The sequence below is a fragment of the Helianthus annuus genome, chromosome 1 (genome assembly GCF_002127325.2).
Source record: "Helianthus annuus cultivar XRQ/B chromosome 1, HanXRQr2.0-SUNRISE, whole genome shotgun sequence".
Taxonomy (NCBI): domain Eukaryota; kingdom Viridiplantae; phylum Streptophyta; class Magnoliopsida; order Asterales; family Asteraceae; genus Helianthus; species Helianthus annuus.
The window spans coordinates 45,999,285-46,071,373 of NC_035433.2; the positions used below are offsets into that span (position 1 = coordinate 45,999,285).

General features: G+C 37.2%; 1 protein-coding gene, 1 long non-coding RNA gene and 1 other non-coding gene across 5 annotated transcripts; all 3 read right to left on the reverse strand.

The window, feature by feature from the left end:
- Nucleotides 1-6,321: 6,321 nt before the first annotated feature.
- On the reverse strand, nt 6,322-25,071 carry LOC110864762 (glutamate--tRNA ligase, cytoplasmic). 2 transcript variants are annotated; one of them, XM_022113896.2, is made up of 4 exons: nt 24,840-25,071; nt 23,120-23,219; nt 22,856-23,009; nt 6,322-6,593 (listed from the first exon to the last, which is right to left on the reverse strand). In XM_022113896.2, exons 1-4 carry the CDS (start codon nt 24,977-24,979, stop codon nt 6,586-6,588), a joined length of 402 nt encoding a protein of 133 aa, XP_021969588.1. In that variant the 5' UTR covers nt 24,980-25,071; the 3' UTR covers nt 6,322-6,585. The 2 variants fall into 2 exon arrangements, with proteins under 2 accessions (XP_021969588.1, XP_035830084.1); XM_035974191.1 differs by lacking the exon at nt 6,322-6,593 and adding an exon at nt 7,026-7,068.
- Nucleotides 25,072-25,265: 194 nt separating this feature from the next.
- LOC110864766 lies at nt 25,266-27,872 on the reverse strand. Of its 2 annotated transcripts, none has more exons than XR_002550084.2 (3): nt 27,411-27,872; nt 26,748-26,876; nt 25,266-26,573 (listed from the first exon to the last, which is right to left on the reverse strand). It is a non-coding gene; the product is annotated as an uncharacterized LOC110864766 (long non-coding RNA). The 2 variants fall into 2 exon arrangements; XR_002550086.2 differs by having other exon boundaries at nt 26,748-26,879.
- Nucleotides 27,873-62,321: 34,449 nt separating this feature from the next.
- On the reverse strand, nt 62,322-62,428 carry LOC118483101. The gene has a single exon (XR_004869580.1). It is a non-coding gene; the product is annotated as a small nucleolar RNA R71 (small nucleolar RNA).
- Nucleotides 62,429-72,089: the final 9,661 nt, after the last annotated feature.

Genomic DNA, 72,089 nt, shown 5'->3' on the forward strand with positions numbered 1-72,089 from the left:
ACAAAGCAGGAAGATGCCTTCCAAATCTTGAAGCAAAAACTCTACAGTGCACCAATCTAGTCATTACCTGAGGGTACCGACGATTTTGTGGTGTATTGTGATGCTTCTATTCAGGGTCTTGGTTGTGTGCTAATGCAACGCGAGAAGGTAATAGCGTACGCTTGTCGGCAGTTGAAGGTTCATATGAAGAATTACACGACTCACGACTTAGAGTTGGGGGGGCCATGGTCTTTATGTTAAAAATCTAGAGGCATTACTTGTGGTCCGTATAAATAGTGCATTTAGTATTGTACAAGTAATGCCTCAAGATTTTTAGCGCAAAAACCACGGCCCCCAACTCCAAGTCGTGAGTCGTATAATTCTTCTCATGAACCTTCAACTGTCGAGAAGCGTAAGCTATCACCTTCTCGTGTTGCATCAGCACACAACCGAGACCATGAATAGAAGCATCACAGTACACCACGAAATCTTCGGTACCATCGGGTAGGGACAAGATTGGTGCACTGCAAAGTTTTTGTTTCAACAGCTGAAAAGTGTCTTCCTGCTTCGTTCCCCAGGAGTATGCAACCCCTTTCTATGTCAACGCGGTAAGAGGTTGAGCGATCCTCGAGAAGTCTTTGATAAATCTGCAGTAGTATCCAGCGAGACCAAGAAATAGTCGCACCTCTGAAGGATTCTTCGATGCCGCCCAATTCCTAATAGCATCGATCTTAGCAGGATCCACATGTATCCCTAGTTCGTTAACAATTTGGCCAAGGAAGTGTACTTCTCGAATCTAGAAGTCGCACTTAGAAAACTTCCCGTAGAGTTGCTCCTTCCTTAGGAGCTCCAAGATAAGACGCAAATGCCGCTCGTGGTCCTCCTTGCTCGTAGAATAGATCAAGATGTCATCGATGAACAAAATGACGAAATCATCAAGGGACGGTTTGCACACACGGTTCATGAGATCCATGAAAACCGCTGGTGCGTTAGTTAACCCGAATGGCAAAATCAGAAATTCGTAGTGGCCATACCGCGTTCGAAATGTTGTTTTAGGAACATCCTCCTCTCGGACTCTCATCTGATGATTGCCCGATCTTAAGTCGATTTTCAAGTAGAAGCTTAACCCTTGCAGCTGGTTAAACAGATCCTCGATGCGAGGTAAAGGATAACGAATCTTAACCGTCACCTTGTTGAGTTCACGATAATCTATACACATACGAAAGGACCCATCTTTCTTCTTTACGAACAGAACTGGGGCTCCCGAAGGTGAAGAACTAGGTCGGATAAACCCTCTATCCAACAGTTCTTGAAGTTGATTAGATAGTTCTTGCAACTCTCCTGGTGCGAGACGATAAGGAGCATGAGCAATCGGGGCTGCTCCTGGCGTAAGGTTGATCTGAAATTCCACTTGATGGTGAGGAGGTAAACCAGGTAGTTCTTTGGGAAAAACATCAGAAAACTCACGAACAACAGGCAAATCTTTGATTTTCCTTTCCTCAGGCTGGGTGTCAATAACAAGTGCCATAACAGCAGGATAGCCCTTCCGTAGACACTTCTAGGCTTTCATAGCTGAGATGAGATTAACTATTGCACCACTTTGATGACCTTGGACCAACAAAGATTCTCCACTGGGAAGAGGAATCCGTACGATTTTCTCCTTACAAAGAATTTCTGCTTGATGCTTAGACAACCAGTCCATACCAACGACTACGTCAAAACTTCCAAGAGTAACGAGGAGTAGATCGATGTCGAACACCTGACCCAGGAGATCGAGTTTACACCCAAAATGAACGTGTGAGGCTTAAATTGACTTGCCATCGGCCAATTCTACAACGTGTTTGTTTACGAGAGGTGTTGTAATCAACCCTAACTGACGACTGAACCCTAAAGACATATAATTCCAATCGGCACCAGAGTCGAATAAAACAGAAGCAAAAAGGTTGTTCACCGAAAACGTACCGGTCACAACATTGCCGTCATTCCTGGCTTCCCCAGCACCGATAGTAAATACCCTTCCACGCGCACCATTCCCACCATTGTTGCCGTTGTTATTGTTCCCAGCGTTGTTGTTATTATTCCCAGCATTCTGATTCAGTTGAGGGCAATCTCTCCTAAAGTGACCCTCGTCTCCGCACTGGAAACAGCCCTTACGATTACCTTGGTTTAGTTGTGGCTGCTGCCTTTCCTGTTGTTGCGGCTGCTGTTGATGTGGAGGTTGTTGTTGCTGTTGTTTTGGGTACGGGACTCTGCAATCCCTTGCCATATGACCCACTTTATTGCACCTATGACAGATTCGGGTATAGGGTCCACGATAACAGTAGTTGGACTTAGCGCACTTTGGCTATTTCCCCACGTAGGAACCCTGGTTCGAGTTACTGCTCTGATTCTAATTAACAGAGGATGAATGGCTGAAACTGCAGTTGTTACTGTTGTCTGGCTTCTTCTGCGACTGGCTCGGGTTGGACACCTTGTCCGTATCGCTCCACTTACATTTGTTATCAACAGCAGGAGTAGTAGCTGTAGCAGTAATGGCAGTAGCAGAATTCGTGGTGGTAGCGAGCCACGCTCCACCTCCTGGTCAGTAATCTTGTGAGCTAAGCAGATGATTCGGGGAAAGTTGTCAAGATTTACAGCAGTTACCAAACCCTTTGACTTGCGGTGCTAGACCGTTGATGTACAGTTCAATTCTTCGATGAGGTGGTCGTGATAAGTTAGGACACATGTTTGCCAGTTCATGGGATCCTTTCGTATACGCCTCGATCTCAGATCCTGCCATCTTCAGGTTGTAGTACTCATTTTCCAGCTTTTGGATCTCATCACGTGGGCAGTACTCCTCCCGCATCAATTCTTTGAAATCATCCCAAGTAGTCGCATTTGCCATTTCAATGCCCAACATTTGGACTTGGGCATTCCACCAAGTCAAGGCACCATCCTCCAGCGTGCCTGTAGCATACTTCACTCGGTCCGCTACGGGACAGTTACACATAGCAAAAACTGACTCAGTTTTCTCGAACCAACGGAGTAGTCCCACTGCTCCTTCAGTCCCACTGAACGTCTGTGGTTTGCAATCCATGAACGTCTTAAACATACAGGCAGGTGGATTGTTCTGATTCTGATTCGCATGTTGACCTAAGGACGAAAGAAAACACAACACACGAGTAAGAGTTGAGTACGCGACATGAGGATTAAGAGTGTTTGGCACATATCGTACCAGCTTGCTAAGCCGCTAGGGCTTCAGCCACACGAGTATTGATCAGATTGGTTAGTTAAGCCTGGGACATCACAATGTTGCCACGTCCACCACAGCGGCCACCACCACGTCCACCGTTTCATCCGCTCATGATTCTATATAAGAAGAGTGAAAAAGATTAAGGGCCGATTTTGAGTAGGAGTCAAACATCGCTATGACTTCTACAAATTAACGAGTTCTATCGTTACGTCAGATAGCGGAACAGAACCCCTTTCACACTCGTTAAGGCTCACTGGGACTCACATGCACTCCACGTTATTATTATGTGTGCAGCCATAATAATAATGTGATTTGCATGCTTATCTCAGCTCCTCTTAACTCGCGTTAAAAGATTCCTCGGATTCGAACCACAAGACAAAGAACATCACAAACAGGGATCACGAAAATCTAGTGAAAAGGTCACACTATCAATCACATAACATACGCAAATAACTCATGAATTCATACTGTAGTGCTAAGCGTGTAGTCATATGCAATGTCATACGTGGGCGTACACTAGTTATGTTGTGCAATAAGTAAACGAGGGACGAACCTTTGCAATCTGGAGCTGAGTGTCATGATTGATTTTCAGAACTGTTCGATTATAGTCTGGTTTTATAAAAACACTTTAAAACCTAGTTCACTATAACCAGTGGCTCTGATGCCAAACTGTCACACCCCCAAAATACCCCATGCGGAAACACCGCTAGGCATGTGACGTACCAGGATCCAGCCACCAATCACATTGAACTATTAGCAAGATATTATATACAAGATCCCATTTATTACGTTAAATTTGTCACACCCCCAAAATCCACCTGCGGATAACACCCGCTTCGAGGGCGTGACTGACCAGGATCCAGCCACCAATTATACCGAATAATTAAATTGTTAACAAAAGTAATACTTACTAACCATAAGATTAGCAAATATCAAGTTCAGAGTTTAAGGTTTCAAGTTCAAACAGTTAATAAGTAGCGGAAGCTTAAGTAAAGAAGTTTAAACAAAGTTCATATTTCAAAATAAGGTAACACCCAGCACAAGGGTGGACAGACACTACTCGTTCCCAAGCAGCAAGCTCCTTCGTCACTGGTTACCTGCAAAGCATGCAGTAAGGGGTCAACAATAATGCTGAGTGAGTTCACTAGTTGTCCAGTTTTAATTACCAAAAACTTGTTTCACCAGTTAATTTATCCGTTTATACATGCCATGGGGAGCTACCCCAAAAGTTAGCGACTAAACTGTTTTCCAATACCGAACACTAGGTAACCGTTTGCGTTTCCGCAGGATGCCCCGATGTCAATGTTCTATCATCATTGACGGATGCCAGAGTACATTAGTTCACGACCGATCCCAATCCAGGGCACGGTGTGAGGCTGGTAAAACCTAAATAGCGCTATCAACTAATAACCCGTTCGCCTGGCCCCGGCGACTAATCGGTATTATGTAGTAGGGACTTGAGTGATAGAGTTTCGTTTAGTGCCGTTAGTTGCAATCCGTATAAACAGTAATTAACTAAAAGGTTTCCCAATACAAGGGAAGGAAAAGTAAGTTTGTTCCCAGTAACTAGGGAAGGAATGTAAATAGTATCCCCTTTTACAAGGGGATAGGGTTGTTTTAGTCTCGTGTCCCAAACCACCGGGACGCATGCTTTTAAGTTGTGAACTCACCTTGGGTTGCTCGGTAGGTTTAGGTTACTTGTCAATCACGTTGGTCACCACGTCCTAACATGGTTACCGGTATAGGTCAGGTTCGGTGTACACGCATTCACATAAAACACATACAGGCACGTAACATGCATACAAGTAAACAGTCATGGGGTTATTGGGCCGGCCTAAACATTTAAGCAGTCAACAGCAACACATAACCCAGTCAACAGATAGCCCATAACACATAATGGCCCAATAACCAAAGTGGACAGCCCAGTCGCAACCAGCTGGTCTCGAGTCGCAACCAGGTGGTCTCGGCTTGTCACGTTATGGTTGCGAGTCGCAACCGTGGTCTCGAGTTGTCACGTTGTGGTTGCGAGTCGCAACCGTCGTAGTCTCGAGTCGCAATCGTGTGGTTTCGAGTTGTCACGCTTTGGTTGCGAGTCGCAACGGCGTGGTCTCGAGTCGTAAAGCCGTGGTTGCGAGTCGGAAGCTGTCACTTTCATGCACACGTGATGATGCAGAACCATCAGTCCAATTTGTACCAAGAATTCAGACCCAAATTAGGAAACAACCAATAAGGTTTCTACTAACACTTTGCCTAATCTGAATATTAGTAAACTTAGATCAAACTTTGCCATTTTTACATCTTCAAGTCATATTCAACTAGTTCATCACAAGTTCATCATTCTAGGGTTTTCATATTCAAACATACCATACATTTATGAACCAAAATCACACATATTTTAACAAGATCAATATGCAAGAACAAGGAAACACACACCAACTAGTTCATGAACTATACACTATCCTAGGTTCATCCTCTTTAAATAACATTTTTCCATACAAGAACATGTTTGGTCATAAGAATCCATATTCATCTCCAAATTATCTACCATTTAGTTTGAACATACAACTAGTCATTTTGAACATGTTACAAGTATTTTACACATAAAAGTTTACACATAGTCAAACTTCACAATCATCCTAAAATCATGCATAATGCTACTAATCAAGCATTTCTAGTTTCATAAACATACATAAATCTCATGCACATAATAACAACACTAACCGGTTGTGAGGAAGAAGAATGAGCCGAAAACAAAGAGAAAGGAATCGAGAAGATGGAGTGTCCGAGTGATGATCTTGACCGAGTTCTTGTCCGAGATCCTTGCTTGAACCGTGGTTTGGAAGAGATGGAATGTTGTTGGTTTGGGGTTTCTAGTTGAGAAAGAATAGGAGAAGTGTGGTAACTAAAGAATGAAGAATGAGGGGGAGGTTGGGTTTATATACAAGGTTCCAACATATGCTAAGGGTTTCGGCCCAAACCGGTTACGGCCCAAAGGCCCACTCGAGACCGAGTGGCCCACTCGCAACCGGGTGGTTGCGGGTCATGGTCTCGGGTCGTGGTCTCGGCTCTCATATATATATATATATAATACATACATACATCACATATCATGCACAAAGGTCACGTTTTTATTTAATAATATTTATATACACAAAATATTACAAGGTGTTCGTTCGGAAAAACCTAGAGTGTCACAAAATTATTCTCAAAACATAACTTAAAGTTTAGCATGTTCAGCAGAAGCCAAAAAGTAAAACATTGTTCAATGTTCAAAGGTAAATTCATGAAAACCAATGGTCTTGACATATGTTTGCAAGTTTCTTGACCCATGACCACTCCAGCAGTTCCAGACAGCAAGTTCCACATTCAAGAATCTAACGACCTGCGAGCATGCAACAAGTGTATCAGCACAAAGCTGGCGAGTTCATAGTTTACCAAAACGTTTAGTTACCAAGTGTTTAGTTCAGTTTATTAACAATGTTGATAATTACTTGAGTACCGCAAGATGGCGTTAGATTGTTTGCCCTCCCCAATGCCCCTATCAAAACATTGGTCGTGATTTAAGGTCATTAGTTCACGCCCGTCCTTTCAAGTAGGGTGTGAAGTTGCCAAGCCTAATAGCGCTATCAACTAATACCCCGTTACCTCTCAGGTAACTAATTCGGTATATAATGGGACTTAAAGTGATAGGAATGAGTGTATTATCCAACATCCCCGTTTAACCCAAAAAGATGTATTCCTTTCAGGGATACCCGTTTGATTATCCCACCCACCGGGACGCATGCTTAAGAGAAATGAACTCACCTTAGATTTGTTCGGTAGGTTAAGTAACTTGAACTAATGTGGTCAATCACGTCCTATTATGATTGTCATACAAGTCAGGTTCGGTTCAAGTAATGCACGTATGTGTTCTACACGTATACTACAGGTTACGTACAATGAATGTTCATGGCATACACGTAGTATCATGGTAGTTAGGTAACAGTTCATAACATGTTTCACGGTAACAATTACGTATGCGGACAAAGCCCAAGTGTGCGGCCCAATTACTTGGGCATGTGACAGGTGTACGAGTCCACGAGAGGTGTGCGGCCAGGTTGTCTCGAGTCGAGACTGTGCGGTCTCGAGTCATGTCTCGAGTCGCAACAAGACCCACAACTAAAGGTCTCGAGTAATGCTGTTTTTGTGCGAGTGAGGTCTCGAGTCGAGACTGTGTGATCTCGGCTCGTAATCCCCTGTCGAGACCAAGGATGTAACAAACTTCCTAATTTTCAGCCCATTGATTCCGTAACATCAGCAAACAACTTTGGCAGTTCTCCAATCAGATCAAACAGCAATTCTACAACAATCATGCATATTCATTCTACCCTAATTATCATCTAATTAAGAACAATCAATCCTCATCATACAAAACATACAATCGGAGCATCAGATTAGTGGGTTCAAATACTAACATCCAACCCTAGTCTTTGTGTAACATCAAACCAACCATACAACACAACATATATTCAAGACTTATGATTCCAGTAGCATGTATTCGTTCCTTGACCACATCAACATCATGCAAAACATATCAACCATTTAATCATGAAATCATTAATCACCAAAGCCTTATATCAATCTATTTGGTTTACACCCTTGGGTCGATTTACATGAACACCAAGACCTATAACCTATTAACATCATAATTAGGCACATGTTCCGGATTTACAAACATAATCTCATTGATAAAACCACTAGCATGAAACCCTAGTTATCACATAACAATGCAGCATTAAGAGCATGGCAAACTATCAATGATGAACACTAACCAGAAGGCCGAAAAGACTAGCTTGCTCGAGATGAAGGGCTTCGGGTGAGAGGGGCTGACGTCGCACAAGGAGGAGAGGAAGAGAGAAAGCTTTAGGGTTTGTGTGTTTTCTTGTTTTGTAAATTATGAGAAATCTAATACACCCCCTTGATGTATTCGCATACATACTAGCCGGGCCTAGCCTTGGGCTGCCCGTGGGCTGCGAATGGCTTGAGGAATTGGGCCAAGAGCATACGCACAAGAGGAGGAGTGTGCGGCCAAGAACAAGGTGTGCGGCCCAAAGATTTGTGCGACCAAACTTCATTACACATACATATTCACAAATACATTCACATAACACGTAATATTCAAACTCATAACATTCCATTGCAAACAAACATATCAATTAGTCACATAATGTTCATACAAGTTACATCAAAGCACGATGAAAGGTTCTAAAATACGAGTTGTCACAAGTGTCCTTGCAAAACACTAATGATCGCGCAAGTTTCATTATACTATACAAAACGAATTTACTATTTCAAATATTTTGGAGATTCATTTGGTACAAAAACTAAATAACATGAACTTACCAACTTTTGTTGATGTTTTCAAAACTAACATGTATTACAGGAGATTAGTGGACGGCTTTGGAAAATATGTTCGTGTTGTTGTCAAGAACTCAAGCTTTTGAGATGTTATCCTGTTTTCAGTTATCATGATTTGTGGATTTGTTTTAAACTTTGACAATGTTGTTAAAGTTGTAGTTTGTTTTATTCCAAACAAGATGTTTGTATTGTAAATTATGGTTTCTAAATAAATGTATGGATGAACATCTTTTTATGGTTTAAATATGTTGTTTACTCAATTGAATCTAACGATTGCCGCTCTGGCCACACCTCGCGACACGCTTCCGTAGAAACCAAAAATAGGGGTGTGACACCTGAACTATCTAACTCCCATGATTTTTGTAACATGCTTTGGGGTTGTAACACAAACATTGCATAGAGTACCGACTAAAGCTAATTGAACTAGGTACACGAGTAGGTGTGATAATTTTTTCTATGAAGCTAACTTGTGGACCACAACTTAAACATATGACAATTTATCTATAATTTTTAGATAAATACTATGGAAAGTATTGTAGTCTATATATCCAACACAGTGGGCTTTCAAAAATCGAATAACATGGGCCTTGAAAGCGTCAACATTATTAAGTGCAACATACGTTTTAAATGAAACAAAACAATAGATCCATCTCACACCAATCTTTGAGCGAAAATTTACTCCCTCTGGTTTAACATAAAAGGAAAAAATCGGCTGCCACCCCATGCCAAACGATAGCCCAAATCCCTATATGTAAGAATCTTCGTGTAACTAATAAATAAAGTGTTCTTTTATTTGTTAAAAAGTTTTAAAAAAAAAAAAAAACAAGCTACACCTTATTAAAAGTAGTCTTTATAACCTCTCCAGTATGTATGGTTTCTATCAATATGGTTACTTATTTTAGTAACTACCCACTTCTCATTCTCCCATTCTATTAGGACTTTATGTTAACTGTTTTTTTTTCTCATTTACCATATTTAAATAAACGTCCTTCTAAATAATATCAAAATCTCATTGTTCTGAATAACAGGTATAATGTCTATAAATTCTTTGGTTTTTGTTCTAATTATTGAATTATGTTTTGGTGATATTGTTTGTTATTGCTTATCTTTGGTTTTTATCCTTAGCACATGATGATGAATGAGAATAGAATGAAGTTTCAGTAAATTTTATTTTCTACATTTAAAAAAAATATGACTTTAAATATAAATATTTATGTTTTTTTATGCTTCTTAAATATGGGTTCGGTTTATTAAGTGATATTTTTGTAATAGAGTTAAATGCCATTTTAGTCCCTGTGGTTTGTGCCATTTTGCCAGTTTAGTCCAAAGGTTTCATTTTTAACCTGTGGATCCAAAAAAATTTACGGTTGCCATTTTAGTCCACTGGGTTAACTTCTTCCATTTTTTCTGTTAACGAGAAGGCCAATTTAGTCATTTTATATGGTTTAATTGCCCTTTTAGTTAACAGAATTACATACAAAATGACTGAATTGGCCTTCTCGTTAACAGAAAAAATGGATGAAGTTAACCCAGTGGACTAAAATGGCAACTGTGAAACCTTTTTGGACCCACAGGTTAAAAATAAAACCTTTAGACTAAACTAGCAAAATGGCCCAAACCACAGGGACTAAAATGGCAATAAAATTAAACATTCATTTAACTGGTATTCAGTGGGGGGGCAAAAAGGTAATTTCATATTAGTGTTTTAAAATTAATTATATAATAATGAAGAAAAGGAAAAAGGATGACATTTAGTTTTACCGGAAACTAAGGGCTCGAAGTTATAGAATTTGCGATTGTGTTTGTTGCTTTATGTACTAATCTTAATCATTTGGAAATACATTTGCAATGGCGTCTACTGCAAACATTGACTTGCGATTTACAAGTAAGTTGTTCTTATGATGTTGTTGATTGCTATTTTCATTGTGTTTTGATTTCTATAAGTCCATTGGTCAAGTAAGAAAGAAAACCTCAAGAAATTACACTGAAGATAAAGTAGGTGATACTGTTAGAGCAAGTAAAAGACAAGAGGTTGAAGTGGAATCATTTTGTACAAGCAAAGTTAAAAGATACGTAAGAGAAGGTAAATGCGTTTCATATATTTTTGGTATGATTAATTTATTATTTTTAATATTTAAGAAGAAGTTGTACAAATATATTGTGTTTTTAGATTTGTGATTTTGTTTGGAATATTGTTTCTACAAGCCGGTTAGTTTTTGTATAAATATGATGTGTATGCAGACATTTGTTTTTGTTGTATAAGGTTATGTTATATCCATTTTTTGTTGACTAAAATTGAGTTATATCCATTATGTTTTTTATATTAATTATGTTTTTTTATTAATATTGTGGTTTTTGGAAATCATTGTGTTTGCGTATATTACATTGATTATTTGCATTATCTTGGTACATGTTGTGTTTTATAAATATGTGGTAAATTATAGGATTGTGTTTTTGTATTCATATTGTATGTTGAATATTATGTGTTGTTTTACAACATTTTATTGTTATACTTCCTACGAATATTAGGTGACCAGAAAATAATTGCTCTTGACAAATCATCGTGTGAGATTCGTTATGTTGATGTTGAATCTCCTAGATGTGTTTTAGGCACTAATCTTCACATTCCCTTCGATTGTCATCCATGTAATGTGATTTTTCTAGCAAGTTTGGATGGCATGGGATGTGCTTGCCTATGTAATACTGGTGAATTGGTTGTTTGGAATCCACTAACTCGTGTGTTCAAGATGCTGAAAAATTCTAATTCTTAGGGATTTTACAATATGGATGATGATAGTCTTGGGTTTTGTGTTGACTCTGCTGGGGATTACAAAATTGTGCACATTAAACGCATTCATTTCAGGTTGACTGTTAACATTCGTTCATTTAGTGAAGGTTCATGGTCAACTCCAAGGTTCTTAATTTATAGTCCATATGATATTGCTATCTATAGTTGGTCCGTTGGGACGTTTTGTGAAAATAGTTTGTATTTTGTATTGACCAAATTCTGGTGTATGGGTAACACAGCGGTTCTTCGTTTGGATGTTGAGTCGAAGGTAATAGAAAATCTAGGATACCCAGATACATTGAGTGTGGAATCTATAGGTCAGTTGGTGACTATACGAGATGAACTTCATATGTTGGTTAGTATTGGAATGTGTAGTGTAGATGTTCAATTGTGGCGTCTGCAAAATGATATTTGGTCGAAAGTGGTGTCTTTTTTACCCTGTGTGTTTATGCCATTGATGATAGGGTCATCTGTGCACTAAATTGATGGAAATAACAAATTAATTATAATACACGAATGGGGTGATGTTGCTCAGATAAACGTAAGGGCAAAGAAGACGTATGGTTTTTTCCTATCATCTTTACACAAGGCATCGTAGGTGCAAGCTATATGGAAACTATAGTTTCACCACATGCTTAGTTATGCTTTTGTATTTAGTTGTTTATTGTTATCTTTGTGTTATATACATACTATTATGTTTGTGATTGTTTTTATGGTTGGTATATTTTTGTATATGGAGAATCAATTTTCGAAATTAATGTGTGATTTTAATTGGTCTATTATGTTTAGAATATGTTTGCTGTGTAATATTTTATGCCAATAAATATAATCTACGTTTGATTGGTAGTTTTTTTAACACTTTCGTAAACATCTAACTTTCATAGATCTCATCTAACTTCATTTAATTGTGTTATTAATTGTTACGTTAATCAATTTACAAATAATAACTTCAATATTTTAAATTGTGCGAATTAGATCTAAGATTTTGTGTTAGTATGTATGACAATTCGATATATGACAATACAAGAATAGTTGTAGTTAATAATCGCAATCGCATAAAAAGGTCATCATTATCTTAAATATGGAGACAGTTATTGATGTTCTTAATAGTTGGGTAAAAAGTCATTGTGATATTAAAATATGCAGTGTGTTTGGATGGTGTTAATCAAATGTACCCGGACCGCGGACGGGTAAACTACTAGTTAATAATATGTTCATTTAATTTTAAAACCAGATGTTTGTTCAATTTGATATTGTGAAATTAAAGTATGAAACTAAACAAACAGGTTAAAATTTATAGTTCCTAAAAATTATAAATTAACATCATATTATTCAATTTTTTATCATTACATTCAAGTTTTGTTATTTTATTTATAGAAAGTATTACTTTGTATTTTAATTTTTGTTTTATATAAGTGCGCTTTATTTTTCTCGGACCCTCGCTTTTTTTACGCCTGTGGCCTAGAGGCATATGCGCCTTGAGTGCGCCTAGCGCATTTCATAACTATGATCAATAGCGTCCATGTCGAACTCTATAGCGAATAGCGTGGCGTGGCAGCCATACGCCGCTACAAGGTGCATATCGGCCACATAACAATCAGATAGCGACTCCGACAGCGATTTCCGGCGAAAAATTCCAATTCCGGTGATGCTATCTATCGGAATGTAGGAAGAAGAAGATGAAGAAGATAGCGGTTGGGTTTTCAGCGTGTTTTAGGCTTTATGGTTATATCAACTTAATGTATTTTAACATTTAACCCCTCTATCTTTTATTAGTTTCCATTTAGTCCCTAAAAGTTGTAAAAACTTACATAAAAGTGTAAAATTAGTTTGTGTATTTTAACATTTAACCCTCTTTATTTTCACTAGTTTACATTTGGTCTTTAAATTTATACATAAAGAGGATAAAATTAACATTATATATATGTATAAAAATTATAAATAGCTATTTCTTATTTCTTAAATTTTTAACTAACTTATCGCTAAACAAGAAAAGAGGGCTATTTTAAATTTTTAACTACCATATAGGGATTATAGGTTTTTTTTGCTTTAATTTAAACTAGTATTTTGACCCGCTACGTGTTGCGGCGGCGCGGAAACTTAAAGAAACTTGAATTTATACCGTCAGATATATTTGACCCGTCTGACAAATTTATGTCAAAACGTAAACCGTCCGAAAACGTACATAAAAATAAGCACGGTAGTATATTTGATTGGCGTACATAAAAATTAGTATGAAAAACTCGAGGAGAACCAAATGAAATTTACAAACATTTTAGAAAGTTGAGGGGCTGAGGTACAGAAAAAGAAAAAAAACTAAAAGGAAAAAAGAAAACCACTGTAGCTGAAATTGACATTCGCTACAGTGGAAAACCATACCATAATTGTTATAGATAATAGCAATTAAATATACCTATAAAAGAGAAGAATATTATTTTCTTTTTTTTTAAAATACATAAGCAAACGGCGTATTTTGAAAAAATATACATATAAATTATTTATAAAATTTTCTAGCTAAACATAAAATAGCGCCAGCTATTTCATCTCTATCGCTACGTAGCGTATAGGTAGCTTGTCGCTAGGGTCCGCTATTCGCTATTAAAAACTAGTGCTTGCAAAAGAAAATATCAAACAGGGTTATATTTTATCTCTAATATGTCAAAATGAGGAAACAACGAAACATATAGTTGACACATTTAATACTTTATGGAGGCAAGAATACAACTTATTAGAAATGTACCTTTTGAAACACCTTTGAACGGATCTTGATCTACGATTTGCTCTGTAGTAAAATCCATAATTGGTATTGGAGATGTATTCGTGGTCTGCCAATTAACTTACGTTTTCCGGATAACAACCTTTCAAAAGATGAATTTTGAAGCATACTGGAGGTGCCAGTGAATGATGTAAGGTTAAAAGAAATAAGACCCGGAGTAGCGTCAGTTGGTTGAGTAACATTGTTCATAAGACAACTAACATTACCTATTAAGACATATAAACGAAGTTTTTAAATAATCTTCATGATATTAACTTATATAAACAACATCGACATATATCAAAGTTAATAAGTATTTACTTGTTGGCATGAATGGTCTAGTTCCATTAGGCATGACATTTGGAGTTGCTTCTAGATCAGCAGGGGTCGGTAAATTGCTATTGGTATCTGATATCCTATGTCTCCTATCAGATCTTCTATTATCCAAATTTAGTTTCCTTAATCGGTTGTTATCTATATATTCAAATTCAAAAACATTGGGAGATAAAAAAAGCATGAAAATAAAACATACGATTAGGTTAAAATAAACATAGATAGCAATATTGTGAAATGCAAGTTTACTAATATATGTTACTTTAAAGGCGGCTATAACAAAAGAAGAATAATAACTAACCTTCCGATAAAACCGATAAGTCTTGTGTAACAGTCCGCATAACAGACGGAGTTGTTATCGAATCAGTCGTTGTGTCCATTGTATTCACAAAATGTGATGGACATCCATGTAAGTTAGACCTTTTGTTATTCATTAATACTTTCCTTATTTTCCGACACTGTTTTGCCTGATCTTGAGTAACAATGGGGATAACAACTACAACAACATACACACAAATTAATAATTAAAGTGACAATGCATAACAGTGATGTGTTTGAAATAAACGAAAAAAATGCAAAAAATACCTTAAGACATACTTAATATTCAAGTACAAACACTGCTAAATTAAACATATTGTGAAGTAGTACCGTTCGTAATGGTCGATAATGGCCTTCTTCCTCGACGAACTATAAGGGAATAAAACAAATCCCAAGTTTAGCAAAACACATTAAATGTTAACATATGGCTGATAAAAATAATCGTAACACAATATATAAAATTTAGTTTATTTTCTTCGTGAACTAAAAAAGTTCGGTTATGTATAAGATACTAATATATATCCTTAAATAATAGGTTATGGTATTACCAGTTGTGATATTGGAGGATGGATTAGTATGTAGGATGGCTGAAACATCTGTAATTAAAATGATTAAATTATATTTAAACATGTATATATAAAAAATTCATGAAAGATGATTCAAATGTTAAATTTATGACATTACCGCTTGAAATGTTTTCCTTTCCGGTGTTTTTAGATACAAATGAATAGTGGTTGTTTTTTCTTTTAGACATTCCTGAAATTATGATATGATCTAAGAATACGACAATCCAAAATTTATGATATGAGATTGTTTTCATTCTTACTATTAGATACTAATTGATACGTAGTTTATGTTATCCTAAATTAGCATTATACAATGAAACAATAGAAGCATGACAAAAATAAGAAATATTATGAAACGATAACACGAATGGGAATAATACATTACTGCAAACAATTATTACAACAATGCAAAAACGAAATATAATAAGAAGTTCTTTTGTTATTTAAGTTAAGAAAAGGATATAATATCAAAAACTTGAAACAATAAACAAAGTTTGAAAACCAAAACACAAATCAATGTATCATAAAATAATAATTTCTAATCTATAGGCGAAACAGTGGTCACGATAAATAAGGCTCCTTTCGGACCGCTGTAGTCGTCAACATGTTGGAGGTACTTGAAAGATTCATTGCACAGGTCAACTTCAACAATATCACCCCAAATGCTTGTTATGAGCCACTTGTTGTCTTGAATTATCTTGGTCCTTCGACGCCTTACAAAATAATCAACTATATGAGGCGTATTGAAAGAAAACACCTTGATCCACGTCTCATCTTCAAATTTGAACAAATCAGCAAATAGCTCATCAGCCCGTCCAACAACAATCACATGCAGCTTCATTGCAATGCTCAGAAAATGTCCTTGCCAAGGATTCACTTCCATAACCTTGGGAAAAAAAAGTGTGCTGAAAGATTCAGAAAGAACATCGAAAGCCACTATGTGTCTCTCACCTGGTGGAAACCAATAATTGGAAACCATGAAATATATGATTTTCCTGGAATAAATTCCGGGAGACCATGAGTAATATGTTGAAGCAAAATTAGTTATGTTCAACGAATTTATCATTCTCCGTGACTCACGACGTCATGAATAAACACGAGCATTAACAACATTACGGTAACGTTTGATGTGAAGAACTTTGAGATCATTGGAGTCGTCAAAGTACATTCCACATGTATCAGAGTTTCGATCAAAATTATGATTAAAGTAGTCGTCGGCCAAAAATTTAAAGCGCCTCGTTGTTGGATTCCAAAGTATGAGCTCATAACAAATCCTTTCATTGCAAACTAATAGCGGACCTTTAAACGACGCTATAACACGTAAGAAAGAAGGATGGACATTAAATGGAGATTTTATGGTTTTGCTTGTATCGGCTTCAAAATTCCCGCCTACTATGTTGTCAACAACAATTGAGTTATCTTTTAAGGATAAAAGTTTCTTTTGTAGCGAACTTAGAATTCGTCGAGAATGCATAATCTCAAAATTATGAGTTGATAGTTCGTTACGAAAAAATTTGGAAAGACGTTTGAAACGACCTATAGCTTTGGCATGGAGCCTTGTGAAAATTTCATCGACAATCATTTTAGACCCAAGCTTGTCCATTTTATGATCTACTTTGCTACAATAGAAGATAAAACAAAAGAAATACAATAGTTTATGTAGATGTTAATAAAAAAGTAATCAGAATTACTATCTATCAATATACTAAAAAATTAAAATAGAAAGTTGGTATGTGTAACAATAAATGCATCTAACCTTAATATTATAAACACGTGAGGATCTTAAAAATTGTATTAAAATAGACATCAATTTAATGTTACAGAGTTACTTTAAAGCATACATATATGTATAATAATGTCATTAGAACATTGAAAAAATGAACAACAAATATCATTTCAGACCCAAACATGTCCATTTTATGATCTACTTTGCTACAATAGAAGATAAAACAAAAGAAATACAATAGTTTATGTAGATGTTAATAAAAAAGTAATCAGAATTAATATCTATCAATATACTAAAAAATTAAAATAGAAAGTTGGTATGTGTAACAATAAATGCATCTAATCTTAATATTATAAACACGTGAGGATCTTAAAAATTGTATTAAAATAGACATCAATTTAATGTTACAGAGTTACTTTAAAGCATACATATATGTATAATAATGTCATTAGAACATTGAAAAAATGAACAACAAATACGAACTGTAACATATATGTATTTGTTGTTTATTTTTTCAATGTTATAATGATATTTTTATACATATATGTATGCTTTAAAGTAACTCTGTAACATTAAATTGATGTATATTTTAATACAATTTTTAAGATCCTCATGTGTTTATAATATTAAGGTTAGATGCATTTATTGTTACACATACCAACTTTCTATTTTAATTTTTTAGTATATTGATAGATAGTAATTCTGATTACTTTTTATTAACATCTACATAAACTATTGTATTTCTTTTGTTATATCTTCTATTGTAGCAAAGTAGATCATAAAATGGACATGTTTGGGTCTGAAATGATTGTTGACGAAATTTTCACAAGGCTCCTTGCCAAAGCTATAGGTCGTTTCAAATGTCTTTCCAAATTTTTTCGTAACGAACTATCAACTCATAATTTTGAGATTATGCATTCTCGTCGTATTCTAAGTTCGCTACAAAAGAAACTTCTATCCTTGAAAGATAACCCAATTGTTGTTGACAACATAGTAGGCGAGAATTTCGAAGCCGATACAAGCAAAACCATAAATTCTCCATTTAATGTCCATCCTTCTTTCTTACGTGTTATAGTGTCGTTTAAAGGTCTGCTATTAGTTTGCAATGAAAGGATTTGTTGTGAGCTCATACTTTGGAATCCAACAACGAGGCGCTTTAAATTTTTGGTCGACGACTACTTTAATCATAATTTCGATCGAAACTCTGACACAGGTGGAATGTATTTTGACGACTCCAATGATCTCAAAGTTCTTCACATCAAACGTTACCGTAATGTTGTTAACGCTCGTGTTTATTCACGACGTCGTGAGTCATGGAGAATGATAAATTCGTTGAACGTAACTAATTTTGCTTCAACATATTACTCATGGTCTCCCGAAATTTATTCCGGGAAAAGCATATATTTCGTGGTTTCCAATTATTGGTTTCCACCAGGTGAGAGACACATAGTGGCTTTCGATGTTCTTTCTGAATCTTCCAGCACACTTCCTTTTCCCGGGGTTATGGAAGTGAATCCTTGGCAAGGACATTTTCTGAGCATTACAATGAAGCTGCATGTGATTGTTGTTGGACGGGCTGATAAGCTATTTGCTGATTTGTTCAAATTTGAAGATGAGGCGTGGATCAAGGTGTTTTCTTTCAATACGCCTCATATAGTTGATTATCTTGAAAGGTGTCGAAGGACCAATATAATTCAAGACAACAAGTGTCTCATAACAAGCATTTGGGGTGATATTGTTAAAGTTGACCTGTGCAATGAATCTTTCAAGTACCTCCAACATGTTGACGACTACAGCGGTCCGAAAGGAGCCTTATTTATCGAGACCACTGTTTCGCCTATAGATTAGAAATTATTATTTTATGATACATTGATTTGTGTTTGGGTTTTCAAACTTTGTTTATTGTTTCAAGTTTTTGATATTATATCCTTTCTTAACTTGAATAACAAAAGAACTTCTTATTATATTTCGTTTTTGCATTGTTGTAATAATTGTTGCAGTAATGTATTATTCTCATTCGTGTTATCGTTTCATAATATTTCTAATTTTGTGTCATGCTTCTATTATTTCATTGTATAATGCTAATTTAGGGTAACATAAACTACGTATCAATTAGTATCTAATAGTAAAAATGAAAACAATCTCATACTTAACAGCATTTAAAATTGAGTAAAATTTTGGATTGTCGTATTCTTACATCATACCATAATTTCAGGAATGTCTAACAACACCGAAAGGAAAACATTTCATGCGGTAATGTCGTAAATTTAACATTTGAATCCTCTTTCATAAATTTTTTATGTACATCTTTAAATATAATTTAATCATTTTAATTACAGATGTTTCAATCATCCTACATACTATAATACCATAACTTATTATTTAAGGATAAATATTAGTATCTTATACATAACCGAACTTTTTTAGTTCGCGAAGAAAATAAACTAAATTTTATATATTGTGTTACGATTATTTTTATCAGCCATATGTTAACATTTAATGTATTTTGCTAACTTGGGATTTTTTTTATTCCCTTACAGTTTGTCGAGGAAGAAGGCCATTATCGACCATTACGAACGGTACTACTTCACAATATGTTTAATTTAGCTGCGTTTGTAATTGAATATTAAATATGTATTAAGGTATTTTTTGCATTTTTTGTTTATTTAAAACACATCACTATTATGCATTGTGACTTTAATTATTAATTTGTGTGTATGTTGTAGTTGTTATCCCCGTTGTTACTCAAGATCAGGCAAAACAGAGTCGGAAAATAAGGAAAGTATTATTGGATAACAAAAGGTCTAACTTACATGGAGGTCCATCACATTTTGTGAATACAATGGGCACAACGACTGATTCGATAACTACTCCGTCTATTATGCGGACTGTTACACAAGACTTATCGGTTTTATCGGAAGGTTAGTTATTATTCTTCTTTTGTAATAACCGCCTTTCAAGTAAAATATATTACTAAACTTGCATTTCACAATATTGCTATCTATGTTTATTTTAATCTAATCGTATCTTTTATTTTCATGCTTTCTTTATCTCCCAATATTTTTCAATTTGAATATATAGATAATAGCCGATTAAGGAAACTAAATTTGGACAATAGAAGATCTGCAAGGAGACATAGGATATCAGATACCAATAGCAATTTACCGACCTCTCCTGATCTAGAAGCCACTCCAAATGTCATGCCTAATGGAACTGGACCGTTCATGCCAACAAGTAAATACTTATTAACTTTGATATATGTCGATATTGTTTATATAAATTAATATCATGAAGATTATTTAAAAACTTTGTTTATATATCTTAATAGGTAATGTTAGTTATCTTATGAACAATGTTACTCAACCAACAGACGCTACTCAGGGTCATATTTCTTTTAACCTTACATCATTCACTGGCACCTCCAGTATGCTTCAAAATTCACCTTTTGAAAGGTTGTCATCCGAAAATCAATCAATCAATCAATCAATCATATCCAGTAAAATCCCACATATAGCAAAGCTATTTGTAGGGTCTGGGGAGGGTGGGATGTAGGCACACCTTACCTCTACCCCTAGGGATAGAGAGGCTGCTTCCAGAGAGACCCTCGGCTCCAAAACACCTAGGAAAGAAATAAATAGAGCATGAGGTGTATGTGTGTGTGTGTGTATGAAGCTACCAATGTAGTATGAGTTGCGAAAATAGTGCATGGTAGAACAGAACAAATATGACAACACAAAACAACCTATACACATAGTTACATATCTACGACCATACACTACACCTAGAAACACAACTGTACAAAACATCCTATACACATAGTTACTTGTGTACGCCCATACACTACACCTAAAAACACAATTGTACCCTCTCCTAGAAATCTTTAACCTTAATCCTACGTCTCCACGAGCTCCTATCATGGACCATGCTCTCAGAGAGGTGCAATTTTTGCAAATCCTGCCTAACCCGCTCATCCCAAGTAATTTTGGGTCTGCCTCTACTCCTCCTCCCCTCCACCTCGAGGGTTTCAACCACTCTAACTGGTTCTGTTGTCTGCCTCCTCTTCACATGCCCAAACCATCTCAACTGTACACCTCAAAAGATCCCTATAGCACCCTTGTTTAATCCTTATTTTAGTATGCACATCCTCATTCCACCACCATGACTCCTTATGGCCACACCTCTTTCCTTTGACAACCCCTAGCGTTTCATTCGCCACATTAGTAATGGTGTTTGCCATGTCCTCCCACATTTGGTGTGCGTCCCCATCTATTCTAGGCGATGTCATTGAGAGTACCTTATCTCTAAACACTTTGATTTTGTCGCCATTTAGCATACCCCATCTAACCCTAGGTCGCATTACCCTCTCTCCCTTGGTCAGCTTTCCTCTCATGACTATATCCGCCACCAATAAACGGTGTTGAGTCACTGCTGTCTCCCCTGGTATAACCTTGCAGTCCCTCCACCACCTTCGATCTCCTATCCTCATCAAAACATAGTCAATCTGAGTGTTACGTCCGCAACTGCTAAAAGTAATCAACTGTGATTCTCTCTTCTTAAAGAAAGAATTCAAAATACCTAGGTTGTGGGCCACCGCAAACTCTAACAAATCCCTACCAGGGTTGTTCCTATCACCAAAACCAAAGCCCCCATGAACCTCACTAAAACCATCACTATGCCTACCAATATGGCCATTAAAATCGCCTCCTATGAAAATTCTTTCCTCCCTAGGTATGGCCCTCACGACTCCGTCTAGGCAGTCCCAAAAATCTCTTTTCTCTTGATCCCCTAATCCCACTTGTGGAGCATATGCGCAAACAACTGTCACCACTTCCTCTCCTAGTACTAATCTCAGCACCATGATCCTATCGTTGTAACGTATCACCTCTACCACATTTTTATACAAGTTTATATCTACTAAAAATCCTACCCCATTCTTTACCCCATCAGACCCTGAAAACGTAAGTTAATTATAAATATATATGTATAAAAACTATAAATAGCTATTTCTTATTTCTTATCGATAACCATGCCGTAGCGTGGAAATAGGGGGATTATAGGGGTTTTTTTTTTTTGTTTTAATATAAACTAGTATTTTGACCCGCTACGTGTTGCGGCGGCGCGGAAACTTAAAGAAACTTGAATTTATACCGTCAGATATTTGACCCGACTAACAAAATTTATGTCAAAACGTAAACCATCTGAAAACGTACATAAAAATATGCACGGTAGTATATTTGACTGGTGTACATAAAAATAAGTATGAAAAACTCGAGGAGAACCAAATGAAATTTACAAATATTTTAGAAAGCTGAGGGGGTGTAATTGTCAATACTTGAAGTTGAGGAGCTAAGGTACACAAAAAGGAAAAAAAAAAACTAAAAGGAAAAAAGAAACCATTGTAGCTGAAATTGACATTCGCACAGTGAAAACCATACCATAATTGTTATAGATAATAGCAATTAAATATACCTATAAAATAGCAGGATTTTAGTTTCTTTTTTTTTATAAAAAAAAACATAAGCAAACGGCGTATTTTGAAAAAATATACATATAAAATTTTCTAGCCAAACATAAAGTAGAGCCCGCTATTTCATCGCTATCTCTACGTATAAGTAGCTTGTCGCTAGTGTCCGCTATTCGCTATTAACAACTAATGCTTGCTAAAGAAAAGTTGAGACAGGGTTATATTTTATCTACAACATGTCAAAATGAGGAAAAAACAAAACACAAAATGAAACAGGCGACAACTGTTAACATTTACCTGCAAGATATGACCAGACAACGATATCTGCAACCGATAAACTTTGACCAACCAAAAAAGTGTGGTGCAGCAAATAACCATCAACATACTTGCATGCTCCTTCATATTCAGAACCAATAGAAAAGATGGACGCATACTCTTCATATTCATCAATCTACATTAATAGGCAATAAAAGATTAAAATTCTTTGAAACAAAAGCTCAACAAGTCCATCAAAATAAAAAATCAACATTGTACATAAAACTGAAAATAAACAAGATGCACCTGCGCAGTTTCCAAGGCATCTCGCTGGTACAAGCTGGGAATAGTTGTTGATGTACGACCAAGATATCGAACAAGTACATTGACTCCACGTAACTTCGTCCTATAAAAATCCAAGAAGCTTTTAGCTGAGTCTATTTTGCAGATTATTAACTTCTGCTGTTAAAAGGGCAATGAAATCTTACTTATCAAATGGAACTCTGATTGTTTATCTATGCAACATAACGAATAAAGAATATATTGCAGGTTGTCCGAATGTTTTGTTTGTGCAACGTAACGAATAGTAGTGTGAGAAGAAATGAAATCGATCTCGCAACTATGATAAAAAGGGGTAAAGTTATAACAAATGAAACAAAAGATGCTTTCATTTTGATCCTTTCTTTCCATTTTGCATCTTCAATTTGCAAGTATAATAAATAGAAGAGAAAAAGAATAAACTCTACTTTTTTTACATGGTTTTAATCATCTATAGTTTCCCTATTGGCAATGAAAATAAACATTTTCGATTACGTTATTGTTCAGATTTGCTGATCTAAACAATAGTTAAGAGATAAGATCAATTAGAGGTGTAAAGGAGCTCGGCTCGTTTCAAGCTCTATTTTTAAAGCTTGAGCTCAGCTTGTGAGTGGTTTTTCAAGCTCGAGCTCGGCTAGATTATTACTTATAATTATTTTAGATACATTTATAACATATAACTATATATTTTAATTTATATTTATATATATACATCATATATTTTACTTAGGAGAAAATTACAAAAATCGTCCTTTATGTATGTCACTTATTGCAAACTGTGTCCTTTATCTTCAATAATTACAGAAAATGTACTCGATGTTTGCAAACTCTTGCAAGTTGTGTCCTTTAGCCCTAACTCAGTTATTTTTTTGTGGTTAAATCTGACCAAATGGACCTCACATGAGGGTATGTTAGTCATTTTACTCTCATGTGGGGCTCATCTGGTCAGATTTAACCACAAAAATACCCTCATATGGGGTCCATTTGGTCAGATTTAACCACAAAAATTAACTGAGTTAGGGCTAAAGAACATAACTTGCAAGGGTTTGCAAACATCGAGTACGTTTTCTATAATTATCGAAAACAAAGAACACAGTTTGTAATAAGTGACATACATAAAGGACGATTTTTGTAGTTTACTCTTTATTTAGTTTTTCTTATCATAACTTTATATATAATAATAACTATTAATAAAAATGTGTATCAAATAATTTAAATAAAAATTATTCAAAAGAACCGGTTCATTTCGCGAGTCAGCTTGAGCTCGATAAGTGGAGCAGCTTGTTTATTAAAAAGCTTATTAAGCTAACTTAAGTGGGCTCGATTCAAGATTTTAGCGGTTTGGCTCGTTTACACCCATGGGATCAATAAAAGAAAATTATGCAGCCTCCCTCCCTCCACACTTGTCTGTCTTCTGAATGTGAAGAATTCTTATTTCTTATTAATCACTTTCAAACTCAACATTTGAAGACACACACAGATGTCCTTTTGCATGGATTAAAGATGACACTTATATAAGTAATGGAAAAAATTGTGAATCGGAATCTTAACTTTCTGGTATTGAATACTAATTCAGGTGAATGTGGTAAGAGACAAATTAAAAAGTAAATGGTTTGGTTTAGCAAGGATTATTTTCTGCTATGTCCGATGGAATCATGCACTAACATTTAATAACATTTAAACACAGGATGAAAAGATAAAGCAATACCCGTTGGTTAGAACAAGGACCGGCGGCGTGAGAATGGGGTTCGGGTGGACGGTGAGGGGAACAGCGCTAAGGCCTGCCACCGCAAGCAGGGACAACGGCGCCGTCTCATCGGAGGCAACTAGGAGCTTCAGCTCCGTCATCTCGATGTATGTATGTATGGTCTCTGTGTGTGTGTGATGGCTGGTAAACGCCGGCTAGGGTTTTATGTGGGTGGGGTTATTGCTGGTAAGTTACCCTATATGATTTTACATATAACTAGTAGGGTGCCCGCGCGATGCGGCGGGGGCAACACTTTGCATTACGACACTCAAAGACTGCAACATATCTTTGTTTCTTGGTCTCATATTTCTTATGGTTTGAATACCCAATGGCCAGCCTGTCAACAAAATCAAAAAGCTTTCATGCACTAATATGGATTCTCTTTAACATATGGAAAACAATGTACACTTGGACAAAATCGACCAGTTCATAAGTAAATAGGCTAAATTCTTGATATATACCCCACATGTCAAACCTTTTTTAGCAGGGATAAACATCACTCCATACAAGCTATCAAAAGGAAAAATGAATCAACTTGTTTATGCATGAGAAAATTGTGAAAGCAAACAAACATAAAATCAAGGTAAGTATATAGTTAAGAGAAAGTTAGATATCAATACACAACATTACTATGCTAAATTCCCAAGATTTTTTAGCAGCCCATTAAATAACCCAAATACCCAACTGACCCAATTCTTTAAACCCGAACACCGAATAAAGCAAGCTTATTTGGGTCGGTGTTCGGTTACATTTTCGAAACCCAACTAACCCGACCAGACTAACACCTCTAGCAACAAGCCAATAAAATTTTAATGTATAACTAATATAAAAGAATGAAAATCACCTAAGGAAGGTCTTGGTTGCCAATATTGGAAGCAAAGTTCTTGAACTTCCGGTGTGTTCATATGCAAATTTTAAAAACAATGTCTTCGACACAATGAGCTTTTAACCACCAAAATCACACACCCCATTACATGATTTGTGGCAAAAAGGTTAAAACCTATTTTCAAAGTATTCAAATGTGACAAAACTATCATTTTCAAAGTCTTTCTAATGTATTGCCCAATTTAAAATACAGTCTACTTATTTTCTATCGCCTATATTGATCTCTTATATATTACTTGTGAATGATATCTTATCCCAAAAAACATATTTTCTCTTTCACGTTTGTTTCTTCAACAACAAGAACACTTGGTTTTAAAAGTGCGCTTAAGCGCGAGATGCACACCTTGGGGCTTTTTCGCTCAACGCTTAGAGTAATTACAAGAAGCGCCAAAAAGGCGCACGCTTTGGGATTTTTCTGGGCTTTTCTAGCCCGACCCAAGGCGTTTTTATGCGTCTAACTGTTGTACCTTTTGTTTTTTTGGCTTGTACATGCAGCTAAAATCATACAAAAAGCCCACCACTTTTACGCTACGCACCTCGGTTTTAAACCTCGTCACGCCTCTCAATTTTTAAAACCAAGCAAGAACATGAGATTGTGTTAGCAACAACTCAACTAAAACATAAAAGGAAAAAAGATATTAAAAAGACCTTATACAAAAAATTAAATTACTAAAAAAAACATAAACAAACCTCGGTTGCAGTAGCCTCGTCATCTTTGTACCCCAACTGTTCCAAAACATTTCTTTCTCCGGGAGCCGTTAGAGGCATGGCGGACGCTTGTGGGATACCCATTAATACATGAGATGGCACCTGCATATGCATATGAAAACGTGTAAACAAATTTGAGGGGGTGTTAGGATGTAGGCTCTAAACTAATTATGTAATGTTGAATATCTAGAATAAGATTATCAACTGCTATAAGAAAAGAAAATTTATACATGAAATCTATTTTATAAGATCTAGATATGATAAAATATATATTACCTTGGTTTTTTTGGAGAGGAATTAAAGCGGAGACCAATGATCTTGGATTTGGGCACTCACGTGGCTGATATTGTAAACATCTTGAAGCTAACCGTATTAATTCAGTTCCATCATCAGTAGAGAATTGACCTTCTAAGCAAAAATCAGTGAGCATTCAAAGATTTATGTTTCTTATCAGATCAAGGGTCTAATATTATTTCATGTTTCAAACAATCAGTGTAATTTTTTTCAGTTGGTTAACGTCTAAAATGTCCTTCAATGATTATACAACAAAAAGAATTTAGTCAACCATGAGCAATTTTGTTAATTTTAGAACAGCAACTCACACCTATCTAATCTACTTCAATGATTAGCAATTAACATGTTATTGTGATTAAAAAAACTATATTAGAACAATAACAATCAACTTTTAAATATAGGAATTTAATACTTAAGAAGGCGACTTTCAACATGTATGGCCCATTCGAACTGTTATAACTCAATAGTCAATCCTACTAATGTCCAAAAAATGAACACAATTCGAACTGTCGCACCAATGGTGACCAATGAATTAAAGATCGAACACAACCGTCGATTGGAAAAATAGATGAAACAAGGTATCTAAACGATCTCAAAAATGGTGACAACAAATAGAAATAAGGGAGTACAAGTGTACAACGTTACCTTGAATCGTCTTCGTCGGAAGTCGTCTTGGGTTACCAGAAGCTCGGAGAAGCTAGAACAACCAAAACAGTTCAAACGTCACTACCAGGTTCGATCTATAAGAAAAAGGGAAACATGCTTCAAAATGAGGATTGCCCAAAAACTCATCAGAATATACATGATGTCACCGGAACCCTAGAATATCGCCGGAATACGCCACCGTTACCGTCACCGAAGATCTGTTCTCATAAAGTTACAGTTATCGTTGTTTTCTCGTCGTTGTACCGATAGATTAAACAACACCTGATTTTGACGGTGAAGATGGTGATCAATGACGGAAAAAAGGGAAGAAGCACCCGTATAATCACCAGCGGAGGAATTCATGGAGCAGAGGTGAGAGGGGGTGGCTTGGTGGAGAAGAGATATATTGTTTAGGATCTGAAAATCAGGAGTATTCAAAATTTGAAATCCCGCTCAACAAGATTTAAGGGTTGTTTGTTTTAAGATAGTTGTTCAACATTGGTGCATTAAATATACTTGTACAATACGCTTTAAATGACCATCTTGTGATTTCTATTTACGTTTCTTTAGTCACTTGTACATTAATGCATCATCTACTTGTACATTTTAATCTGTACGTCAATGTTGTTCAAGACAACTATTGAAAAGTCGAAAAAAATGAGTAGGTCGTCATGGTACCTTTAGATTTTGTTAAAATACTATAGTTTATAAGATATAACAAGAATACATAAAAAGATATATAAGTTTGTTGTGAAGGGGGGAAAGTGTAACTCATCACCCATAATTTTGTTAAAACCCCAAGGATTTAAGTGTAATAAGTTTAGGGGCTAAAAAATAAATAGTGTTTAAAAGACCAAACTACCCTCATTTTAGGGGTCTTTCTATAAATAAATGGGGGGAAAAGTTCTTATTTTTTGGGTATCTTAAAATACCCCTCCCTCATGCATTATAATATAGTATAGATTAACGCGATTTTCAAGCCACGAGATGATGCATGTTCTCGATATGAATTAACTTGAAGGGGATATTATGTAAATAACAAAGTAAAAATGTTATTACTTGGGGAACAAGTTGTTTATTGAAAGAAGTCGAAGGGGCCTGGATATAACCTTTTAATTTTTTTTTTTTTAAATTAAATGGTGATATTTTAAATTAATGACGGGGCAAATTACATAAGGATAGCAGGTAGACGGGGAACAAACTGCGCCGCCATCCCCTTTTAGTTAAATCTTCATATAGACACTAGTGGAGGACCCATGCGTTGGGCAGAGTCGACAATATATATTTCATACCTTAAAACGATTGAAAGATCATTTGTAATTTTTGTATAATTATACTTAGTAGGATACTCACGCAATGTGACGACGGTGACAATTTACAACGCAGTACACGTTTATCAAGCAATACGACATGTAGCCTAGTACCATCACACAAACCATATTAACCTAGGCCATAGACCTGAGTAGTGGGTTAGTTCTATTTTTACTAAAGAGATTTCCATTAGACGTAAAAGAATTAGTGGAGGACAAAATGGTGGTCTAAGAATATACTTTCCAAACTAAAATCCTATAATAATTAAGCATATAATCAATATTCATGTAATATGATTTGCAAGTGTTAAACACTTTGAAAGCAGTGGCGGATCCAGGAATTTTTCCATGGGGGTGCAGAACATTTTTAAAAATTTTAGGCCCGTAGGTATATAAGTAAAAAAATCGGTTCATATCAGGTCGGGTCGGGTCATGTAAAATAAACGAACATCAAACTAAATTTATATAATCATCAAAAACCATGTCAAACCTTGTTACAAACATAATTAAAACGTCGACGCCCTACGGGTTTTCATTTTTTGAAATCTATCCAAAATATCATCTAAAACTAATTTCTTAAGCAATTCTTTCTTTATATAACATAAGTTCATCACTCCATAACATAATGTTTCAATTTTAACTTTCAACTATTCAAGCCCTAGAAATCATAAGATAAGTTGTAATCACCCTAAAAATATATAAACAACATAATCAACCTAAAAATATATAAACAACATAATCACCCTAAAAATCATCTAAACAATCATAAACCAAAACACATAAAATTTCAAACCTATTTAACAACTTTATTATCCTTTTTTCTCCTATAATATCAACCAAAATCATCAAAATAACAAAGAAACTTACCCGTGTTCGGATTCCGGTTAGATTTGGTGTCAAACGACGGTGGTATGGTGGCTGATTACGGTGGTTGCCGGCTGCTGGACTGTTGTCGCTGGGTGATGTTGTTCGTTGGCAGTGCAGGGACGCAAGAGAGAGAGAGAGAGAGAGAGAGAGAGAGAGAGAGAGAGAGAGCGGGAGAGAATTTCTAAAGGTTTTGGGCTTTAATTATTTTATTATAGTTTGAAATATTGTTGGGTTTGGCTAATGGGTTAAGACTTAGTGGGCTAGCTAGTTAGGAGTTATAAGTGGATAAAGGTATGGGTATTTGGGTTTAAAATATAAATTGATAACACTTTTTACCTAAGGGGTGCGGACGAAAAATTTCAAGGTTGCGGTCGAAAAATTCCAAGGGGTGCGGACGAAAAATTTCAAGGGGTGCGGACGGGATTTTCGACGGAATTTAGCACTAAATTTTTTTTTCCCCGGGGGTGCGTCCGCCCACCTTGGGTTGACTTTAGGTCCGCCCTTGTTTGAAAGGTATGAAATCAGAATGGTTTCAAGCCCTAATTATAACCTTTCTAGAAATCTCCAAAATAAAATCAAAGTCAGTCACATATCATCATACATGGATACAAATTCGTGGAACAGTAAGACATCATAACTGGCTACATACAACTTTATTTTTTTGTATCCGATGATGATGAAGGCCGGAGCAGCAATATTTTCACTTAAAACACATGTGAAACTAAACCCATTCGAATTATCACACCCCACATCTGCAGGCAAGCTTCTTTAGTAGATAACAACCATGCATGCATATTAAATCTCAAATTAATAATAAACTTTGAACAGTTAAGACCGGTATAAAACAAAGAAAAGCAAAGAAGGTCATCTTCACCTCCATAAGTTACTTTAGGCCCAGAAAAACAGTCGCATACAACAGAAAAAATATATATATACAAGGCACACGGACTTATCTACCTAGAAATTAGTCTTTTTGTTATTTTATCTCAATGGTTCAAATGGGTCAAGCTAAAAACTAATCCCAAAAAGAAAATGAATCAAGTTGGTCGAATTCAAAATTCATAAAATTAATTTCAATTTTAGCAAGTATTAATAAAAAATAAATAAAAAATGGATTAAAAACTTTCCAGTTGGCTTAACCCATTTTTCCCTGCACCGAACAGCTACCATATTAATCCAAACCCATTTGGGGCCGTTATTCAACAAGCTTTAAAAACAAACTTACCGTCCGGGCCCAACGCGACGCGAACCTGAAAATCTTACACAAACCCAATCACAACGCGAACCCAAAAACTGGTCAGACATGTGAACCCAGAAACTACACGTATCTTCGTCGGTTGATCCGAACACAACTCATTCCACCCAAAAGTTCTTTATTTGTTCTTACGTTTTCCAATTGTTAATACTTTAATTTAGATATTTAAAACAATAAAACTTATATGATTTTTTTTTAGAAATAGATGGGTTAAAGGGTTAACCCGCTAACTCGCCGGGTTCGACCCAAACACGGCCCTTTTAGCTAAATGGGTTCATGGGCTCGACTGAAACTGACCCGAACCCGTTTATACCAAACCCAAACCCACAAATTTCATATTCGGTTCGACCCAACCCATTCTGATCCCGTTACCCCACTTATTTTGATAGATAGATATATATACACCCAAATCTATTATCTTATAATGAACAATCCTGCATCAAGGATACTTTGAGCATTTTTTTGATTGTCAAAAGTTGGGTGTAGAGTTATTTGTCTAGCTTATTTTCCAAGAGAGATTTACATGTTATAACTTACAATTATACAGAGACCACTATGCATTCTAATAAACTTCAAATGCAATGATATCAAAAGATAGCAATGATGGTATAAATATAAAATAAGAGAACTTACAGCGCTACAAGAACAACAGTAAAAAAATTCCTTTTGCGAGTCAGTTGCTCGCCACCATCAACGTGCTTCCACCTGGTCAATCTGTTTTTGGTGAATTATAGTTCAAATTCTTAAGTAAATTAGCATGTATGAAACCACCCCTGCTTAAACAAAGAAACACAAATGAATTAGAACAATAAAGCTTGTTTTTAACTCTGAGTTTCACTATTAAGTATCTTTTCTTTCTTCATAAATTTAGTGTTGTTTGAAAGTTTGCATCATATTAGTGTCCTGGTATTGTTTTTAGTGTCTTTCGTGCACACCAGTGAACAACAGCGGTGGTTTCAGACGTCTCCATCTGGAAAAAATAACAAAAAATAAGGATGGTTTTACATCTGATAAAAATAAATTACATGTAAATCCCAGTTTATCTCATACCAGTCAACCCCAAATTACATTTAGTAGTAGTTAATCTAATCTCATAATAGAATCTTTTTTGCGGTTTTCACCTGATTCTTTCATTTAGTAGTAGTTGATCTTTTTTTTTTTTTTTGCGTAGAGTTGTGACGGGTGGTCCACGGGACAACCTTTAAATGTGTTAAAATACAAGTTAATCCCTCATTTGATCATGTAATTGTCTTGAATTAGATAACTACAGTTGTTTGTGTTCCAGGTGTGTCCGGGACTTAAAAGGGGGGAAAACGCAGCTTTGGATGGAAACGGATTGCTGCGGGTTCTCAAGGAGTTGAACAAAGAACAAAAGGAAAGTTCCAGGACCCTACCGTAACTTACGGCAACTACCGTAAGTTACGGTAGCCCCTGAAAGTCCAAGATTCCACTGTATGGCAGTAGCAAGCTGGCGTAAGGATTTTGTTGCTACCGTAACTTACGGTAGCTACCGTAAGTTATGGTAGGCTCTGACGCAAAAAGTGTAACTGCCCATTATATGTCCGTTTTCAAGTGCCTTTTCACATATCTCATGATTGGGAACGTTTTGCAGAAGTTCTGGGCGAATTTTGGCTTGTGCAAGTGTTTATGAACAATTCTAAACATTCGGTTTATGTTTTCGATTCGTATGAACTCTATACTTTGTGTTATGATGATTCACCAAGCGATGTGTGGCTAAACTTTCGGTGATCATCTTAGGTTGAAGGTTTTCTCTATGACTTTTGTGTTTTTATCCGTATTTCTAGAATAATGAACTTGCTATGTTTGTTAGTTTATTATGATGCATGAATGTTTGATTGTAAATTGTTGATTGATGTTTTGATATTAATCTAAACCGTACGTTCTTGGGGTCATTGACAATCGAGATATCACGGGAGGGGTTAGGGTTGGATATTAGTTAACTGGTCATCGGGTAACAACCTCGCATTTCTCTAATCCGAGTACTTAGTTCCCTTTTATCACAACAAACGTTTATGCATGAGTCATGTCTATGTGACTCTTTCTAGTTGGATTTAGGCACAATTGTCAAACGAAACCGGATACCTAAGATGGTCGCTTTCCTTTAATCTGTTTTACAATCAATCTTTGATTTGCAATTAGTTAGATAAATTTAGTCTTAAAACCAAACAATCAAACTTCTTAATTTTACTTTCTGCAATTTAGTTTAATTTTAGTTAAGTACAAAACTATATAATCAACATACATTCCACAAACTCCCTGTGTTTGATACCCACTTGCTGCTATCTATTAGTTGTAATTGGTTTAAATTTTGCGTGAGACCACGACATCACGTCAAGTTTTGGCGCCGTTGCCTGGGAGTAGTGCGCAACGTGTGTTAATTTAGTAGCTTTTGTTTGTTATTTTCGGGTTTACGCTGGTTGTGTTTAGTGTGCAGGTACTACAGGTGTATGCATACTAGAGGCTCTCACAAGTCATCACCATTAGCACTCGATCCGGAAATTGAAAGAACTTTGCGGCAAAAACGAGTCTTGGTACGAGTAAACAAGATCATTGGTTCACCCACTTCACCTATTACACCTAGAAACATCATGGATGAATCACAAGTACCACCCACTACGGGTCAACCTACACCATCTTTCGTTCCTTCATCATCACAACCTTCACCAAATACCACCATTCCAAATTCCACTACCAATCCTACTCCACCACATGAAGTTAGCCCAACTAACACTACATCACCTACTACTACCCAAATAGAACCTACCCTCACCTATAGCCCTTCCTCAACGGTTCCATCACTTTCATACTTTTTTCCAGCTTCCGGTCAATCATCTTCTACTTACCCAATACCACCAAGTTCAACTATCACTCATACTACTTCTACATATCGACCACCGAACCAACCGGGTTTCCAATATTCATCTCCTCAGTTTGTGCAATTTCGGGTATAGGATGAGATGGATATGATGATGGATATAAAGAAGAATTTAGAGGATACGAAGAAGAAGGTTATTACTATGGAGGTGATGGAGGTAATTTGGGACCTCAAGGAGGAATGGTTCATCAACAAGGTCAACAATTGCAACAAGTTCAAGATATGGGTAGGCCACCAACGGAGGTACAACAAATTCGGCCACACGGGCCACAGTTTCAACGGCCAATGCCTTTACAACAAGCTCATCCACAATATCAACAACCCCAATTTCAAAGGCCGGTGCAACAACCACCAATGCAACATGATGTGTGTAAAATGCAACATATAAATTACATCAAATGAGGCATAAAACTAACCCTTTTTAAGTACTAATGTTGGAAAAAGAGTGTTTTTGTCTTCCTTTTGTATTTTCAGGATTAAATGAGCTCAAATTCACAAAAGAAGCAAAAAGACAGCTAAATCTAACATAAATACAAGAAAAGGAACATAAGTGGATTGCCCGGCCCCTCAACAGCATCCTCCCAAGCAAAATAGAGAAGGCAGAAGACTGAACACGCCCCGTGCTCAGCCAGCACGGGGTCGTGCCCAAGAAGCAGCAGATAAGACAAACCTATAGAAGCTTCTATTGCCCACCACGGGGCCGTGCCCAGTGAACACGGGGGCGTGACGAAAGTACAACAGGCGCATTAATTGTAATTGCGAATTACAATTAATGAAGAGAGAGAGTGTCAGACAGGCACGGGGCCGTGTCCAGCGGACACGGGGCCGTGCCCAGCCTTCTGTTCAGCCTATAAATAGGAGTGCTTGGTTTCATTGCAACTCATCCCTTGGCACACCACCTCTCTCACACTTCATCCACCACCCACCACCATCACAACACCATCATCCATTGTCCATCATAGAGTGTGTGAGTCGTCTCGGGATCCAAGATTGATCGTAAGAGTTCTTGACAATCAAGGCCATGTTTGCCTAAGTCTCTTACATCACTTGGTGAAGACAAGTGTTTAGTATAATACTTTCTATTTTTAATCTTTTGCACTTTTTATTTGGTTTTGTATTAATGACTTTAATAACTAGTTGCTTATGTTGAAGGTGATCTTTCCTTATCGTTTGTCCGTGGTGTCTTGGCATTATTTTACTGTCTATATAAAATAAAAGATTTTCACCATTCATATCTCCACGGTCTATATGGAGGTATGTTGGCTACCTGGTCGGGGGGTTAAGGGAACGGTTTGGTAAGGGTCTTGCCCTTGTTTAGCGTTTAGAGGTCCTGCAAGGGACCTGGGTCAAATTTAGTAGGATCTCCTTCAATGCCCATAGGTATTGGATGGCGGGGATCCAAACTCTTTGACCCCCTCATAAGTTAACTACTATTAATACTATAACCCGTCTATTTAGGACTGTATCCCTGCTGACTCAGACTACTTAGTCGAGGGTAACGTCACCTCCAAAAGAGGGGCCTACCATAATTTGCATTAATAACTTAATTCATTATCTTTCAATAATCCGACCCTTTCGGATTGTATCCTTGCTGACTCAAACTACTGGGTTGAGGGTAACGTCGTCTTCAAAAGAGGGGCCTACTACAATAACTAAGATAATCTCTTAAACAAGTGCAAAAATGCGAAAATAATCAAAGGTTATACTAATACACGAGTCGGATCCAAGTGATTCATCTTGTCTATCTGTTTTTATTTTTATTTTTATTTTCAGCATTTAGTTAGTTTTTATTTTCTTAGTTTAAAAATCTTTTCTAACATTTTGATTTGGTTAGACGTTGAGGATAAACCGGTACTAAAAGCTCTTGTGTCCTTGGACGACCTCGGTATCTTACCAACACTATACTACGTCAACGATGGGTACACTTGCCCATATATGTGTTTAGTGTTAGTAAATATTGTGTTTTATAAATTTAAAACTTGGCTAAAAGTGTAAAAAGGGCTTTAAATATACATCTAAAATATATTACACTACACACGCATCAAGTTTTTGGCGCCGTTGCCGGGGACACAAGGATTTTAAGAAAGCTTAAAATCAACGGCCTAATCAGTTTTTCAAAACCTTTTTAAAACGCGCGCACATTTTTCTGCATTTTAGTTTAGTTTGCATTTACAGTAGCCTGAACACGGGGCCGTGCTCACTGAACACGCCCCCGTGCTGCATATTTTTTAGTTAGATACCCAGATACAGAGTCTGAACACGGGGCCGTGCTCACTGAACACGCCCCCGTGTCCAACATGACCAGTAACTTTAATTAAAACGCCCAGATACAGACCCTGAACACGGGGCCGTGTTCACCAGACACGGGGCCGTGTCCAGCCTTCTGTTTCCGTCTTTGTTTTTGTTTTCTGGTCCCGAGACTCGGTTGTAGTCTGCTGAGTGATTCTTATGGATCAATACTCAGGAGGTTACAACTACACCTATGAGGAGGATGATTATATGAGAGACTATTGCACTAATTGTGGAAACTCGCACTCGGTACAATATTGTAACTTGTTTCAACCATCCGCTTCATACAACTATTATGAGGAGCCCAGGTACGAGCCATCAACATCATACACATCCTGTGAAGACCAAAGGTATGAACCTCCTCCCTCATACTCATATTTTGATGAACCAAGGTATGAGCCTTCATACTCATACTTTGAAAAGTCAAGATATGAGCCGCCACCTTCATACACTTATTATGAGGAACCATGGCGTGAACAACCCACCTCATATGAGTGCTATGAAGAACAAAGTTTCGACCCTTATCCATCATATACTTACAATGAAGAACAATGGTGTGAACCATCTACTTCATATGAGTACTATGAAGAACCAAGGATCGAACAACCGAATTCAAGCTTTGAGAATCCTGATCCTTTCTCTATCACCGAAGTGACCAATAGGATATTAGAACACATTAAAACTATCGAACGATGCATAAAAGAATCTCGCGCAAGGGAAGAGGAGTCCCGCGCAAGAGAAGAATTAAAAGAAACGATAGTTGAAAATGTAAAAATGGAAGAACAAATAAGTGAAAAACCGACACATGAGTTAAACAACGAAAGAGGTGAGGTCAATAACGCTAAATTACAAGAAGAGTCCAATTTTGAAGAAATTAATCTCTTGTCACCTTCTTTTGAAAATCATTGTTTAGTAACCCCTCATGCTAAGTTTTTAAAAGAGCTAAACACTAGTACTAAAATTGAAGAAATGGTAAGTGTTAAGTTAACTAATGATCAAACCTCGCTAATAAAAGAAGATCCGTTTGAAATTAACATTACACCGGTTCCATGTTTCTTTCAAAATTCCTTTATTAGTAATATCACTATTGATAAAGATCTTTGTGTTAATATAATGCCTAACTACATTTTTGAAAAATTAAGTATTAGTGATTTCGCTCCACTTCAAATACCCATCTTTCTATCCAATCGGAAGGTAATAAAATCAATCAGTGTAGTTGAGGATGTCTTGGTTTAAACAAATCAATTGGTTATTCCAACCGACTTTGTCATCCTCGATGACGCTCCTCTAGTCTTGGGAAAACCTTTTGTGAAAACTCATGAAGCTTTGAAAAACCGGAAATTTAACAATCTTCCTCTTCAATTAGGGGCATTCAAAATAAGCATAGATCTTGAGCGTTCAATGAAATATCCTTTTGGCAATAATGACCCCCTAATTGAAGATGAAGATGAGCCACCCGATACAACTGAAGAAGATGACCACTTTGTTGAAGAAGAGGTCGCCATAGAACAAACTTTTAAGGTTCTTGATCTAGATGAGCAACAAAATAAGGTGTCTTCTAAAGACCCATCCATTGAGCTCAAAGAACTTCCTAAAGGTTTGGAATATGCTTTTCTAGACAAAGGTGGTAATTTACTTGTAATTATTTCATCTAAATTAACTAGCGTAGAAAAAGAAAAATTAGTTAATCTTCTTAAAAAACACAAAAATGCGATTGCTTAGAAGCTTGTAGATATTAAAGGAATAAGTCCCTCCATGTGCACGCACAAAATTTTAATGAATGATGACTACAAAACAGTGATACAACCACAACGAAGAGTAAATCCCAATGTGCAAGAAGTGGTTAAAAATTAAGTCATCAAGTTACTTGACGCCGGACTAATCTATCCTATCTCCGATAGTCCATGGGTAAGTCCCGTCCAAGTAGTCCCAAAGAAAGGAGGTATGACGGTAATAACTAATGAAAAAAATGAATTAATACCAACAAGAACCGTCACAGGATGGAGAGTTTGTATAGACTATAGACGATTAAATGAAGCAACAAGGAAAGACCACTTTCCTTTGCCCTTCATTGATCAAATGTTAAAACGACTATCCGGTCATAAATTTTACTGTTTCTTGGATGGTTTTTCAGGTTACTTTCAAATCCCGATAGCACCTGAAGACCAAGAAAAGACAACTTTCACATGCCCCTTGTAACACCCGACAAATTGGGCTCCCAAAAATCCGACCAGTTTTGAAAATTCGGATCATAACCTTGAAATCACGAAAATTTTCTCGAAATAAATAACCGATGAAGAATTTATCCTAATATAGATTAGGTTGTTTATTAATATTTCAAACATTAATTCCGTAACTTAACCAAGTTAGTTTTGTTGAGGATTAAACAAGTTAGTAGCCAGTTTAGTTTGATTAATAGAGTTAAAGGGGCTTGTTATGACATTTTGAAAATTTAGATCAAAACCATATGTAACTGGATCCTTCGATTAATGATTATTATAGATATAAAGTTATTTTTTTTTTTTGGTGTTTTAAACCTTAAAAAAAACTAAATTAACCTTTCAATCAAGACCATAACCATAGGGGCCGTTTGTGCCAAAGTTCAATTTTTACTTTCTTTTCTTCTTTCATTTTGCCGCCAAGGATGACAGTACTAACAACTAACTGTGTTTCTTTTTTTAACAAGATTGGCCACGATTTTCGTAATTACGGTGATGGAAGTTTCCATCTTTATGATAATCAAGAACCTGGACTACGATTCATAAATTATTCATCATTTTCTTTTGCTTTCGGAAACTCCAAATCACGCTAACATCACGAGTCCGAAACGCGTTTAGGAGAAACTTATATATACGACATGTGATTGATCTAGGAAACCCACATATCTCAACACCCTCGCACACACTCAGAAACGACATCAAGAGTTATCTTGGATTTATTGCACGTCCCTGCCGGAGCTACGAGTCGTCGCCGGAATCACGCAACCTCGTCGAAAGTTCACAACGGGAACTCGTGATCACGCGTTTCGGATATCCGTTTCGTTCGTTCGGTTTCGCAATTTTTTTACTCGTGCGTCATTGTACAAGGAATCGTAAACGCAACCACTGTGAGTGAATCTTACAACTCCCCTTTTTTTATTTTATTTATACGTTTCGGGGTGTATCATGTGTCGCAATGTTTTTATCGCATTTTACAAGTTCAATTCCGTGCAATTACCATTATGTGGAGTATCTATGTTATGTGTTGTTTGATTGTTTATCATGTTGGCGCATTTCATTCATTTTGGACATCACATCATCATAGGCTCGTCGGTTCCCCATTACCTATGGTCGGATCTTGACGTTGCCACCCATACCAGGTCAGCTCCGTTTGATTGAGCTTAGACCTTGCAGCACACCGCAATACCGTGCAACATGCATACATTCATATGAATCATTATATTTGGTTTGTTTATTGTTTGAGGTTGTGTTATGTGTAGTTTGGTTGTTTATCACTTGGTGTGTTTCATACATTTTGGATCTCACATCATCATAGGCTCGTCTGTTCCCCATTACCTATGAGCGGAACTTGGCGTTGCCAACCATACGAGGTCAGCTCCATTTGATTGAGCTTAGATCTTGCAGCACACCATAATACCGTGCAACATTCATTCATTCATTCATTGGCACACCATAATACCATGCAACATGCATACATTTATTGAATCCTTTCAATTGGCTTGTTTATTGTTTGAGATTGTGTTACGAGTTATGATATATGACATACAACATATTTACTTACATTGGTTAACGCACGTTTTCAAAATAAATCAAACTTAAACATATTATTTTTCCAATAACAATAAGGTTCACTCGCCAACTTTTGTTGACCCAAAAACCATTTTTACACATGATACAGGTTAACAGGTACGAAGAGAAGATTGGACATAGGATGGGCCTTAGTTAACAAGAAACGGATTAGCTTAGTGGTTATTGATAAATGTCTCTTTGTAATTGTTTATTTGAATTATTTGTTTCATGAAACATTTGTTATGAATTAATGATTATTTAAAACACGTAATAGCAAGTCATAAGCTCTCGAGTTAACCCGATCATGCCCCAGTCACCTTTTCCGCTGCGGGACGGGGTGTGACAGATTGGTATCAGAGCTATTGACTTTAGGGATATAGCATAGGTTATTAGACCCTTAGAACCTATACTTTAGTCATCTAGGACCTATGTGCTTATGTGATTTTATGTTATGCTTAACTTATGATTTGCTATTGTTCACGCATTTAAATTCCTGTCATTTCACACATAAACGCATGCAAGCACTTTATTTGCTGCTTAATTACGTGGTACATGTAATGTGTTATAATTATGTCATGAAGTCTACACATGTGTTACATATATATCATTCCAGTATACCATACGAAACTTATAAAAACCTATTTATAAGTTCTGAATTTCACTAAATTTTCAAAATATTTCCCTCCATTTTCCAAATACTCACTTCATGTTATTCAAAATTTTGTGATTTTTGTTTTCAAATCTCATCAAAGTGAGTTCATGTGACGGGCATGTAGTAACTGGAAGGGTTTGAGTACCGGTAGTCGGGACGTCCTGTCTAGGATTGGCATTCGTATAAATCCAAACCAACGGACCAGTTTGCCTACCTGGGGACTAACGATGAGAGTACGAAGGACCTATTAGGCCAAAGCATGCCACACCAAACGTCGTGTGAACTAACCCTACTTTGAATTGTCATCGTGTCCAACCAAGGATACCCTCCGACTTTCATACATTACATTCATATTTCTCGATTTTCTCCGGGTTTTAGTGTACGCTATCAGGCTAACCCATGCGAACCATACGAAAGCCCGGTAATCATGGGGGCCCACATGATTACGAAGGTGAAGTATGGCGGCATGCAAGGCCCAATTACGAGCAAAGCCCAAGAACACTTTTAAAGTGTTACCATGAGTTGTTTTCTAATACACCCCAAACGTTTTCATTTTTATCATATATTTATATTTTTTTTCGCATATCCGCTAGCAAATCCATAAAAAAAATCTCACAACCTCGTTTGCGTTGATTCCAGAAACTCCGGTAAACGCATGGCTGTCGTGATTCCTAACATTGTGATCCAAGCCCAACATGTCGTACCTCTTCAAGCCTTCCCAATCACCTAAGTGGCATCCAACCCAGCTTACCCAAACAAGAAACCCTACATTATCACCATCAACCCGTCGTTCCTTGCCGACTGGGTGCCAATTGTGGGCATTTGAGTAACACCTGTCGTACCCCTCAAAACCAAGCTCCCGCTCCTGCCCAAAACATGATCCAACACTATCAACAACCACAATATCCCATGGTACCCTAAATTAGAGCTTGCTTCAATTGTGGTGACCCTACCCCCTTCAGAAGCACGTGCCCTAGGCTGGTTAACATCATTAGCGGGCAAGCTCAAGCAAACCCAGCTAACCAAGCGAACCAGGCAAATCCAACACCCCCACCAGCAAGGGGTAGAGCCTACAACATCAACGCGAACCCAACTGAGGTTAACGACAACGGTGCGAATGAGCAACCCAACTAGTTCTTCCACCATGAAGACTCATGGCTCCGCTCCAGTTGTTTATTTTTATATCCATTCCAAGCTCTTATCAATTCTATTTCTTGTTTAGACTATTCATGTTACAATTGTTTTCACTTTGGGTTTTAACGTTTCAAGTTACCATTGTTTCATATTATTCCATCATTGCAATTAATCCTATGCTACGACAATTGTTTTCCATTACATATCATGTCATTTTACATCAATTAAATTTCATCTCATTTCATCATACATCACGGTAGACCTCGTTTCATAACTTAGGGAAAGTGGGTCACGTCTCACTTTTTCATAGGCTGACCACTTCCTTATAACACCAGATAGAGGTACCGCCATCATTTAGTCTTGCTTTCTTCGGATTCGAGACTCAAACATTGGTTGTTGTGTTTGGTATGTTTGGTAGATTTTAGGATAAGTCACATGGAACTAATCATGACTAGATAACAAAGACAATGAAAATTTGACAAGGACATGGTGGATACGCCGCTGGTACTTCCTATATATAAGTGTTCTTGTCAAAGGATCAAAACCTTTGTTATATTGTCATGAGAGGTTTTTGTAAGTAGTGTCGATCTCAGTTTGGATAACGAAGTGTTTAAAGATTCGTTTTGTGATTCCATGTGTAACCATATTATTATGACGCTTCGATTGCCTCAAAATCTCTTTCATGATGTAAATTCCAATTAGACATCATGATTACAACTAATCCTTGTCATGATACCAACCATCACCGTGTTAGGACGCTTTTCATTTTTACACCTCTGGCAACAAAGAACGATTCCTTTACCAGGAACGTTACCGCCACAATCGAACCTAAACCCTACTTTGTTTCTACCTTAAATGCTAAAACAGTTACCAATTATGGTTTCCTCTTAATTTCGAGACGAAATTCCTAAAAGTAGGGGAGACTGTAACACCCGACAAATTGGGCTCCCAAAAATCCGACCCGTTTTGAAAATTCGGATCATAACCTTGAAATCACGAAAATTTTCTCGAAATAAATAACCGTTGAAGAATTTATCCTAATATAGATTAAGTTGTTTATTAATATTTCAAACATTAATTCCGTAACTTAACCAAGTTAGTTTTGTTGAGGATTAAACAAGTTAGTAGCCAGTTTAGTTTGATTAATAGAGTTAAAGGGGCTTGTTATGACATTTTGAAAATTTAGATCAAAACCATATGTAACTGGATCCTTCGATTAATGATTATTATAGATATAAAGTTATTTTTTTGGTGTTTTAAACCTTAAAAAAAAACTAAATTAACCTTTCAATCAAGACCATAACCATAGGGGCCGTTTGTGCCAAAGTTCAATTTTTACTTTCTTTTCTTCTTTCATTTTGCCGCCAAGGATGACAGTACTAACAACTAACTGTGTTTCTTTTTCTAACAAGATTGGCCACGATTTTCGTAATTACGGTGATGGAAGTTTCCATCTTTATGATAATCAAGAATCTGGACTACGATTCATAAATTATTCATCATTTTCTTTTGCTTTCGGAAACTCCAAATCACGCTAACATCACGAGTCCGAAACGCGTTTAGGAGAAACTTATATATACGACATGTGATTGATCTAGGAAACCCACATATCTCGACACCCTCGCACACACTCACAAACGACATCAAGAGCTATCTTGGATTTATTGCACGTCCCTGCCAGAGCTACGATTCGTCGCCGGAATCACGCAACCTCATCGAAAGTTCACAACGGGAACTCGTGATCACGCGTTTCGGATATCCGTTTCGTTCGTTCGGTTTCGCAATTTTTTTACTCGTGCGTCATTGTACAAGGAATCGTAAACGCAACCACTGTGAGTGAATCTTACAACTCCCCTTTTTTTATTTTATTTATACGTTTCGGGGTGCATCATGTGTCGCAATGTTTTTATCGCATTTTACAAGTTCAATTCCGTGCAATTACCATTATGTGGAGTATCTATGTTATGTGTTGTTTGATTGTTTATCATGTTGGCGCATTTCATTCATTTTGGACATCACATCATCATAGGCTCGTCGGTTCCCCATTACCTATGGTCGGATCTTGACGTTGCCACCCATACCAGGTCAGCCCCGTTTGATTGAGCTTAGACCTTGCAGCACACCGCAATACCGTGCAACATGCATACATTCATATGAATCATTATATTTGGTTTGTTTATTGTTTGAGGTTGTGTTATGTGTAGTTTGGTTGTTTATCACTTGGTGTGTTTCATACATTTTGGATCTCACATCATCATAGGCTCGTCTGTTCCCCATTACCTATGAGCGGAACTTGGCGTTGCCAACCATACGAGGTCAGCTCCATTTGATTGAGCTTAGATCTTGCAGCACACCATAATACCATGCAACATTCATTCATTCATTCATTGGCACACCATAATACCGTGCAACATGCATACATTTATTGAATCATTTCAATTGGCTTGTTTATTGTTTGAGATTGTGTTACGAGTTATGATATATGACATACAACATATTTACTTACATTGGTTAACGCACGTTTTCAAAATAAATCAAACTTAAACATGTTATTTTTCCAATAACAATAAGGTTCACTCGCCAACTTTTGTTGACCCAAAAACCATTTTTACACATGATACAGGTTAACAGGTACGAAGAGAAGATTGGACATAGGATGGGCCTTAGTTAACAAGAAACGGATTAGCTTAGTGGTTATTGATAAATGTCTCTTTGTAATTGTTTATTTGAATTATTTGTTTCATGAAACATTTGTTATGAATTAATGATAATTTAAAACACGCAATAGCAAGTCATAAGCTCTCGAGTTAACCCGATCATGCCCCGGTCACCTTTTCCGCTGCGGGACGGGGTGTGACACCCCTACGGAACTTTCGCCTATCGACGCATGCCATTCGGTCTATGTAATGCACCTGCAACATTCCAACGTTGTATGGTAGCCATTTTCCATGACATGATAGAAAAGACAATGGAAGTCTTCATGTACGACTTTTCTATCTTTGGAGACTCATATGACCAATGCCTCGATAACCTTGAACGAATGCTATCCCGATGTGAGGAAACTAACCTCGCCCTTGACTAGGAAAAATGCCATTTCATGGTAACAGAGGGAATAGTACTCGGTCATAAAATCTCAAGCGAAGGTATGGAAGTTGATCGAGCAAAAATAGAAACTATTTCTCGATTACTTCCACCATCCTCCGTTAGAGCAATCAGAAGTTTCTTAGGGCATGCCGGATTTTATAGAAGGTTTATCAAGGACTTTTCAAAAATTTCAAGACCTCTAACAAAATTACTTGAAAAAGATGCACCTTTCATCTTTGACAAGGATTGCAATCAAGCATTTCTAACCCTCAAGGAAATGCTAGTCAATGCACCTATCATGATAGCGCCTGATTGGAAATTTCCCTTCGAAATCATGTGTGATGCAAGTGACTTTGCTGTTGGAGCAGTCTTGGGACAAAGAAAAGAAAAGCATTTCCACCCAATTTATTATGCTAGTAAAACGCTTAACGATGCACAAGAAAATTACACAACTACAGAAAAAGAGTTACTATCTGTGGTATTTGCTTTTGATAAATTACGTTCTTACCTTGTTCTTTCTAAAACTATAGTCTATACAGATCATGTAGCTATCCGATACCTCTTCAAGAAACAAGACGCGAACCCCCATTTGATCAGATGGATTCTACTCCTCCAAGAGTTCGACATTGAAATCAAAGACAAAAGAGGAGCAGAAAACACTGCTGCATATCATCTTTCACGCCTAGAAGACCCAGCTTTGGAGGCAACAAGGGACGAGCAGATCAACGAAAAATTTCCCACAGAATCCTTGGAAATGGTGGAGAGCAGACAAGAACCGTGGTATGCCGACTATGCTAATTATTTAGCTAGTGGTATAGCCACCAAAGGATGGCCGCATCATCAAAGAAAGAAATTATTTGCTGATGTAAAGCATTACTTTTGGGAAGACCCTTATCTTTTCAAAATGTGTGCCGACCAACTCATCCGAAGGTGTGTCCATGGTAATGAAGCACGAAGAATTCTCCGTCATTGTCATGAAGGTCCATACAAAGGACATCATGGTGCTGCTAGTACCGCACGAAAGGTATTTGATTCAGGATTTTATTGGCCAACCATTTACAAAGATACACAAGATCTTGTAAAGACATGTGATGCTTGCCAAAGATCAGGTAATATTTCTTCCAAAAACGAAATGCCTCAAAACGGCATTCTCGTTTGTGAAATCTTTGATGTGTGGGGACTCGATTTCATGGGACCCTTCCCACCGTCAAAAGGAAACAAATATATACTTGTGGCAGTCAATTAATTGTCTAAATGGGCAGAGGCCGAAGCTCTTCCAACAAACGATGGAAGAGTAGTGGTAAAATTTCTGAAAAAATTATTCTCTCATTTTGGAACATCAAAAGCTTTGATAAGTGATAGGGGTACCCATTTTTGCAATCATCAACTCGAAAAAATGTTAACAAGGTATGGGGTCTATCACCGGGTCTCAACAGCATATCACCCTCAAACAAATGGACAAGCCGAAGTGACTAACCGAGGTTTAAAATGAATACTTGAAAAAACCGTAGGGTGAAATAAAAAGGAATGGGCTGATAAATTAGATGATGCTTTATGGGCTTTTCGAACTGCTTATAAAACCACTATAGGCACAACCCCATATAAGCTTGTCTATGGAAAAAGTTGTCACTTGCCAGTAGAAATAGCTCACAGGGCCTACTAGTGTTGGTGCAGTCATCTGTCGTCTTCGTCTTATGTCGAGTCTCGGGTTCGTTGCAGTACGGAACAAGAATGATGTCATCATTCTTGATGATGACATCATCCTTGTGACATCATTCCTTGCATCATCATCTCATGAATAGTCAACAATGTTCACGTGAAGTCAAGAAGATTGTGCATGAAATATGAAATGATGATTTGCCAATCGTTTGAAGGGTCCAATGAGAGTCAACCATTTGAATCATCCAATTAGATGTCATGATCGTTTGAAATAACATGGCCAAAGCCCATCTTGAAGGCCCAACCGTTTGAAGATAACCGTTTGAGTGAGGTGTCCGTTTGAATAGTGTTCGTTTGAAAGTAAGTGTGATCGTTTGAAGGATTTCAAACGATAGGCTGTTACTATAAATAGGTTGTTGTCAATGTCATTTGTAACAGTCAGGTTAGTTGATACCGAAGTGCTGCCGGTATTTCCTCTCACTGTAAACATTGTCAATTCCATATACAAGAGGTTTAAAGTAATTTTCTAGCTGTTTTCAAGTGCGTTTCTTAGTTTCCGCCTCTGAAACGTACGAGAGCTCTTCCGAACGACTCATTCAGGTCAAAACCGATCCTACAACTAGGCAATAAAAAGCGTAAACTTAGACTTAGAAACTGCAGGTAAAAATCGATTCTGTCAAATGAATGAATTAGACGAATTAAGGAATTATGCATACTCTAACTCTGAAATTTATAAGGAAAGAATGAAAAATTTACACAATAAATATATTAAGCCTAATGAATTTCGGGTAGGAGACCAAGTTCTGTTGTTTAATTCACGACTTCGATTATTTCCTGGTAAACTAAAATCTAGGTGGTCAGGACCTTTTTCCGTCACCTATGTCTTTCCTCACGGTGCAGTAGAAATTAAAGCTCGAAATGGTATTCCATTTAAAGTCAATGGCCAACGGCTAAAACTCTACCGAGGATCCATTGAGGATGAAGAGGAGGAGATCTCGCTTCAAACGGTTAATGAATGAAAAGCACCCACATCATACCCGCTATGTTACAAACAAGCGAGTATACATCGAAACCGGTAAGTCTTTTAACCATGTCTTCGGAAAAATGGGCACTCACACGAGCACAAAAAAAAATTTCAAACTTTTGCTCGGCATGAGGCCGTGTCCGCTGGACACGGGGCCGTGTCGACGCAACTGTCGGGATAAAACCCTCATTTCATAATAGTTACCTCATTCCACACGCCCCGTTTTGCCGAAAACGCTCTGGTTCAAGGCGATTTTCCGCAGATTTCCGACGTTACCTCCACGTTTAACAACATCAAGTTATGATTCTATCATCATTAGTAGTTAGATTAGTTACTTGCATGTAGTTAAACATCAAAAATTTGGGGAAAAATCTAGGGTTCTTCAAGTTCATCCGGATCAAACTCCAAATTTTTGATATAATCTATTAGTATTAGTTTAGATTAGTGTAATGGGGAGTAAGCACACTTGAATTGTTAATAGATTTGCCCGATTTCTCACTAAAACCTCAAACCCTTGTTTTTGAACCGAAAAAGATGAAATTGAAGGGGTAAACGGGTTGTTTTGGGAAAAACGGCACTTGGGGTTTCATTTTCGGGGGAAACCGCACCTACTTGGCCAAAAATTTTCAGATTTCCGGGACCGGGACGAAAAATGAAGTTTTTGGGTTACAGACGTCTGGACACGGGGTTATGCCCGCTGAACACGGGGCCGTGTCCAGCTCACTGTTTGCAGTTTCTTTCAAAATCTCACTGTTTCGTGCTAACTTTTAGTGTACTCTTTTAGATGGCAAAGTTCACAAGGTTCAATGCAAGTGAGCTCGATGCTAGGGCAAGATACGAGTTACTTCAAACAAGGCCCGAGGAGTACCCCAGACGAGCATGCACGGACATGTTAACCTTGGTAAACCAGCTGGACCGATTCAACAACATCGTTACGGGACCACTAGCAGTTGCATTAAACACTCGGCTTCGGTCGGTGCATCAATGCACCATGGAGTTCTATAGTACTTTTACCTTCACTTCAAGGTGTGACCCGTTCAACAATGAAGGGGTTGCATTTCGGTGTGGCGGGACGAGGTACTCGATCTCTATGGCACAGTTTGGAGCTATAGTGGGACTGTACAGGGAAGAGGAATCGGGAAATGAGGAAAATACCGGGGGATTACGAGATTTGGATGAAAATGAACGTCAAGCCGCATGGGCCCAAATCGGTGAAGGAATCTACAACCCTAGCAGCACCAAGAGTACCAAGCTGAGGGACCCACTATATCGCTACATTCACAGGCTCCTCGCCTACTCTCTTAACCAACGTCACGACAGAAGTGGCGTTGTAGGGTTGAAAGATTTGGTTGTCCTTCACTGTATCCACAACCGGAAGCCTCTCGATGTTCCATATCTCCTGCTACGAAGCATGCATCTCAACCGCCTTGCTCGTGCTCCAACACCTATCTTCTTCGGAGGATGGGTGTACCGCCTCTTCAAGCACTTCACGCGAATCCCTAGGTCCTTCGAGAGAAGCCCATGGTCGGGACGAGTTGACTATCACATTTGCCGAGCCATGAACTTACTTTATGAGGCGGAAGACGGGTCAGTGAGCTTCCAAAGGACGCAAGGTTATGCATGGAACCCGCAGGAGGCCCTAGTTCTTCACGCACCACCTCCTCACTACCAGTATCAACCCCATGGTGATCCGGGTCAATCCTCCTCACAAGGAGGCGGTTTTCCTAACTTTCAAAGCTTACATGATCTTTTGCAGGAAAACCTCATGTGTACCAGGAACACCTACAACCTTGCCAACAATACATACCACCGGGTCGGAGCTATCGAACGAAACATCAACGACATACAGGACGATATCGGCAGCATCCGGGAGTATATGGCAGGTCAGGGGGATGGAGGTGATGACAGCGACGAGGACATGGACTAGGGGATTGAAGGAGCAGGAGCGGGTTGATGGTGAGCCCACAGGTTAAAGTCCCTTTATCTATCGAACAGTTTGTGGCCTGCGTGCCAAGTGTTGAACAATTTACTTTCCTTAACTACTTTTATTTTCCACTTTATTTTTCTTTTACTTTATGCTTCGAACAATTAACTATGGTAATGTAGGATGTTTGTGTTGCTTGGTGTGGTATTTAGTGATGAAACAGGTACAAACCGAGGCTTAGAGTGCTAAGCCTTAGCACTCATAAAGCCAGGATGGAAAAACCGGAGGAAGGAACCTATTTTTCAGGCTTACAGACTGTCCACACGGGGACGTGTCCAGCCGACACGCCCCCGTGCTCACCTCCCAGACCTGCTGTTTGGTTACTTTCCAGCAGATTTTTGCCAGACATGGGGCCGTGTCTAGCCAACACGCCCCCGTGTCCACCTTCTGTAAGTTTTCATTACTGGTAATTCACCACGGGGTTGTGTCCAGCGGACACGGGGCCGTGTCCAGGCTGCCAGTAACATAAATTTTTTGCTTTAAAACACCATGTTACACATTCAATCAACCTAAAAATTTATTTTTGGGACACATTGAGGACAATGTGTAATTTAAGTGTGGGGGGGGGATGCTAAAACCTTGAAATGTTGCAAGTCCAAATAACAAGCCTTACACAAAACTCTATTGGAACCGCTAATCACCCCAAATTTTTTTTCAAAAAAAAAATTCATTTTTTTTTACTTGTCTAAAGTTTAAGTTGGGAATTCTAAGATTAATAAGGTTATATTTTTGCAAGTTTACAACCGATAACGTCGTGATAAAAAGAACTAACATAAGAAAATTATGAAACGGCATGACAAGCTTAGTTAAAATTCGATTATATATACTTGATCACATAGAAAAACCCATTCCCATAAAAAGTGAGTTTTGAGCCTTTATTGAGCATACAAATACACATCTTTAGACTAAATGCACATTTTTCATTTCTTGTGTGAATAGCCGCTTGGTTCTTATGACTCTAGAACTTGCCACGACGATTCATTCCCGGTCCTTACCAACTTAAACCCAAGTAAGTAAATGATGGAGGCATTAGGACTAACCCTTTTTCTTTCAAAACCATTATTTTTATTTTTCTTTTCACCTACCCAAAACTCCCCCTAGTTAACCCCTTTGAGCCTAAACCTTTCATTTCTTTACCCTAAAACCCTTTTACCCACCAAAACCCTTTTTATTTTTACCCTTTATTTTAGTAACAAGCTCGGTTTTCGTGTGACTGAAAAAAAAATGATGAAGTTAGAAATAAACAAACAAAGCTCTTAAAACAAAAGCTTGTTTGAAGAAATACTTCATTAAGAATAAAAAGTCACTAAAACAAAATGTTTATGAAAACCGACGCTTTTTACGCTTTTCGCCTTTTTCTACTAACCACTAACCCAACTACCCACCTTTAGCCCAAGTCTTTACCCAAAAAGTCCTCTTGATATTTACAAAGGTAACAAGTTAAAAAGGAGGAGGATTGATTGCTTGGCAAGCCTATGGTAGGGATAAGTTCCACGCCGCTCTCGAGTGATTCACTAAAAATACACCTTCGGCCGAGTGTGAGTGATTTCTCCCGTGAGGTATGTGAACTTGTATATAAATGGAATTTTAAAAAGGCATGTTATGCCCAAATAAGTAATTTATCCTATGAAACGTTCTAAATAAATCATAACGAATAGGATTGTAAATAAATAAAAATAAAACCAAAAAGATCTCGGATTCCCGACACTCTATGACAAGCCAAAACCTTCTCTTCTACCTATTCCATTTGGGAGTGTAAGCCACGTATTAAAGAGTTTTGCTTGAGGACAAGCAAAATTTCAAGTGTGGGGGTATTTGATGTGTGTAAAATGCAACATATAAATTAGATCAAATGAGGCATAAAACTAACCCTTTTTAAGTACTAATGTTGGAAAAAGAGTGTTTTTGTCTTCCTTTTGTATTTTCAGGATTAAATGAGCTCAAATTCACAAAAGAAGCAAAAAGACAGCTAAATCTAACATAAATACAAGAAAAGGAACATAAGTGGATTGCCCGACCCCTCAACAGCATCCTCCCAAGCAAAATAGAGAAGGCAGAAGACTGAACACGCCCCGTGCTCAGCCAGCACGGGGCCGTGCCCAAGAAGCAGCAGAAAATACAAACCTATAGAAGCTTCTATTGCCCACCACGGGGCCGTGCCCAGTGAATACGGGGGCGTGGTGAAAGTACAGCAGGCGCATTAATTGTAATTGCGAATTACAATTAATGAAGAGAGAGAGTGTCAGACAGGCACGGGGCCGTGTCCAGTGGATACGGGGCCGTGCCCAGCCTTCTGTTCAGCCTATAAATAGGAGTGCTTGGTTTCATTGCAACTCATCCCTTGACACACCACCTCTCTCACACTTCATCCACCACCCACCACCATCACAACACCATCATCCACCACCATCATCCATTGTCCATCATAGAGTGTGTGAGTCGTCTCGGGATCCAAGATTGATCGTAAGAGTTCTTGACAATCAAGGCCATGTTTGCCTAAGTCTCTTACATCACTTGGTGAAGACAAGTGTTTAGTATAATACTTTTTATTTTTAATCTTTTTCACTTTTTATTTGGTTTTGTATTAATGACTTTAATAACTAGTTGCTTATGTTGAAGGTGATCTTTCCTTATCGTTTGTCCGTGGTGTCTTGGCATTATTTTACTGTCTATATAAAATAAAAGATTTTCACCATCCATATCTCCACGGTCTATATGGAGGTATGTTGGCTACCTGGTCAGGGGTTAAGGGCACGGTTTGGTAAGGGTCTTGCCCTTGTTCAACGTTTAGAGGTCCTGCAAGGGACCTGGGTCAAATTTAGTAGGATCTCCTTCAATGCCCATAGGTATTGGATGGCGGGGATCCAAACTCTTTGACCCCCTCATAAGTTAACTACTATTAATACTATAACCCGGCTATTTAGGACTGTATCCCTGCTGACTCAGGCTACTTAGTCGAGGGTAACGTCACCTCCAAAAGAGGGGCCTACCATAATTTGCAACTTAATTCATTATCTTTCAATAATCCGACCCTTTAGGATTGTATCCTTGCTGACTCAAACTACTGGGTTGAGGGTAACGTCGCCTTCAAAAGAGGGGCCTACTACAATAACTAAGATAATCTCTTAAACAAGTGCAAAAGTGCGAAAATAATCAAAGGTTATACTAATACACGAGTCGGATCCAAGTGATTCATCTTGTCTATCTTTTTTGTATTTTTATTTTTATTTTCAGCATTTAGTTAGTTTTTATTTTCTTAGTTTAAAAATCTTTTCTAACATTTTGATTTGGTTAGACGTTGAGGATAAACCGGTACTAAAAGCTCTTGTGTCCTTGGACGACCTCGGTATCTTACCAACACTATACTACGTCAACGATGGGTGCACTTGCCCATATGTGTGTTTAGTGTTAGTAAATATCGTGTTTTATAAATTTAAAACTTGGCTAAAAGTGTAAAAAGGGCTTTAAATATACATCTAAAATATATTACACTACACACCCATCACAACAACCTCAGTATCAACCACAGTTTGCACCTCAAGGGCCGATGTAAGGGCAAATGGGTCGCCCAAGAGTACCATTGGGTGCTCCACGAAGACATCACCGAGAGGCAATGCTGGGGATTGAAGCTTATTTTAGAACGGTTATCACTAATAATCCTTCTCCGGTAGTGATTCCTCATCACCCGGATGGAAGGACTTTTGAGGTTAGAACAACCGCACTCCAAAGTTTGCCAAAGTTCAAGGGGTTAGCAACGGAAGAACCTTATTTTCATTTGGAGACATATGATTCCATTTGCAACACTATTGGAGGACAAGGTTTTTCGTCGGATGATGTCAAGTTAGTTCTCTTTCAATTTTCCTTGGAAGATAAAGCAAAAAGGTGGTTTCATACTTTGCCCTCCACGTCAATTTATACATGGGCCGAAATGCAACAAATATTTTTAGAAGAGTTCTTCACGACCCAAAAGACAGATGATACAAGAAGAAGTTTGAGAAGTGTCACGACCCCCGACCCACCCTGAACAGAATCGGGAGCTGTGAGCAGCCCAGTGGTACCGGTGGTTTTATTTTTGAAAAACATTGCAGCGGAAATTTCATCAGGACCGTGAGTTAGGAAAAATATCAGAGTTTAGAAACACCGGATTTTTATTTATAAAATAGATGGGATAAAACCCATGTTTTACAATGGTAGCTTTTAATATGGGATAAACCCAATTACATAAAACAACTTTTCTTAATTTAATTTAATTGATAAAATGAGCCACTTCTGTAAGTCTTGTCGGTGCCTTATCCAGCTCTTACTCCGATCTACTGTATTTACCTGAAACGCGTTTTAAAAAGGTTTTGTCAGCGGGAAATACTGAGTGAGTTAATTCAGTTTGCACAAAAACATATTTGTTATAATTTACAGTATTAAGAGCGATTACAATGTTTCTGTTTATCAACTAACTACCCACAGTATTTGTCAGTCGACCAACCATCTGTAGCCTGTGCCCAATGGTGTCAGTGACTATGGTAATATCACCCCTTGGCTAACCCGTTTGTCCAATGGTGACGGTTATCAAGTAATGTATACAAAACCCCACATACCGGCTGTAATTTGGTGATTACATAGACTTAATCCCTGTAATTATAACTTTGAAAATAACTTGGAGTTTTGTAAAACAGTTGATAAAAAGAGAATGACTCACATTATAAGCATGCAGTATTGAATTAACAAGCTTCATGATTCAGATTCTTCTGAGAATTAGCATCTACTTTGATTGTAAGTGTATGGGGTGAAGTTTAGCCTACTGATAAGACTGATAACCTAATTTAAGCGATAATGCACACGAACTAGGTAAATAACTAATAAAGCATTTACGATAAACTCACAAGATTAAAACCCTCACGACGAATGACAAAGTGCAATACTTAAAAATCTATCGGATTCGCAACGAATGACAGAGTACACCCCGAGTTCGGGTGGCACTCAAACATTCTGTCGGAATCACGACTAATGACAAAGTATAGCATTTAAACATCCTGTTGGATAGTTTCAATCGATCGGATATTGAATCGTAGCAGCGATCAAGTTAATACCCTATATCATAGCAGAATTCGAGCTAGTGTGTGTTTGGTAGTAATCAGGTGATATCTCGAAGTGTAAAACGAATTTGTTCGTCGTTTCAACGCAGAAATCTAACTCCCACACCCTTCTATTTATAGCTGGAAAATGGTCTCCCCCGCGTGTCGCGACAGGGAGACCTGTCTCCTTCGCGTGGCACGACGGGTCCAATTTCAGCATAGGGTTGCTTCGTGTCCTGGTAGCCTAGCTGAGTTGACGGAATTAATAAATTCGATTTTTACAGCGAGTTATATGGATAATCGTCAAGTAGGGAATACCCCCCCTGAGTTTTAGGGGCCCTGATCCTGATTCTGATTGTTATGAAAATTTTAGGGTTTATACAGAATCACTTGGGGTCTCAAATAGAGTTTCTTATTTGACAAAATAATAAATAATAGTTTTGAGTGAATCACAAAAAGGAAATAAAACGGTGAGAAAAGAGAATGGGCCCTACTTTGTAACTTTAGGTGTCAACTAGAAAATCTCCTAGTATAAATTTTGGGTTATTAAAAATATATAATGCACTCGTGGTAAGTAGAGTACCCCTAATTCAACCTTATCCCGATGTCCCGAGACAGAATCTCAATGAACTTAGTCGGGCAGAGCCCTGACATGAGTTATGGGTTCCAGATCAATCGGAAAGGGTAGCGGTGATCGTGAGTTAAGATACTTAAAACGGGCAAGGCTTTATTATAGGGGAAAAATAAAAAGAATATGAATGAGAGAGAGAGTAGGCGAAAGATAACAGTAGAAGTACCATTTTGGTCGAAATGTTTGGTACTATTTATAGTTGACATATTGCTTTAAGATCATGCAAATATGGCCACTTAAGTCACACATGTATTGTTCCTCATACTTACACGTATTTCTTTTCAATTGTAGAATTACTATTTTATTCCTTTTTGATGATACATAGATTGGATGGATAAGATTTCGAGATACATATAACAACTTTCTAAATTTTAGTTATTGTTATTTTATTATTTTATTTTTATAGTTAATTCACTTGCTTCACTTATTTGGCATGTATAACCTTTAAAATATAACGTTTTATAAAATAATAAATATATCATCAGAATGAGAATATTTTTGTCTACATTTTGAACAAAGTTTCATAAAAAACAGAGTAGGTTCAAATACAATGTATTTTTATAATTTAATTATTAAATGGTTCATGGGTCCGTCTAATTACTTCATATTTCTAATCTTCAACTTACCCATAATCTACCTGTCTAATAATATACTTTTATTTTATTTAGAAAGGTCACTTATATACAGGCCAATTAATTAATATAATATATCAACCAACTATATAAAATAGTGTTTAAAACTATTTAGGTTGAATATTTATATTAAAAATAAACTAGTTACTAGTTACTAGTGGTTAATAAATTTAACCAAACCTATAATTCTTATATAAAAATAAAAATGTTACATCCTCCCCACCTTGTTTTAAATCTCGTCCTCAACATTTGGGTTATGATATTTCTTTTAGACTTATGTCATATTTTAGTCAATAAAAACAATATTAAGGTAGATGACACAGAATTAAAATATCAAATTTTGTGAATATGAGTTGTACAATAAGTAGGATTCAATGGTTCAACTGAATTAGTTCAAGAAATCGATGACAAACGAATGAGATGAAATGATATAATTTCCAATGTGACTAGGTTCAAGCCAAAAGATATATGATCAATAGATATTTTAAGATGAATGTGAAGGACTTTTAGAATCCATAAAATTCTTTATCAAAAGAAAGCTTACTTTGATTGGCAACTGAGGAAGACTTAGAATTGACAGGTTCAAAATGAAATAAAAGCATGAAAATGATTTGTCAAACATTGAATTATGATATGAGAAAATCAATGTGCTGAGATAAGTGAATTGCAAGGATACACGAAGAGATAATAGAGTTAGTGTATTATTGTGTTAATACATAATTGTATTAAGACGATTACAATGTTCGATCAAAGATAGGTGATATTTTAATTTATTAAATGTTATCATAAAGTAAAATAATAAATTAATATAGATAGTTTTAAAATATCAAAACCTGTGGTAATTTCGACAAAATAATAATATATGTTTTATAAATGTGTTTATCCAAATATCCTAGAACTCACGATTATCATTTTTTTAAAATCAAGTATGTTTAGCTATAAGATTTTACAATAAAGATATTTTAAATCATAAAAGTAAAATAATTTATTTTAATATCAAACATACTTAAATATTGGCTTGAGTAAATAACATTTAATATTTTAATATATTAAATTAAAATACATTATAAAATAATATTTCTATAAGTATTTAATAGTTGTGGAATATTAATCAAGATGAACAATTACTTATAAGTATAAAATGTCTTGTCCATGACTACTTAGACAGTTATTTAGATAATTTTATTCGTCCTTCTAATTCTTGTATTGTTTTATGAAAATATGTATTCTCCTTACAGTACAATATATATATATATATATATATATATAATTTACTAAATAAGTATGATGACTTAATTTATATACATTAACTAGTCATTATCATGGTTGGATATTGGTTAGTGCTGACTTGTTTAAGCATGGGTGATCAGTCCATGCCTAACTAAGGCTAGGCTATCCAATACCTGCCCCTGACAATAACCCTAGTACCTAAAAATAATATTAACACTACAAATAAAACTAATATTAATTACCAATAATAAATAACTAAATATAAATTTAAATGAGAGTATACCTCAAACATAATTTTAAAAATATAAATTCTTCACTTCAATGGTTTTAACAAGAATTTTAAATATAGCAATACTATATTGTAAGTTTCCATATATAATTAATTAAATTTTTAAATTTTAAATAAATATTAAAGGATTTTCAATTGATGATGAAAGACCAAATGAATATCATAGAATTTTCGATCAATGATGAAAGAAACTTTAGAGATATACGAAATATGATATGAATTTGTGTACTCTTATCTTAACACATAATTGTATTAAGATTGTTTTAAGATAATGGGCTAACAAAATTTAATAAATAAATCTGTACATAGGTGTGAAAAGAAGATTAGCTCAAGTTTCAAACTAAAGAAAATGCCACCCTAAGGTGTCGTAAGTAATTGAAATAATAATAGTGGTGACTGAATGAATTCACCAGGCTTGAAACCAAATGAAAGTTCAACAAAATAAATCTGAATGTTTATCTTAAACGATCTAGTAGGATTTTCAATTAAAATTGTAATGATTTAATAATGTTTTTCGATAAAGTAATAATTATCATGAAAGGTTCGATTGATGTTGTAAGGCCCATTAAGGGATATACTGAAATATGAAATGAATTTGTATATCATTATCTTAGCACATAATTGTGTTAAGATTGCTTGAATATGAATAACCAATAAAGCGGATTCAAATAAATAAATAATTAAATCCGTATACGATGGTGTGCAAATGAGATTAGCGCAATCTTCAAATTTGTGAAAACGTCACCACAAGGTGATCGTGATTAAAGAAATAATTCAGTGAAGTCGAAGGCCAAGCAAAATAATTGAATTGCTTGTTGGGATTATTTTGAATAGGATAGCTTCAATCCATCATATGGGATTTTGAAATGAATATGTAACGCGAGCAAGTTCAAACAATTGAACTGGGTTTATACAAAATGATTTTTAAATAAGAAAGTTCGGACATGGTCACAACAAAAACCATGTATGCTAAAGAAAATTGAGTTTCTCAAGAAATTTATTAATATCAAAGAGTCATCGTTTTGCAATAATGCGATTTACAGAGATCAAGTATAGTGAAACAATATTTGAGTTTGGATAAAATAACAAATTGGAATGATGCCCTCCAGTGGTCTTCATAATTCAAATGAATCACATGCACAACAAACAGTGCATGTGTAATGTGTGAATTTACCAAGAAATGAAATAGATCAATATTTGCTACTATGAAAGAAATCCTCATGGTATGATGACCATTAGGGTAAGTAGCAAGGCCAAAGTCTATTCACAGAGGTTAGAATTTTAACGAAAGAAATATAAGAATTTTATCTGGAATTTCGTGTGATAACTGTTGTTAAGTGACATTACCAGGTAATGTCGAATAAAATGAAATAGGGGATTTGCAAAGGTATGTGACTCCTTTTGCAGTGCTAATAATTATGACTCAGATTAGACTGTGCACCGATGGTTGTGAAATCTTGTTCTAACGTACCTCAGCAAGATTCATGTCGTTTATAGGATCACGTGACAAAGTGCTGCTTTTTGCTTAGTAGTTCTTCTACTGACGGAATTAGCATTGGTGTTATCATGCCCAATTTATCTTTTCCAAAGGTCTAGCCTTGGAAGTTGTGTGTGATATACTTCAACGTCTGTGGATGTATAATTTACGTTTCATGTGTTTTCTTGTGCACTAGCACAACTTTATATGTTTCTTACTTGCGTTAATAGTTTATGGTAACGCATTGGAAATTCTTATACTTTTGATGGCGTCCCAACTTAAAGGGTTCTCGTTGCACGAGTTACGAGGTAGATGATCAAATGAAATAATGCTTGATATCGGAATTATAGATATATGCAAAGAGATTCCTGATAAAGAGATCTAGATTTATTATTGACACATATGCTTGTGCTTTATTCTTAATTGACTTTTGGAATTCCTTATAGAGATATATCTATATAATCATATATTTCACATGCTGTAATATACATACCCTCTATAAGGTCAATGTATTTAACAGATTCATATTTCCAAAAACAAGTCAGGTATCAGGTCATGATATTATTTAGGGAAATCTTGTCACTGGTTTGACATATTATTTACCCCGTCTTATCCGGTTCGCGCTGGAGAGGTAACCTCAGTATATCCGGACAAGCTGGAGAGTCTGCTACACCATACCCAGTTTTGTCGGAGAAAATTTTCTATTTCTCATAAATAGTATCTTTTCAAGATTTTAAAAGTGCCTCTTTTATTAGGGCTTTTATCCAGAATCAAGGAAATTTGTATTCCCATAACATATCTTATTCTATACCAAGTAATATCAATAAGCAAGAATTAATAGTAATTAAGTGTTATTGCTTATTTATCATATCTTGCAATATTCTAATTACCATTCTTATGGCATACTAAAACCCATCATACTTTATTTACATAAGTACTTAGCTTATCTTAAAGCTTATACTAAGGCATCTTTTCTTAAGTTCAAGTCTAAATGCTATCATGTGTGCTACCAGTTAATAGCAATCTCCTAACTCTTTTATTTAAGCTTAAGTATTATTATCACAACACTTATAGGCTTAAAGCAGTGGCTCTGATACCACCTTCTGTCACGACCCCCGACCCACCCTGAACGGGATCGGGAGCTGTGAGCAGCCCAGTGGTATCGGTGGTTTTATTTTTGAAAAACATTGGAGCGGAAATTTCATCAGGACCGTGAGTTAGGAAAAATATCAGAGTTTAGAAACACCGGATTTTTATTTATAAAATAGATGGGATAAAACCCATGTTTTACAATGGTAGCTTTTAATATGGGATAAACCCAATTACATAAAACAAATTTTCTTAATTTAATTTAATTGATAGAATGAGCCACTTCTGTAAGTCTTGTCGGTGCCGTATCCAGCTCTTACTCCGATCTACTGTATTTACCTGAAACGCGTTTTAAAAAGGTTTTGTCAGCGGGAAATACTGAGTGAGTTCATTCAGTTTGCACAAAAACATATTTGTTATAATTTACAGTATTAAGAGCGATTACAATGTTTCTGTTTATCAACCAACTACCCACAGTATTTGTCACTCGACCAACCATCGGTAGCCTGTGCCCAATGGTGTCTGTGACTATGGTCATATCACCCCTTGGCTAACCCGTTTGTCCAATGGTGACGGTTATCAAGTAATGTATACAAAACTCCACATACCGGCTGTAATTTGGTGATTACATAGACTTAATCCCTGTAATTATAACTTTGAAAATAACTTGGAGTTTTGTAAAACAGTTGATAAAAAGAGAATGACTCACATTATAAGCATGCAGTATTGAATTAACAAGCTTCATGATTCAGATTCTTCTGAGAATTAGCATCTACTTTGATTGTAAGTGTACGGGGTGAAGTTTACCCTACTGATAAGACTGATAACCTAATTTAAGCGATAATGCACACGAACTAGGTAAATAACTAATACAGCATTTACGATAAACTCACGAGATTAAAACCCTCACGACGAATGACAAAGTGCAATACTTAAACATCTATCGGATTCGCAACGAATGACAGAGTACACACCGAGTTCGGGTGGCACTCAAACATCCTGTCGGAATCACGATTAATGACAAAGTATAGCATTTAAACATCCTGTCGGATAGTTTCAATCGATCGGATATTGAATCGTAGCAGCGATCAAGTTAATACCCTATATCATAGCAGAATTCGAGCTAGTGTGTGTTTGGTAGTAATCAGGTGATATCTCGAAGTGTAAAACGAATTTGTCCGTCGTTCCAACGCATAAATCTAAGTCCCACACCCTTCTATTTATAGCTGGAAAATGGTCTCCCTCGCATGTTGCGACAGGGAGACCTGTCTCCTTCGCGTGGCACGACGGGTCCAATTTCAGCATAGGGTTGCTTCGTGTCCTGGTAGCCTAGCTGAGTTGACGGAATTAATAAATTCGATTTCTACAGCGAGTTATATGGATAATCGTCAAGTAGGGAATACCCCCCCTAAGTTTTAGGGGCCCTGATCCAGATTCTAATTGTTATGAAAATTTTAGGGTTTATACAGAATCACTTGGGGTCTCAAATAGAGTTTCTTATTTGACAAAATAATAAATAATAGTTTTGAGTGAATCACAAAAAGGAAATAAAACGGTGAGAAAAGAGAATGTACCCTACTTTGTAACTTTAGGTTTCAACTAGAAAATCTCCTAGTATAAATTTTGGGTTATGAAAAATATATAATGCACTCGTGGTAAGTATATTACCCCTAATTCAACCTTATCCCGATGTCCCGAGACAGAATCCCAACGAACTTAGTCGGGCAGAGCCCTGACATGAGTTATGGGTTCCAGATCAATCGGAAAGGGTAGCGGTGATCGTGAGTTAAGATACTTAAAACGGGCAAGGCTTTATTATAGGGGAAAAAATAAAAAGAATATGAATATGAATGAGAGAGAGAGAGTAGGCGAAAGATAACAGTAGAAGTACCATTTTGGTCGAAATGTTTGGTACTATTTATAGTTGACATATTGCTTTAAGATCATGCAAATATGGCCACTTAAGTCACACATGTATTGTTCCTTATACTTACACGTATTTCTTTTCAATTGTAGAATTACTATTTTATTTCTTTTTGATGATACATAGATTGGATGGATAAGATTTCGAGATACATATAACAACTTTCTAAATTTTAGTTATTGTTATTTTATTATTTTATTTTTATAATTAATTCACCTGCTTCACTTATTTGGCGTGTATAACCTTTAAAATATAACGTTTTATAAAATAATAAATATATCATCAGAATGAGAATATTTTTGTCTACATTTTGAACCAAGTTTCATTAAAAACAGAGTAGGTTCAAATACAATGAATTTTTATAATTTAATTATTAAATGGTTCATGGGTCCGTCTAATTACTTCATATTTCTAATCTTCAACTTACCCGTAATCTACCTGTCTAATAATATACTTTTATTTTATTTAGAAAGGTCACTTATATACAGGCCAATTAATTAATATAATATATCAACCAACTATATAAAATAATGTTTAGAACTATTTAGGTTGAATATTTATATTAAAAATAAACTAGTTACTAGTTAGTAGTGGTTAATAAATTTAACCAAACCTATAATTCTTATAGAAAAATAGGAATGTTACAAGAAGCTTCCAACAACAACCGGGGGAGATGTTTCATGAGGCTTCTGAACGGTTCAATATGATGTTGAAAAATTGTCCTCATCATGGTATACAACTTTGGGAGTTGTTAAATGCTTTTCATGAGGGGTTGAGTTTGGATGATGCTCGTGACTTAATGTTAATTACTAATGGTACATTTGGTACCAATTTTTAGCATGATGATTGGGCATTTTTAGAGCAAATGGCAGTTAAATCGAAAAGGAAGGCTTAATCTTCAAGAAGAGCAAGACATGTGATTACAAGACCACAAGTTCTTGGGGTAGAGAATGGAGGTGTGCAAACTACAAATCAAGTGTACAATGTGTGCACTAATTGTAATGAAATAGGCCATACGACGGAAGTGTGTTTGGTGGGAGTGGTTGAAGATCAAGTGGAGGAGGTGAATGCTATTCAAGGGGGGTGGTCGTAAATTTAACATGAACTCGAATACATACCACTCCGGGTTAAGAAATCATCCTAACTTTCGTTATGGGAACCCGGCGAACGAAGCTAACCCAAATTTCCAAGGAACTCAAGGGAATTTCGCATCTTGTCAACAACAATACAACCAAGGTAATTATCGAGGTAGAAACTATTTTGGCTACCAAGGTCAATTTCAACAATCGGGTGGTCAAAGTGGTTCGTCGGGTCAAAATTCATCAAGTGGGAATGAAGTTATGGATATGTTTTGGGTAATGCAACAAGATATGCAAAAGAGGAATCAACTTGATGAGGTTCGGATGCAAAAGGATGAGTTTCGCGACAAGAGCATTCAAACGTTGACAACTCAAATGGGTCAACTAGCAACGGAGGTGGCGAAGTTGAAGAAAGGTAAAGGTCAACTTCCTAGTAACACTAAGGTAAACCCTTCTCATAACTCATCACGTAATATTCCTATTAACCATGTTAGTGTATTAAGAAGTGGAAAAGAATTTAAAGCAAACTTGTCACCAGGTTTGGTTGATGGGGTGGTTGAGGATATTACGGGAAATGAAAGTAATGAGGATGAAGTCTCACCACCCATTGTGTCTAAGGACTCTAATGTTGAAAAAGTAATTCAAAAACCGGGGTTAGGTGAAATTTTAAAAGATAAAAATGAGGAAGCCGGACCAAGCCAAGTCCCACTTCCATCGGCTTTACTTGATCCGGGTAAGAAAAATTTTATTTCAACAAGGGGTCTTCAAAAAGAGGAATTGTGGGATGTTTTCAAGCAAGTAAAAGTTAACCTCCCTTTGCTTGATGCAATTAAACAAGTGCCTGCTTATGCTAAATTTTTAAAAGAATTATGTACACAAAAGAGGCAACAAAAGAAAAAGATGCCTAAGCGGGTCGACTTGACCGGGCAAGTTAGTGCGGTGCTTAATGGAGATCTTCCTCCTAAGCTCAAAGATCCGGGAACGCCATTAATAAATATTCAAGTTGGTAATTTTCAAATGTCAAAGGCGTTGTTAGATCTTGGAGCCGGAGTGAGTATTTTACCGGGGGGCTTATACGACCAATATGATTTTGGTCCGTTAGCACGGGTGGAGACGACGGTGGTTTCAGCCGATTTGTCTCATAAGTTACCTCGGGGGATGATGCAAGATGTCATAGTAAAAACTGATGAGTTTTATTATCCGGTTGACTTTTTAGTCTTAGATTACTCATCCGCGGACCCGAAACAACAACAAAATGTTATTTTGGGTTGGCCATTTTTGCGCACCGCTCATGCTGTGATTGATTGTCGATTCGGTACGGTCGACATGACATTTGGCAATAGAAAAATGAGATTGAATGTTTATACTAACAATTCTAATTCTATTGGTGTTGATGAGTGTTTTATGGCAGCTTTAGTTGATGGATGTGACCCGCACGAGTATGAGGAAGATAGTGGGGATACCTGTGTTTGTGATTTTTCTAAATAGGTACATGCTTGTGCATTGAGGGTTGAGGAGAAAGAGCAAGATGCTATGGCACTTAAAGAGGGTCGACCGCCATGGACCCATCAGTTTGAGAGCTTACCGGTGGAAATTAATTAGGGTACGAGACCGTCTTTGGAAGAGCCACCTACATTGGAATTGAAGGACTTGCCAAGCCACTCGAAGTATGCATTTTTAAGGGATAATGACACTTTACCGGTCATTATTGCCTCTAATTTGGAGATGGCTCAAGAGCAGGCACTGTTGGAAGTGTTGAAGGCAAACAAAGAGGCTATTGGGTGGACGATTGTCGACTTGAAAGGAATTAGTCCATCAATTGTTATGCACAAAATCATCACAACTGAGGATGCGAAACCAACTAAGGAGGCACAAAGGAGATTGAACCCGAATCTACGAGAAGTGGTAAAAAAGGAGGTAATTAAATGGTTAGACGCGGGTATTATCTATCCTATTTCGGATAGTGCTTGGGTAAGTCCTACCCAAGTGGTGCCTAAGAAGGCCGATATTCAAGTTATAAAAGATGAAAATGGTGAACAAATCGCCACCCGGGCGGTCACCGGGTGGCGTGTTTGTATTGATTACCGAAGATTGAATGTCGCCACCTCTAAGGACCATTTCCCATTACCTTTCATTGACCAAATTATTGAAAATTCTCGGGTCAAAAATATTACTGCTTTTTAGATGGTTACTTAGGATATAATCAAATTGCAATTCACCCGGATGACCAACACAAGACTACTTTCACTTATCCATATGGCACTTTTGCCTTTCGGCGAATGCCATTTGGCTTGTGTAATGCACCGGCAACTTTTCAACGATGTGTGATGAGTATTTTCTCAGACATGGTTGGAGAGTCGCTTGAGGTATTTATGGATGACTTCTCCATTTTTGGCAAAAGTTTTGAATCTTGTCTCGACGAGCTGCAAAAAATTTTAAAAAGATGTGTCGAGAAAAACTTGGTGTTAAGTTGGGAGAAAAGTCATTTTATGGTGCAAGAGGGTATTGTGTTGGGGCATGTCATTTCAAAAAGGGGGATGGAGGTGGATAAGGAAAAAATTCGGGTAATATCATCTTTGCCTCCACCAAAGAATGTAAAAGGGGTGAGGTCATTTTTGGGACATGCGGGTTTTTATCGACGATTTATTAAAGGGTTTAGTGTTATTACTAAACCTTTATGTAATTTGTTATTAAAAGATGTCCCCTTTGATTTTACTAATGAATGTTTGCAAGCTTTCAATGTTTTGAAGGAACAATTGGTGAAAGCTCCCATCTTGCAACCACCGGATTGGTCAAAGCCGTTTGAGATTATGTGTGATGCAAGTGATACAACAATTGGTGCGGTTTTGGGTCAACAGATTGATAAAAAGCCGGTGGCAATTTACTATGCAAGCAAGACATTGTCCGAGGGACAACTAAATTACACCACAACCGAAAAGGAGTTGTTAGCGGTGGTGTATACTTTGGACAAGTTTCGGTCCTACATATGGGGAAGCAAGGTGATTGTATACTCGGACCATAGTGCGGTTCGGTATTTGATGGAGAAGAAAGATGCAAAGCCCCGTTTGATCCGTTGGGTGTTGTTATTGCAAGAATTTGACTTAGAAATTCGGGATAAGAAAGAAAGTGAAAATGTAGTGGCGGATCACTTTGTGACAACTCGAACTTTAGACTTACTTGGATGTAACGTTACGTGCCTATATGATACTTTGAGTTAGTGAATGTTTTGTTTATGTGCATTATGTGTAACATGGATTGCATGATTGTATGTATGTATTGAACCGCACAACACTAGGCAACCCGAACCACACAACATTCACACTCGCACAAGCCTTTGGGCCGTTTTGCTTGTATTCGGGACTCATAGGCAGGCCGGTATGGGTTACGGCCCACTACTCTTAATCGTGTAAACCTCATAGTTGGGGATAGAGGATTCTCATTGGTCATAAAACACAAGAACACACAAAACCCTAGGCGATTTCCTCTCTATCTCTCTCGTTTGCTCGGAACCGACGGCAAGACCTTTCCCTACTCGGATCACCTCTGCTTCTTCTCTAATCGGTTAGTATGTTTGATCATGTTCCTGTATGATTCGTGTGGTATTGTTTGTGTTCTTGCTAATCGTTTGTTTACCGTATGAGTGTAATCGGATGAGATATGTTATTAAGATAAACTGATTTGATATTGCTATGCCGAGTATGCGAGATGGTGATGTTTGAGTGTTGTTAATGTTCAAATCGGCTCACATGTTTTAGAATTGCATGATGATAAACTAGGGCTAATCCGATTAGGGTTATTGATGCATGATGCTTGCATAGTCAGTCAATGTGTTATATGTTCCGGGTTGAATGTGATGATGCATGTTCATGTAAATTGTTATGTTTTTTTTAAGTGATGTTCATGTATGCTAAGATTAGGGTTCATGAGAATTAGTGTTGCAATTGTTCTATTTGATCGACATATTGTTAATTGAATTGTGGGTTTGGTGTTAATTGATAATTGTTGTATAAAGAAACTGTTGATTGAAAGGATAAGTATGGAAACCATTTAAATTAGTTGTAACCGATTGCTTGTTATCCGGATATGTAAAACCAATTGCACAACTAGGCTGAATCACACAAGCCCACTCGCATAAACTGGTCTGATCACACAAGCTGATCCAGCCGCACAAGGCCTCTCGGTCGCACAAGATCCCCTTGGATCGCACAAGCTGTGATGTTGGGCCGGACGTACAGTTTGGGCCGTACCAGCCCACACTGACCGCACAACATATCCCCAGTTGCACAAGAGGCCCTGATCGCACAAGGGTCTCCCGGCGCACAAGTTCACACTAACCGCACAAGTTGACTGTTTCGTTATTTGGGCCGTACATGTTAAAATGGTTATTTGATTGTTTGGGGCTGGATGAAATGTTGGGCTGGGCTACGTTAGATCGCACAACACGAACGGGATCGCACAATGCCATTTGCATGATAATTATTGGGCCGTGAATGTTTACACTGTTTTTGTGTATGATGGGCCGGGTATAGATTGGGCTTAGTCATGTAATCGCACAAGATGGTTGGGCTCGCACAAGCTCTTTGGCCCAACCATCCAAATCGCACAAGTGGTATATATGACGTGTTGACTGTTTACGTGCATACGTGTTTGCTATGATGTATACGTGCATTAATTGAACCGAACCTGACTTGTGTGGTAACCCTGTTAGGACGTGGTTGACCACTGTTAGTTCAAGAACCCTTCTCTTTGTGTATCTGCCGAGCAAACCAAGGTGAGTTCACACAGCCAAGGCATGGGATTCCCGGGTTGGGAATTGGGTTGGATTGTTAAGGTTGAATAGACTCATTCAGATACCATTACTAGACTACCATACCATCGTCCTCGGTTGTGCAGGACACGTACGTAAAACCTACGTACACTTATGTTACTCGCTATCCTCGGTTGTGAAGGATACTCACGTAAAACCTGCGTGAACGGATACTCACTACTGCCTCGGTTGTGTCAGGCACTTACGTAAAACCTACGTAAACCCCCACGTACCCTATCCTCGGTTGTGAAGGATACTTACGTAAATCCTGCGTAAACTTGTACGTATTACTGTTCTCGGTTGAGAAGAACACTTATGTTTACACATAGTCTAGTGGATTAATCACATGGGAAGCCCCCACCAATAGAAACCTATACTGGCCCAGTAGAGCCACTTGATACTCATGAACTTACTATTACGCATTTACTTCTGTGAACTCGCTCAACTAGTTTGTTGATTATTTGCTGCATGCCTGGCAGGACCTTAGGTACTTTATGGAGCTTGCACAAGGAGGAGCAGGTCGTTGTGGACAAGGATTCATGAATGCTTACTAAACACTTATGATATTTCATACGTTAACACATATGTTTGGGTTTTACTTAAATGCTTCCGCTATACTTAACTATATTACATGTTCAATATGATTGGTGGTTAAGATCCTGGTCATGTCACGCTCCCAAGCGGTGGTACTCCGCAGGTGGATTTTGGGGGTGTGACACACTTATCCCGAATTCCGGTGGAAGGGGTTGATGATTTAAGTGAGATTAACGAATGGTTCCCTGATAAACAATTGTTGGTCGTGTCTACTTTTGTTGCACCATGGTATGCTCATTACGTGAATTACTTAGCCACGGGTGCAATCCCAAGTCATTGGACCAAGAAAAGAAGGCAACAATTCATGGTCCAAGTCAAGAAATATATTCGGGATGAGTCGGACCTCTTCAAGATTGGGCCCGATCAAGTAATTCGAAAGTGTGTACCCGAGACGGAAGTGTTAGAAATTTTGACACATGCTCATTCATCCGCTAGCGGGGGTCATTTTAGTGGCCACAAAACGGGCTACCGGGTGCTAACATATGGGTTTTATTGGCCTACTATTTTTAAAGATGCATGTGAATTTGCCCGAAATTGTGTCAATTTCCAAAAGATGGGGAGTATTTCGAAGAGGGATGAGATGCCTTTGCAACCGATTTTGGTGGTTGAAATATTTGATGTGTGGGGCATAGATTTTATGGGCCCCTTTTCGAGTTCAAACGGGTTTTTGTATATTTTAGTGGCGGTGGATTACGTCTCGAAATGGATTGAAGCTATTCCTACAAGAACCAACGATCATTCGGTTGTATGCAAATTCGTTCAATCAAACATCTTTGCTCGTTTCGGTATTCCAAGGGTTATAATTAGCGATGGTGGGTCGCATTTTAAAAATTTTAACTTCGGAAAATTGTTGAAGCGGTACAATGTGAACCACCGAATCACTACACCGTACCATCCGCAAACAAGTGGACAAGTCGAAGTGTCCAACCGTCAACTTAAAGAAATTCTCATGAAGACGGTGCGAACGGATAGAAAAGATTGTCAAGTAAATTAGATAATGCGTTGTGGGCTGCCAGGCAGCATTGGGACGTTGCTAGCTTGGAGGTCCGTGCAATAACCCCCCCCCCCCATATAGGACGGCCTACAAAACTCCAATTGGTACAACTCCTTACCGGATGGTGTATGGGAAAGGATGTCATTTCCCAATGGAGTTAGCTCATCGGGCACATTGGGCAATTAAAACGATGGACACGGGTTACGATGAAGCGGGTAAGATTCGGAAGTTATAGTTGAGCGAGATAGAAGAGATTCGAGATGAAGCTTACGAGTGTGCATCGGCATACAAAGATAAGCTCAAAAAGGTTCATGATGCGAAGATTAAGAAACGAACCTTTGAAGTGGGACAGAAAGTGTGGTTGTATAACTCAAGATTGAAATTATTCGCAGGAAAGTTAAAAAGCAAATGGATGGGTCCCTATGTCATCAGGCGAGTGGATCGATTTAGTGATGTTGATATACAAGATGTTCAAACCAACAAGCAGCAAACGGTGAACGGGCATCGGCTAAAGCCATATTTGGAAGGCAATGACATCAACAATCTAGAGCTCGACAAGGTAGGCTACATGCTATGCCCGGTGGATGAGGAACAATCATGAGAGGCCTAGGTTGGTAGTGTACATATGTAGTTTAGTGTAGTTTGTTTTGTTTTGAATAATTACCGTATCCGCTAAAACTTGTGTTCGAGACAAGTGTGGGGACGTTCGTACGAATTTCTATAGCATAGTGTTGAGGACAACACGGGTTTTTCATATGGGGTAGGGTAATTTCCATGTTTTTCAAAAATACAAAAACCACAAAAATTATAAAACATTTAAAAAATATATATATATTTAGCAACACAAGTTTTTTTGGAGAATTGTAGACTCACAGGTCCTCCCGTAAGTTACTGTAGGTACCGTAGCTTACGGTAGCCTGGGTTTACAAAACTCCTTATGTTAGAAAGCTACTGAAGTATGGTAGGAATTTTCTTCCAGGAGCTACCGTAAGCTACGGTAGCTACCGTAACTTACGGTAGCCTCTGGAAGAAAAAGAATCGCAGCAGGTCACAGGTCTTTATAAAAAAAAAAAAAAAAACTCAAAAGTCACGTGAAGTTAACCCTAGCCACAAAGGATTCCTGCATCTTCTCTCACCACAATTATCATCTATCACTTTCTTCATCCCCACCAAATCATTCAAGAATCCCCACTTCTCCATAACCTTCAAACCTTCGTATCTCTTTAAATTCTTGGCCAAATCGAGTGATTTTTGGGTCTAACTTGACTAAAATTTCACAAGCTATCTGATTTTGGGTAGATTTTGGGAAGAAAACCTCATTTTCTTGGCCGATTTTCAAGCCCTAGGTGCCGAAATTTTTGGGGTTTTTGAAGGTTTATTGTTTCTTTGGGTTTCTTTGTGTCTTTGCATTTACAAACTTGAGGCATGTGACGTTTTCACTCTTTTTGATGATGCATTGTGAAATCGAAGGTTGATGTTTTTACTTGTTATCACACACACTTGCTTGTTCATAGTTGATGATATGAAATTGTTAGTTTGGAAGATGTCTATGGTTGTAAATGTTAGGTTAATGCTAAATTTCTTAATTTTGGGGGATCTTTACATTGTAGAGGCATCATGCCCAAATGCTGTAGAAATATAATATGAAACCTTGTGTTTATTGGCATCTACAACCATAGTCACAAACAAGTGTGGGGATTTTTGGATGAAAGGGAAGTTGATTTTGGTTATTTGTTTATTTGTGATTGTGATGTGCAGGAATATGGGTCGAAAAGGAAAGGAACATGCTGGATCGTCTAGCCATCCAGAGGGGAATCCACAGCAGAAGCGGAGGTTAAATCCCGGGCAAGATAGTGATGAAAAAGAAGAGCAATATTTGGATCCGGCGGACAAGCCTGTATGGGAGGCGGGTCCATTGGATGACCAGCCAATTGAGTGGCAACCAACTTTATTCAATGACCGCATGAACCATTTGAAGGATAAAGCGGCGACATTTATTTGTGAGAAAGAATTGAAGGAAGTGGATTTTGGTCCCTTTAATGTGTTTTCTCGATTTCGAGCTTTGGGTTGGGAGGAGGCGTTGAATTGTTATGATCGGGATAACAAAAATTTATTCAACGATGAAATCCAAGAGTGGATGGCCACTCTCACATGTCCCAAGTATAACAAGTCGTAACAAATGAAAATAATCGGCACAGTGAACGGTATTGAAGTAGAGATGTCGTTTGACACTTTGAGGAAGTTGGAGAAGTATGACAGTGTGACAACCCTAAAAATTACGGGTATCCGTACAATTAATTTATATTTAATTAATGCTAAATTACTGTGCTTGCTTACAATTGTGATTAAACTGCTACTTGATTTCTGATACATACATGCATCATACTTTATTATTGTCACTCCATTATTTGCACAAAACTATAGTGACAAACTTGATGCACCAAAGCACAGTTAGCACAATAAACGGATAACACAGTAGACATGCTGACATAGCCAGCACTAGACAGACACTGTCTCTGAGGCCAGCATGAGCCGAGAATAGCTTACTACACTAGTAGGGAGTGTACCGAGGTGAGGATTGTAGAACTGCGTCACTAGGTGATAGTTACGGTGACCGGATGTGCCTAAAACATGCTCTAACTACAAAATCCTGCACTTTAATACAAAATTCAGCATTTAAGCTAACTAGTAAAGTGCAAAAACATGGGAAAATAATACTAGACACTTTTTAAAGTGTCGGGAATTCATTGTGTCACTAAAGATAATATTAAAGACACTCTAATTGATTATTTAGCACTTTATCGGATTAATATCCAACCGAACAAGCGGACTTTACCCGGAACATAAAAGTATTGTCAATGATATTATATACACTTTTCTGAGCTAGTTAGGGTCCCCGAACACCCTAACACCCGTTATATT

Bases quoted from the DNA above. Each gene is read 5' to 3' on its own strand.
- LOC110864762 (XM_035974191.1), bottom strand. From the start codon at position 24,979: ATGACGGAGCTGAAGCTCCTAGTTGCCTCCGATGAGACGGCGCCGTTG. The intron at 23,220-24,839 runs GTATTGCTTTAT...GGATTTTTATAG, and splicing joins GTCCTTGTTCTAACCAACGG to GACGAAGTTACGTGGAGTCA. The intron at 23,010-23,119 runs GTGCATCTTGTT...CTATTAATGTAG, and splicing joins ATGCCTTGGAAACTGCGCAG to ATTGATGAATATGAAGAGTA.